The sequence below is a fragment of the Mixophyes fleayi genome, chromosome 6 (assembly GCF_038048845.1).
Source record: "Mixophyes fleayi isolate aMixFle1 chromosome 6, aMixFle1.hap1, whole genome shotgun sequence".
Lineage (NCBI taxonomy): Eukaryota > Metazoa > Chordata > Amphibia > Anura > Limnodynastidae > Mixophyes > Mixophyes fleayi.
The window spans coordinates 191,875,547-191,947,635 of NC_134407.1; the positions used below are offsets into that span (position 1 = coordinate 191,875,547).

The window sequence follows — 72,089 nt, forward strand, 5'->3', positions numbered from 1 at the left end:
TCTTTATGTGTCTGAGAGGCATGTTGGTGTCAGTAGCTGAGGGGGAGTACTGACATTGGATTGCTATTTGGAGGTCTCTGGGGTACCTCTTTGGTAAGTTAGCTCTCAATTTAAAAACACATATGTATGGCCCAAATATATGGGACGCTCATTGTTTAGAGTAGGACCACGATATTAGCAAAAGCACCTTGGCGTGGTGGGTGGCTTCAACATACATTTGCAAATGTGTGCAACTGAGACTTTTGCATTTTTATCTACAGTAGAAATAGCAGATGTTGCTGGCTATAGCAGTGTGCTGGGGGAATTTGTCTCTGTTTTTTCCTTTTAGGATAACCCCACCCTTTCATGCACCTGTTATAGCCTATAAATTGATTTAATTGAACTACCAGTTCTTTATTTAAGAATCCTATAGAGCGCCCGATTTCCTAAAAATAAATCAACTACACCCGTTTTTCCAATTTTGTCTTTTCTGAACAAGAAAAGAAGTAGTGTAACTATGACCCAGTCATAGCTATCATTGCACCATGATTACGTGATTATTATTTTTTTCACTTTTATTATAATATCCCCCAAAAGGTCAACCCCACAAATATATTTCCATGTTACAGTAACTGTTTGCTGTTACAAGAGATACCAGCTTCAAAAGCTAAAACAAACCATTTTTTTATGTTGGTGTGCTGAGAGCTGGCTTAACTGACTCCTCTGCAGGTGTAACACTGCATCCTGCATACACTGCACCACACTCCACTGACACAATGCAGAAATGGTGGTCAGCAACTGGACAGAATAGTTCCTGACTGTCCCTCTATAGTTGGTGCCAGTAAGATCATGCAGAAAGGCAGTGGGCTATTTAATGGGTTAGTAATGAAACAAGATAGCTATTGTAGCTAATATGTGGATAAAGAGATGGTGACATTTCTGTGCATAACAGCTTCTTGATAGTGTTTTAATAATTCTAATTTAAGATTGCCGGACAACAGATATTATATACAGATATTATATAACTATCTTAGGTTTCCCTCATCTTCATCAGGTGTGTATACATTATAACCAGTGGCTGACAAAGTCTTTGTCTTTCGTCTTGCCATACGCAGTAATACCAACTATAGACAATAGGTGTCAGTACTCTGTCAACTGCAGCATTTGAAGATCTGCCGCAATATCACCGACAGACGAATGGTGGCAGTGCTGTCAACTGCAGCATTTGAAGAACTGCCGCAATATCACCGACAGACGACAGGTGGCAGTGCTCTGTCAACTGCAGCATTTGAAGATCTGCCGCAATATCACCGACAGACGACAGGTGGCAGTGCACTATCAACACTGACAACTGCACATTCTTTTTCACTTACTGCCCCAAGATTCTACTGTCTTCAACCCATCGACTTCGGGTTTGTCCCTCGTGAACCGTCCCTCTCATGACTAAGGCTTGGCTGATCGTGGTGTGTACCCCAGCCAAGTGGTTCTCTCAGGGGATCAACCAGCACCATGACACGTTAAAAAAATACGTGTTTTTCTTCATATAGCCATTTCATGTGTACAGGTTCATCCATGTTTAAGAAATATAGGGAAGACATAAATGTGGCCTATTTTCAGCCCCCAGGTTTAGATGAAGGTTTTCTTTATGCAGTCATTTCAATTATTTCTTCAATTGCATACTATAAATTACATTTTTTAAATCTACAGTGAAAAATGTATGTTCCTGGGAATTATAATCTGCCAATTATTCTAAACTGTGGAAAATGGAAGAAAAATTAAACAAAGAAATGCTGAACTAATCTTTAAAGGGCCCGTACACCTTTGTACAATCTGTGCTAGCTAAGCACGCCTCCTCCCATTACCAGACTGTGATGTCTGGGATAGGAGCGCTATATCAGGGAGGTTCAGAGACATGTTTGCTACATACCCTCTATGCTTGGGCAGCTAGGACAGGTTGGGTCCAGCAGCAAAGACAACTCTCTCCTTACCTGGCTGTCAGTGCTGTGGGATCTCTGACCATTATTTCAGTAACAGTGGGGGCCAGGGGCTGGGTAATCAAGAAACGGCTGTACCTCATCTTTCAATTTCATTTCAAGAACACTACAGACTAGGTGGTGGTGGAAACATCACCGCACCAAGATGTTTCACATACACTAAATATCCATATCGTCCATATAAACAGATTTTCCTTTAGCTTTTTAAACGTTTGGAAGCTTAGTCCTATACAAGAACAAATGTCACATTTTTTTACTATTAAAAATGAAAATAAATACCATCGGTACTGATGACACTGTGATGACTGGTGAACAGGAGCAGAACATTATGTGTCAAAATGCGTTATACTGGGAAGGTCTGCATACGTTTTTGTGTATAGTTGGAAGGTATTGCTATGCATGTTGTCGTCTAATCAAGATAAATGATCTTGCCTGTGTTCCAATATGATTATTGATAATGTCACAACAGCAGGTAAAGTTGACATTAGAATGACCCAAGCATCAGTGGGTATTGTTAAATATAATACTTGCTTTTTAGGATGATTTTAAAGCAGGGAAGATCTTAGGACCAGGGGCAGCATGGGGTTAATATTCAATGCACTTATGTCCCGATTTGTACTTCTGTGATCTTACAGACATGCCTTACCCCCAAAAAATGAGATTGTTAAATTAAACACACTCCACCATTAGTCTATAGCCTTAAAACCTCTCACACTTGTGTCCATGACACTCCTGTCTATGTGAATAGCACAGAATTTGTTTTGTCTGGAATGATGTGTTACAGAAGTGAACCCAATATTATTTTTCAGAGAGTCTGTGTGTGTTCATGGTCTGAACCACAAATAATCTAACTCCTTGTCCAGGACAAACACCATGAAAAAGAAATGTGCAGAGCAAACCCTTTCTCTGTGCTCACTCACGTCCTGTTACTTTGAGCAATCCAGGATGTTTCAGCCTTTTCATTAATTGTTCCTTCACAAACCACTTGGCTTGTAGTCAGCACACTAAGAAAGAGCTCGCTGCTGATTGGCTGGGCACTGACGCTTCTGGTGGTGTAGAGTGCAGACTCAGTCAGTTTAAGATGCTGATGAAGGGCTCAGGGTGTTTTAAAACAAAACCCTGCCGACCTTGATGAGGGATCAGGTGCGAGAGGAAGCTTCCCATTAGGTGGCCCTTTGCTTTGCACAAACAAATCAAATAGAAAACTGCATAGAAAATAGATGACAACATCTGACAAATCAATACAGGCAGATGAGGCAAGAAAAGCCTACCCAACTGCAAAGAGAGAGGACGAATGCCCCTTGTATCCCTCCTCCCCTTAGCACAAACAGAGGTCACATGTAAAGAATGAGACTGCACACTGTTCAGGAATCAACTCTTTATCTGCAGTGATATACAGTGCCTAGGATGGTGGAGAACAGCAATGGCTAATGTATAGCCAGATGCCATGGAACAAGTGTTTATAGCGGAAGAAAGGGAGGAAGAGGATTACCCGATTTTATGATTATCCATGTCCTTGGGAGATTAAATACCAAAATCTGCCCTAATCTCTTTAATCTGATAAGAGAAAAAGGGAGTAAAATCACAGATCAGACACCAGTTCCTGCACCATTCATCCAATATTAATTTTCTATTATGGAATATGATTATTCAACACCAGATCTGTATCCATTTCGTTTTCAGTGAAAGAAGAAGAAACATTTGCTTGCATTAGAAAAATAAATCATCAGTCCAGGCGTGATAAAGCAGAGTGCAGTGGGGGCAATAACTGTCCAGGACCCTGCTGAGACACTGAGCAATTTGAACCACTGCTGGCAAAACGAAAAGAGCTAAAACGTTTTATAGAATAGCAAAACCTATTCTGTAACATCATTATTCACCTCGGCATGGCGAACGTTGTCATCCATCAGCCCCACAAGTCCTCTTCTTGTCTAGAAGCTGATTTCTGTAAGCTTGGTACAGCAATGCACAAAAGGCCAATGAATGGTGGTGCAGCCTAATGAAGTCAAAAGGAAGCCTAATGGCTAACAGACTCATGTAAACGGAGCCATTATTCCGCCAGAGTGATCACGTCGTACTGTATTTCCTGCTGCAGAGATGACTCTGTCTCCGTGGTGTAAACAGTCTGAGCCATCGCTGCATCTGCCACAGCTGAGAGATAGGGAAGCTGGTTATGCATTATACACATCATATGCATAAAACATACAGGTATATTTCGCTAGATACTAACCTGTCACAGCAGAGTGTGCAGCAGCCTCAAGCTGTTCCTGTGTGAGAAGTTGCTGAGTGGGTGACATGGGCACAAAGTGAATCTGTAGAAGGAAGAAATGATTACTGTTGTGCCCTGAGCCCATTTGTCTCTCCCTCATTAACGTATGTTATAACCGTACAGCTCACCAGGGATCCAATGAGTATTTAAGATACAACACATTAGAATTTCATACTCCAATAGCATTGGCCCCAATGACCTTACATGAAAGGTAGTTTAGGGCAGGTCTGTCATGATACATAGGAGCGTTGGGAGAATGTCACAAGGAGCGCTGGGAGAATGTCACAAGGAGCGCTGGGAGAATGTCACAAGGAGCGCTGGGAGAATTTCACAAGGAGCGCTGGGAGAATGTCACAAGGAGCGCTGGGAGAATGTCACAAGGAGCGCTAGTAGAATGCCACAAGGAGCGCTAGTAGAATGCCACAAGGAGCGCTAGTAGAATGTCACAAGGAGCGCTAGTAGAATGTCACAAGGAGCGCTAGTAGAATGTCACAAGCAGCGCTAGTAGAATGTCACAAGGAGCGCTAGTAGAATGTCACAACAGAATATGTAGTCACCTGAGGGTCTTGAAGAAATTGTCCTCCTGGTTCATACTGAATGTGAGTAATTTGCCCATCCTGGACCTGTAGAGAGACCATAGCAAATAGTAGACATATAGATGATGGTATTAGCATTGGCGTCTAATAATAAGGAAGAGTGTAATACAGACATAGCTGTGGGTCCAGTGAAAGAATAGGAAAAACACACAGACCTAGCCAGTAGCTCAATCTAAACGTAGGGGGTAATAGACTGTGGTCTGGTGGAAAAGTAGGGGTACAATGCACATTGCTGGTGGTGTGGTAGAAATATAGAAGATGTTACAGTCATTTAAAAATGACATCCTATTGGGTCTCTAAATTATGCAACTGCTATAATGCCTGTTATTGGCTACTTACTGTGTACAGCGCTATGGCATATGTTGGCACTTTACAAAGTAATAATAATATGGAGGGGGGGGTGTATGGTGGGATACAAGCAGTATAAGTAGGTGTGATGCTGCTTATGAAGGCATAATAGTCGGGTTAAAATGGTAATTGAAACAGTGGTTATAAGATACAAGGGTTACCTGAATATGGTGGCCATCTGGGAGCACAACGTACTCTTGTGGAATCAGGTGAGGGACTCCTTCCTGGGAAATAATGTATCGTACCTGGAGACAGATTGATATTGGTAGTAAAGAGAATGAGGCAATGCCGCAACGTGGGATACAGCAAATATTACACAGAAAGTGGGAGGTTGGGTTGTGAAGATAGGAGCAGATGAAAGCTAAGTTTAAAGGGGAAGGTGTTAAGAGTTAAGCAACATAGTCAGACACAGTGGTTGAAATGAAAAACGGCACCTGATTGGATCAGAGCTGCAGCCATCCAATCAGATGCGAGCTGTCATTAGAATCAGAGCATGTAGGTTAAATAAGTTCTGGGGAACAACAGAGAATGCAGCAAGAGAGGGAGATCCAGCAGTGTGCTAGTTTGTTACCCCTCCAGAACCCACCACAAGGTGGCAGACTACCCTTCGCTTTAGTCCCTCAAATAAGCGATAGTGAAATTACCTGGCTATCTGCTGTAACCAGCTGCTGCAGGGTCTGACCATCGGCCGTTGTAATTTCCTGAATATACGCTGTATCTTCCTAAAGAAGAGAGAAAGACAAAATAACGGTGTCAAAATCAATCTAGGGTCAAGATGGCTGTGACCTGAGCCAATGTTGTCAGAGAACCGGCTTATGGAAGAAGTGAGTAGAGTGATTAAGTCAGTAAGAAATGCAGATAAGAGCAGACATTGAACAGGTCATTTCAGAAGCTGTGGGGTGACCAACAGAACATTTTGTTGAAGGTGGATCAGTATTGTGTGTGTGATTAGCAAGAGAAATGAACTGCCCTCTACTACAAGTGATTAACAGAGTACATGAAGGAATATAATGTGGAAAGGTATGAGCAGGCTGGAAATACAAAAAGCATTGAAGCGGTTATCTGTACAGCATAGTAAGGGGACAGGTAATGGACAAGAAATAGGTTACATTCTACCAATGTATTTATCAGCAATCAGTCCTACAAGTAACTTGAAAAGGGGACATTCTATCTCGGGCAGAGGCAGCACCTGATTGGACGGCTGCGTCAAACTTCAAGGAGTGTTTTCTCCAGATAGAATGGGCCCTTTTAAATTACATTTGTGAGTCTCATTGTATAAAGCAATGGCACATGTAAGAAGGGTGGAGAAACCCTTTCATTACAATGCCTTATTCCCATTCTAACCTGGTTGCTCACAGTTTCCTCTTGAGTTAGGAATATGTGTTCTTCATCCAGGGCAGCGTCAGATGTAAGCTCTGCAAAGACAGCAACAGATGACTCACGATTCATTCTGTTAAATACACTAATATGTATTGCCTAAGTTCCGCACTAACTATCCCCCTCACCTGCTTGCTCAGGCTGCTCCACATTGGCCCCAGTATGTAACCGCTGTATGTGGAACTTTAGATGACCTTTTCTGTTAAATCTGGAAGACAGAAAAAGGGTTACAACCTTTACTAGAAGTGAAACGGAGAGCTTCTGAGCCTTACTACAAACACAAGTCTATCTTGTTATTAGTAGCATATAGTGCTCTCCCTTTTTATATCTTGTAAAACGGGGGGAATTCAGTGGTTTTAGCAGTTTATGCCCACACATAAAAGAGTGTTGGGGTGCTGGAAACCAATTCCAATCTGGTATCTAGATGGTATGGTTGCCCTTTTAAAAGTTCAGAGCTTTTTGGAGAAAATCTGGAAGCTAAATCCCACACAAGCCTGAAGACCAGATTCTATTTCACCATAAAATGGTTTGCCCAAGCACATTATGGTGATATCTAGGCAGTGGAGGTCATGCATGGCTCCATCTATCATTAAATGGATTAGGGTAGATATATAATATGTATGAAAGGGAGATATCTATATATATTAGACACAAAATTTACAGTTCAGGGGGACGGGCCTGGACGCCATACTGACTGGTTGTGTCTTCCATGTGCTCCGCACATTAAATCTGAAAAACACCCAATATCTCTGGAAATCCACCACCTCTCCCACTTTAAAATATACAGTTCAAGGAATAAGGGTTAAAAATGGGAAGGATAAAATAGAAGGATAAGGAAGCAAAAAAATAAAATAATCAAACAGGATATGGAAAGGTTGGCCGTTCCCACCTCTGTCCACACAAATGACATGAATGCGGCCTGTGGTTGGTGTGCGTCATTGCATGTCTGCTTAGATCTTTCTTATTCCGGGAAGCAAAACTACACTGATTGCAGCGGTGAGGTCGGAGGTCAGAGTGCAGAGACATGTGATCCTAACAGGGAGAAAGAATAAGAAGCACACAATAACCAAGGGAGGCCTGGTTGAAAATACAAATGCTATTGGAACCATCTAAAAAGAGAAATCTAGGTGGTAGGATGCTGCTTTGTATAGAGAGACAATCTAAAGTCTTACCCTTATCTCGGGCCAAGTTTCAGCATTGAAATCACAGTCTGGGCATTTAAATCCGCTACCGCCTTCTACGTGTGATCTTTTGTGACTCTCCATTTCTGCCCGACCCCAGAAGGCAGAGTTGCAAATTTTACAGGAAAACTTTTTTGCTGTAGGTGGGGCTTGAGGCTGATTTGGAGCAATCTAGATGAGAAGACACATCATATTTAGAGAGAACGATATTAGAAAAGATATGGCAGGTTAGTGACGTAGCCTTGGTTCTCACTTCTGGTTGTTGTGGCTTTTTTAGGATCTGAAGAACGTTATTTTCTTTTCCATTTTCTGCCAGTAGTGTTTGTGGAGATCTAGGAGGTGCATCATTTTCACTAGAACCACAAGAGAAATGTAAGTGACAATATCCTGCTATATAAAGTCATACTTCTCTCCACACTCCCACCTCTTGCTCCCAGCTGCACCACATTCACATTCATCACTTTAATCCCACACATTGCGCCCCAATTTTCCCAACCCATGCGATACCTGCATAGCGGTGTCTGCATGCGCTCGGCGTTAATGAGGCTGTACTCTGCAGTGGTGAAAGCTGTATTGATAGTGATCTGTTGCACCGTTCCCTCATAGCCTCCGTCTCCCATGCCAGTCTCCTCATAGCCCACTTCTTGCACATCTGCAACTTGTCCCTCATCCATATGTAATGTTAGAACCTGTGCCATGTGGGGCTCCTGAGATGTAACGTCTGCCACTTGGCTGTCCATACAGGGCGCAGATTTTACCACGGCCACCTGCAGAAATGTGAGAGTTGTCAAAGAAAATGGTGCAGGTCACACATGCTAGCAACAAGGCAAGTCACATCAGAGTGGCTATAGTAACACAGTTGATGAGGTTGAAAAAAGACACCAGTCCATCAAGTTCAACCTATTTTGGATCTCCTGCGATCCTGCACTTATATTTGAAATTAATCCAGAGTAAGCAACCGCCAATCTGTTTCAATTGTGAAAATCCCCCCAGACTCAATATTGCAGTCCAAATTTTACCCTATATCCACTACTATCCTTCATTTCAAATTAACGGTCGTATCCCTGGATACACCTTTCCGCTAAAAATTTGTCTAACCCTTTCTCAAACATATCTATTGAATCTGCCATCACAACCTTCCCTGGCAATGAATTCCATATCTTGACTGCCCTTACTGTAAAGAACCCCTTCCTTTGCTGGTTGTGAAATTTCCTCTCCTCTAACCTTAGGGGATGACCACGTGTCCTGTGTATGGTCCTTGGGGTAAAAAGTTCCCATGAAAGTTCTCTGTATTGACCCCTAATGTATTTGTACATAGTAATCATATCTCCCCTTAGACGCCTCTTTTCTAAAGTAAACATGCCTAAACTGGCTAACCTTTCCTCATAACTTAATGACTCCATACCCTTTATCAATTTTGTCGCCCTTAATGCCCTGGTTCTCCATACAAGTAGACTGTATCCCGCTAAAGCTGTCCATTTATCCTAATACACCTCAGCATCCTCTTATTAATTATTAGGATAATTCTGGAACCCAACATACTTGCAATGCACCTCCTGGACCATCTCTTTGGTTACTCATGTTCAAAAGAAGATCAAGGGCAGCTTGTGTTGCAAGTTCATCACCTTCTCCACCTACAGAGACAGGAATAAATTAAACACAAACTCCTTCATGCAGCTCTCTACTTAAACATAACATGACACCCAATGATTTACAAGTACAGAGAATAGAAACACCATGCAAGTCTCACCTTGTTCATATATGATAGTAGCAGCTTCCAGTGTATTTGGCGCCTGTCCTTCCTCCTGGGAGGGTTGGTGAAGCATGTGATAGGCAAGTTCTCTTGGTGGGATCTAAGCAGAGGCATGCAATAAGATCACTGGAATGGCTAATGGGGAATTCTACAAGTCAACTTGTAATATATATTTCCAGTCTACTGCTGCAGTCATTAAATCCACTACAACTGTACCGTTGCCACATAATAAAAACAACCTCCTAATCTTTTAGCTTTGCCTGCTCAAAAGGTCCACACGTCATCGCCCTTACAGACAACGTTCACTTTTGTGGATTATTTTTAAGGGGTTCCATTTTGCAAAATACATCCAAAGGGTCTACTTTCAAACAGAACCGCTATCCCATATACAATCATTTGCTGGATACACTCTGCAGTAAAAGCTTAAGCTGCATTTCTATTACAGGGTCTCATTATTCAGGGGGTGCTGGCCTCATGCAGTCTTGTCTTCAGGCCAGATCTCACTGCTTTGCCATTTAGCCAAGGTCAGCTGTGTGAGCTGAATAGTGCAAATGTCCATTTGTGCTTCTTGGCTCAAACCCAGAGATGTTGGTCTGTGAAATGCCACTGCAGGGCAGCCGGACAGAAGACTGCACACCCCCGTCCCCCCAAAGATGGAGCCACTGCTATGAAGCCAACTCTCTAAAGGAGAGTGTATGTAATAAATGATTGTACATTATTATATAAGGGTTAAATCTGCAATATAGACCCTAAATGTTTATTAAAGTATATTTATCCTTTAAAATTACTCTTAATTGCATCACACATTGACCTGCTTTCTACAGACCTCCGCTTCCTGTTCCGATGGACCCTGGACCTCGGGCTGCTCATTCTGCTGTTTCAGCTCCTCAATTTGCTGAAGAGAAAAAAATGGCCGTCGTCGACAAGGGGTTTCCTCGGGGTGGCGCTGAGACCATTCTTGGTACAGGTGTGCATGTCGGCACTGAACATGCAGACGTAGGTTCTTCTTGTGCTTGGTAGAGAAGTGACAATAATCGCAGGCAAAGGGCTTTCCACCTGGGAACATATGAAGACTCTGATCAGACTCGTATACATACAGACTGCTGGACTAATCTCTGGCACCAGTGTTCTGGCACAGGTGACACACACACACTCGTCTGGGGAATACGATACCTGCATGCTTGGTTGCCTGGTGAGAAAGTAGGAAATCCTGGCGGAACGTATGGTACTTGCACTGATTGCACTCGAATGGCTTGTCATTCATGTGGGTAAGCTGGTGATTCAGAAGTTGCTTTCGGTCTTCACACATGTACTCACAAAACTCACATTTATACCTGCAAGAAAACCATGACATCAGCAGATTATAATACCCCAAGGTCTTCTTTGTTTGGCAGTATATATAAAAACAGTATGTCTGGGAGCGTATCTCTGACATTTACATGCTGTGAACATAGACCCAAATAAATGGTCTTGTAATGCTCTAATCTATTGCTCCATAGTGCAAGATTTTGTCCGGTTTTGTCAGATTTTCTTTGCACTGAGAAAGAGAGAAAATACGGAGACCTGACTTAGAATATACAATATGCAGGGATATTATTATTATTATCTTGACTTATAAGGCGCCACAGAGGGTCAGCAGCGCCGTACATTACATATACAGAAAACAGAACCAAAGACACAACATGATACAAAAACATATACAAACACAGGTGACAGGGTAAAGCAAATCAGATTATTTCTGGGACAGATAGTGAAAGGGATGGTAGAAATCAGTGAGAAGAAGGCCGAAGCTTAAGAAAACAGGGAAACTAGGGCTAGGGAAGCAGGCCAAGAGGTACAGGGGGTGATGGAATAGTAGAAGGAGCACAAAAGGAAAGAGGGTCCTGCTCATGAGAGCTTACATTCTAAAGGGAAGGGGGAGACACAAATAGGGTGGTACTAACTGGGGGAGAGAGCCAAGACAAGGAAGTTATGAGGACTGATAGACTTGAATAAAGAAATAAGTCTTAAGGGCACGCTTGAAGCCATTGAGACTAGATGCTACCCTGATGGGAAATGGGTTTATTCACTATAAATACCAAGTGATGACAATGAAGAAACGTGTGACCATTGCATTGTGGGTATCTGTACGTTATTGGAAGTACATTACAGCCAACTTACATGGCATAGTGCACAATGTACGGCTTCTAGCTGCCAGGAGATGCCTAAGCAATAATGCATTGTCTGATTATCTCATTGTCCGTAGCTCGTTATTGTGAGCAAATCAAGTTATGTGTTCCTATTTTTTTATTGTAATGCTCTTTGCGGATAGATGATGAGTCTATGTGAAACTTGTGTGTATTGGATACTTTATAATCTAATTCCACAATTTGTAACATTTTTGGATTATTCCTCAAACCCTGCTATCTTTTTCTAGGCGTGTATATTCAGGTTGCATTTTTATTTGCAATGCTCACTTAGTCCATCAGTGTGTAAAAAACCACCCACAACATATTGATAGCAATGAGGTCGAAACCGATCAATCTGCAATATGACTGACCCCATTTCTCTGGCAGGGTCATAGAGGATAATTGGTTGCCAAGTTTGTCTGCACTAGAAACGGATTATCTTCTACAACCAATAGTTTAACCAATTATTTGGTATTGTACCATCTACATATTTATATCATTTGAGTTTATTTGTTCTTATGTTTAGAGTGGGAGCTCTTAAACATTATCTTTAAGCTAATAATTTACTATAAGATTAGAATGTTAGCAGAGAAAGGCACTGCTAGTCCACTAATAGGAACACAGTTAGTTAAAAAAATGATAAATTATTCATTATGGCAATTATTAAAAACCATGTATTCACAAACAGATCTCATTCCTAGTTCAGTTATTAAAATATCTTATGTTAGAGTGATAACGCGAGGAAAACGGGTGATTACTACGAGTTAAAGTGAAAATAAAAATAAATAACATACCCATAAAATTGACCGGATATTGTTTCTGTTCAATTCTATCAAAAATAAAGACTAAAATAAATTCTGTTTTAATTAGATTATATGAATCTTATTTGTTGTATAATTCATTTAAGATTATTCACATCCACTAAATGAATGTGCATATATGTGGCATACAAATCAGTGATATTTTAGTTCTCTTTAGTTTAATTATTTTGCATATTTTACATATGTAGCATCATATTCAGCCAGCAATATAGATCATGAGATAATCATGGCCTATGTGATAAAATCCCATTAGTTCAAATTGTATAAATCCAGAATTCAACTTGATATATGTATTTAATGAGTTCCCAGCCTATTGATATGCGTTTCAAAGAGAAACATCGCACAGGGATGGTTCAGACAGATACATATTCTGTTATAACAAAGACAGTTCTATGTTAAGGATTATGAAATTAGACCTGAACTTTATATCAGACACAGAATAAAATATTTTAGAAGGATCTGTTGTGTTGTGGTCTGATTCACAATATAACTGTCTTACAGCACAGCGCTACAAGACTAGATGTCTTTGTTAGCGGGTGTGCTAATAAGGGATTAGATGTTTTAAGCTGCAGGCAAATTGTAACAGACCCCTGAGTATGTTTTCATTAATTTAATTATATTATATGCTTTCCATATTCAGTGTCCAATCATTAATACGTATCATGTCCTGCCTGAGGTATGCCTAGTTCATAAAGAGAACCCATATGAAAGTTGAGATCAAAGTGAAAGATCACGTCCCCTTAGACTGTATTGCATACGCATTCATAATTAATACTTTCATAACTTCCCACTGTGGCATTTTGCTTATCAAACGGCAACTACAGTATCAAGAGCAGTTCATGAAACAGATAGGAGTCTCTTCATAATAGAGACGATCATTTAAACAGATACGAGTCCTGTCATAGTAAAGATGGTATTTGATTGTTTAACAGTCTAATCGTTACGTAGTATAATTGATTGGAGAGTGTATTATTCAAAGGTTAAGTATATTTTTCACAGGCAAATTGTAGTAGACAATTGGCTATTTACTTATAAGGAAAGGATCCCTTAGACCTTGGAAACACCAATTATTGGAACTCTTAAATCTGTGTTTCTGCCAGTAAATATCGTTATTGCAAATCAATAATTAAAAAAAAACTATTGCTCTTTTAGGGGTATAGAATATTTTTAAGTGTTGAGATTTAATACCAATCCCTTTGGTATTAGCAAGACCCATTTACCTAAATGGGTCTTGGCATCAAGAAAGATCAGGACGACCCTCCCCATTTTGATAACGACATCAGCGAGCGAGATCTCTCCGCTGCTGAAATAAAAGGTGATTTGCAATATCTACAATAATTGGCAAGTTTTCCTAACGAACACTGAAGTGATCACATTATAGCTCATCAATTTCAGTCCGTCTCATTAGAACTCTCCGTTTATACAGATATTATTTACAAGAAAATGTACATATGTCTAGCATCTTTTGCATATTATAAAAAAAATAAAAATAATATACAGTAGCATGGTTTTGTAAAAATGTGGTATATGCTCCCCTGGGTTTATCCATTCCAGATCAAAAACATTTTCGGACATGAAAACACAAACTAATTAAAGAACATAAATAAAATCTGAACCAAATTAATGTATAGACAGTCACTGAAATATTGTCAATATATATTCAGAACAACTGCATCCAATGTCATGTGTACATTCAGAATGTCATGTGTGAATTGAAAAATATTTAGCATGGAAGACAGAAAATCAATGCAGTTAATGTAACGGAATAGTCATCCGCTGATATATTTAATTATAAATTAATGCAATGAAGCATTTGAAAAATGGGCAAATTTCAAAAAGCACATTAAATAAGTTATAACAAGATACACAAATCAATATAAATGACCTTGGAAAAACACCTGCTTACAATAAAATCACAATAAAATGAAAACACTAAATATTAACAACAAGGATTCAAACAGCGGGATGAAAAGAAATTATAGTTGAAAAACAAACTGGTAACATTACATATAATACATTAGAGCTATAAAATAGAATTAATAACAAGTTAACCTACTGAAAAAAAATGCCATATATAACAACTAGAATTGGTGGTGGGAAAAGAAAAAAGAAAAATCAGTATGGGGGTGTAGAGTAATCAGAGGAATAGGTAGGAGGTACAATTCAAAGGACCTACTGTATTCACAAACAACCACAAATCCAGCAATATGCTCATCTGAAAATCATGTATGTTGTATGTATTTTATAATGGACAAAAATACACTGCAATATATTTTATGGTAAAGAACACTAACAACTTAATAAGTAAATCCTGGCCGTGTGTATTAACAAAGTGAAAAATACAGCCACTAAATCAGTAATTACTTTTGATTTTGGGCAGCACAGTGGCTAAGTGGTTAGCACTTCTGCCTCATAGCACTGGGGTCATGAGTTCGATTCCCGAACAAGACCTTATCTGTGAAGAGTTTGTATGTTCTCCCCGTGTTTGCGTGGGTTTCCTCCGGGTGCTCCGGTTTCCTCCCACATTCCAAAAACATACTGGTAGGTTAATTGGCTGCTATCAAATTGACCTTAGTCTGTGTGTGTATGTTAGGGAATTTACATTGTAAGCTCCTATGGGGCAGGGACTGATGGTGAGTGAGTTCTCTGTACATCGTTGCAGAATTAGTAGCGCTATATAAATAGCTGATGATTATGCTCCAATTTCCGCTCAATATCACTTCTCAACACGGATATCAAGCTGTTTGCCCAAAAAAATTCAAATTGAATAGTCTGTGTGTGTGTTAGGGAATTAAGACTGTAAGTCCCAATGGGGCAGGGACTGATGTGAATGAGTTCTCTGTATAACGCTGCGGAATTAGTGGCGCTATATAAATAAATGGTGATGATGATGATGATGATTAACCTAGTGTTAGCTAGACAATAAAAGGTAAATAATGACTGGTTGCTATGGAATACTAGTGTTTATAAATAACTCTCAATACCTAATGGTAATAAATAAAATGCGATTTAAATGTATTAAAGAGGCATTTGTGGTTAGAAGACGGATCAGAAATGAGAGGTTGGAAGTATATTTGTTTGGCTGTGTGAACAGCATTTAGATAGTTGTGGTAAATTTAAGGATGTCATTAGAAGCCCAAGAGTAATGTCGGTCTACTTTGCGGGAGAGGTATTTTTTGTAGGCAGCGCGTTTCATTGGCTAAGATCGTGGCTGACACTGAGAAGAGCGAGCAGCTGGAGCTATTGATAGGGTTTGATTAAGGATGTGGTACCACAGATACGGTGAAGTTCCACAAAACAACAAGCAATTCCCAGGAATCCACTAAGGAGAAAGAGCAGTTCTGATGGTCTACGCATACAGATGTGTGGAAGATCAGCACTACAGATAACATCTCCAGTGGATGGACAATATAAGCATATACACATAAGAGGTATAAGGAAGATGGCTAGATACCTGCACTCTGTATGACTAATGGTGTATGCATAGCATGATAGGAATGAAATTGTTTCGAGCCCCCGGTGTTAAGATTTCTTGATACAAGACATAGTTCACCATATGAGGTCATTATCTTTTTTTATGTGGGTCTCTCGCCTCATTCAGAAGTGATTGAAGATAAAGAACAGTATACAGAAAAATGTATAAAGAACCCGTTGTGGGACACTGGAGTTCTAGAAGGTGGACTTATTGAATGTATTATTGTTGATACCATACAAACCCTATGAGATAGGTTAGAGTGCCAAAAGATCTGCAGTACTCATTTATATTTGTTGTGAATAAGTTGGAACTCATTCGGTGTGCTAAGGCTGCTATTTCTGACAGCTGGAGCGCCGTAGGAAGTGTTATTTTTATATGATGTGGTACTGCCAGATCAGGACAGGAGAATGTAGAAATTGGGGAGAGAAGTTGTTGTAAAGGTAGTAAGCTGTTAAAAAAAATTAATAGAATGGAGCTTACTAGAGGATATGAGGAGGTTTGGTAGACTTACAGAGGTGGAGGAGGAGAGCTTCCAGGTGATGTTTTGAGAGAAGGGAAGGAGCGTTAAAGAAATCAGAAACTGAACAAAGACTGCAGAAAAGTAGATCAAGGCATTGGCCATCATGAAGAGTAGAAGAGTCAGTCCACTGGGATGAGGTTAGAGAGAGAGTAGTTTGGAAGCATAAGGAGAATGTGGATAAACAACATGGATGTTGAAATCACCCAAGATGAAGGTGGCGATGTCAGAGGATTAGAAATGAGGCAGCCAGGCAGACACATGTTCAAGGAATTGCTGTGATGATCAATGAGGATGACAGATCACAGCAACACTCAGAAAGAAGTTCAAGTATGTACTTCAAAAGATTGGAAAGTGTGGCTATTGTAAGGGATGTGAATAATGCTTTTAAATGTTCAGAGAAGAACACAAGGAATCAGTAAGTCATTCCAAATTGACTTTAATTTATCTTATTCTCAGCATACATTACTGATCATTGCTTTGTATCACATAACTTAATAAGGTTAATTCTGATATATGTACTGTTTCATGTCTCATTAGCTCCATTCTCTCTCCTATTCTCCGATTCGCATGTTACCTCAAATTTATTCTTACTGAAAGTTACAACCGTTTTTTAAATGTTTGAACGCCTTCAATAAAATGTTATTAAAATAAATAAATAAAATAATAAAAAAGAAATAAATTGGAAAAGTGAGTGATGGAACGGTTGTTCTATAGAATTCGAAAAACGTGCATGGGAGATGGGGGCTTGGATTTGGCAATGTATGTGTGGTATCAAGTGCCTACTAGAAGCAGAAGGAGAGAGAGACAGAAAAGCTGACTAAGATTTAAAAGCTGTTATTTTCCAGCAACAAGACGTTTACGAGTATTAAAAATAGGGGACTACATCCTTGGATGCCGAAAAGGCCTTCGGCAGGATTTCCTGGCAGTTCATGACCCATACTCTCAAGCACTTTGGTCTGTCTGGGGACTTCCTGTCGGGGGTACAGGCCTTATATTCCTATCCCTCCACCAAGGTTATGGTTAATGGGTCTCCTTCTGATCCCGTCCCAATTAGTAATGGTACCCGTCAGGGATGCCCACTTTCCCCTTTAATTTTCGCCCTGGTCACCGAACATTTGGCAGCTACTATCCGAGCCTCCCCAGATAAAAGGGGGGTTTGCAACGGAGTCTCTGGATAGTAAGCTCTCTCTCTTTGCTGATGATATACTCCTCACGCTCCAGCAACCAAGAACATCCCTGCCCAACCTGTTCTGCCTCCTCACGGGATATGGCAGCCTATCCGGGTATAAAATTAACATAAAATCTGAAGTCCTATTTCTTAATATGCCTTCCCAGGATTGCTGCGATATCACCTCCCATTTTCACTTTAGTTGGCAGAAGAAAAAATTAAAGTATCTGGGGGTCTACATCACCACCTCATACGAGTCCTTATATCAGGAGAACTATCCAGCTCTTTTTCTTAAGCTTAAATCAGACATTTTCTCCTGGCGGACCCTAATCATTTCATGGCTGGGCAGGATCATAGCGGTAAAAAGGACTATGCTCCCTCAACTTTTTTTTACCTTTTTCAGACATTGCCCGTGAAAATACCCTTAGCTGAAATATATTCTATGCAGCGACACCTATCTAAATTTGTTTGGCGGGGCAGGTCCCCCAGGCTCCGACTGGCGCTACTTAAAAAACCTACGAGCCGTGGAGGCAGGGGCTTTCCCGACCTCAAGGCTCATTACTGGGCAGCCCAGCTTAGCTCAATGATTTCCTCATTTGCACCTCCCACATGGGCAGACTTGGAAGCTGCCTATCTGGCCTTTGGGGAATTCCTCCTGATACTAGGAGGACTCTAATCAAACGTTTCCCAACCTTGGAATTTGCTGCTCGGACCTAGGAGACCTGCAAGAGCCATCTCTCTGTCTTTCCTAGCCCTCTTCACATTACACCCCTGTGGCATAACCCTGCTTTCCCTCCGGGTATGTCCTGATCTTTTTCTCTGATATGGACCACAGCGGGTATCCGATTTGCAGGAAGCCTCCTTGAGCGTGGAAGGCCCATATCCTATGACGTTCTCTGCTCCAGAGTTCCTGACTTTCATCCGCCTTTTTACCAATATCTACAGGTTCGGCATTTCCTCCTGTCTCTCTTATCGGATAGCTCGTCCTACCTCCCCTCCCCATTGGAATCTCTTTGCCTCTCTTCCCCCTTGCGACGAGGTATGATTTCCTCCTGACGGAGAAAACGTTGTCCTCTGGGAATACACATGAGAGGGAGTGGGAGAGGGGCCTGGGCCCACCCCCGGAGGACGACTGCTGGGAGACCATCAGATTGAATGTGGCCTCTAGTTCCATATCCACACTAATTAAGGAAAACACCTACAAAGTTTACTATAGGTGGTATCTTACACCCGAGTCTCCTTTCCTCCCTTCTCCAATGCCCCATTAGGAAGAATCTGTTGTCCTTCCTACTCTGCTATCCTATACAGGACCTTGATACTCACTCTGTGAAACTAGCCTCACATGTTCTGGTGGCCGCAAGATGCCCGACAGCTAAATTATGGAAGCGTTGGAACATTGGGCCTATTGCTTTCCTAAAAGCTATTATACAGACCTGGCAGCGTCCCCTCCTATAGGAGAACATGCTCCTTGTGGCTCATCTCAAATCGACGACCATATCCTTCCCCCCTCCGCTGCTCTACACCCCTTCAATGTCCATAACCTTACCCTTCCCTCCTTTGCTTATTACTACCTTGTTTTACTGGAATACAGATTTCTATTATGGAAAGTGACACTAGTGGATACTTGTATCTTGAATGCTTCATTCAAGTTTCTTATTTCTTTCTGTATGTGTCACTTATGCTTTCATATAATAAATATTTTGAGTTAAAAAAAATAAATAGGGGACTACTTAGAGAAGTGGAAATATGGATGAAGGTGGGAGCTTTAAGAATGTTATAATTCTGAGCCGCGAGCTGAAATCCAGCGTGAAATGTACCGTAATAACGTTATTTACGCGCACTATTACCGCAATGACGGTAATAGTGCACGCGCCGCATTACTTTAGGCAGTAGCGCCAACAATTGAATATGCCCCTAACAATAGTACTGTGTAAACATAATAACGAAAATATTTTGGTAAACATTGTGAGATCTGAATAGGGTCTGATAATAAGGGACTAAGGCAAACAAAGAACTAAACAGATATAAACAAATGGCAATACCCAGGGCAGTGAGATAAGAAATACAGATCCTGGATGAAAGATTGTTGCTTGTAACCCTTAGATACAGTTCACTGTCTGCTCCACTGTGTTGTAGAACTGTGATTTTTCTACACTTTGTCATCACTAAGGAAGAAAATCACAGTTGCACACCCCCCCTAGTCTTCTCCTAAGGCATAGTGAGACTCATTCACAAAAAAACAAGCCACGTGTGGTCAGATTGGTCAGATGATCAAAGGGATTTAGAGACATAAAATTTGCTTCATTAACCAAGAGTTTAACACCAGTAATAACAGTTGCTGACAAAGTGTGGATATATACATGGAAATTACAGATTACAGTCAAATGAAACAGAAAAGAAAATAATGTACGGGCAATAAAATGTATTTTAGTATTGGATATTAAAGTTTATTGGGATTTTTACTAGAAGTTCCTCTTTTTTAATACAGGCTTTAGGAACCATTATGTTTTAGCATGCACATTTATAGGGAATCTATTCACATTGTAACCACAACTGTGTTACATTATATTTTCCTTATTTTGTGGAATTTTCAGCCTCCTCTGTGGAATTAGGTTCTCGGTGTGGATCTGACATTGCGAGGTTGAAGAGGAGGTCCTCTGCTCTGCAGTCCATATTCATATCAGAGAAGCTATCCCATATTACTTTTCTGGTACGCGGTTACTCACTACATCTTTTATGAATCACTGATGCTTTACATGCTACACTATGTGTGGCGCTTTTGCTTTTCTCTTTAGGTTGTGCACTCTCAAACAGGTGCATAAGACAAGTAGTAGCCTTACTGTACGAATATTGGTTGTATATTTATTATCCCACAATCACTGTGCTGTGTGTCACCTAAGGCCATAACGTTATATTTTGACTTTCACTATAGCCAGATGCGGTTCAGGTAAGTGACAATATCACCCCGACAGACACAGTAAATGACCAAATAATTATGCACTTCTGCTTCCGTTCGAGCTTCATTCTCGTACCGTGTTTGGGTGAGGAGGGGGGTTCTTGATAATTAAAATAATAATTCATCCCCAATAATGTATTATTTCCCCATGATGGGAACCCACTGTGATCTGCCATGATGCATGGTCTACTTAGCTCTTAACAGAAAATGCCACCAAAATATTATGTGGAATTATATTAAATAACATGAGTTATTTGTGCAAAACGGTGACAGTAAATGTTATATTATAGTAATATTAGTGAATAGCTGGACTCTGCAGGGATAATATTGACAAGGTTTGTGATATCGTCTGTATAGCATAGAGTAACTGGGTATTAATTTAATATGGTGCTTGTATAAATCTGTGTAGAAAAGGTAAAATCTTACACATGAATAAGCCAATATACAGGTGTATACTTTAAATATTCAAGTACTGGACTTTACCTGTTTTCGTCCACACAATGTAGATGAGTCAAAAGATGCATCTTAAATGTGTATCTCTTCTTAAAGGCTTTACCACACTGAAAGAGAGCACCACAGTTAGTAGGATTAAAAAAAAAAAAAATCAGGTCAATAAGGGTCAACCTTACAAAGTTTCTAATTGTGTTAACCCAGAGGAAGACAAAATAAAATCCCCCAAGTTTGACAGATGCCATATTATCCTCACAGGGGAAAAATATGTTTCTCTTGACCCGAAAATGGTCATTGTATAAATTCCACGGATCAATCACCCCATAATGTCTTCTAAGAATTATAGATACAGATGCTATTTCCTGTAAGAAAAACATCCAATCTATTTTTTAAATGTTAGAGAATTTGCCACCACAGTCTCATGTGACAAGGAATTTCAGCGTTTTACTGCCCTTACAGTAAAGAATCCTTTCCTGTGCTCACGGCGACAGTAATGGATTACATCTTGTCCTCAGTATTATCCTTGCTAGAAAAGCTCATTCTATAAAGCTTTGTAAAGACCTTGGATGTATTTATACTTATTGGGAAGGGGTTAACTGGGATTCAAAACAAACAAACCTAGCTTGTTCAATTTCTTTATAATTTAAACCTTCCATTTCCTTTTTAAATACCTCTGAACCCTCTACAGCTCTCCTATTTCCTTCTTTCTGTGAGGGGCCCAAAACAGTGAACCATATTTTAGAGGTTGTCTAACTTGTGCCTTTTACAATGGTAATACTATGTTTACATCACGCCCATTTATCTCCTTTAATATACATCTCAGGATTAACTTGCAGCCACTGTGTGCTGCTTACTGTCAACAAGTATTAAGAAATCCTTTCCATCCATTCCATCTCTGTTCTCTTCAACTGTATTCTATTCACCGTGGAAGTAGAACCTAGCCCGCAGTAATACTAATGGTGCCAACCAATGCATTTAGCTCCCATGTTTACCATGTCATCCCCACCGCTTTACTATATGTGTGATACACTGTATTACATTTCTCTGTATTTATCTGGGAAGGATTGCGTGCTTTCCCTGTTTCTACCAGGATCCCTTAAAATGTACAAAGCCTATTTTTGTCCATTGTGTATAATCCCCTATGATTACTCCCTGCCAGCAATGGCAATAATCCTTTGTTCCACGGAAGCCAGTTTAAGCTTTCACTCTGCATGTTTCAGCAGGGGGTCCTAAGGAGACTAGACTCAAACTGTGTATATGATCTATTCAATGCCCCTGTGCTGTGTTAAGTCAAGAGCTGTAGATTGGAAATCAGCAGTGATTGACTAACCCAGAAGGTATCTTGGATTAGTCATTTTTCAATCCTGCAAGAGGTTTTAAAATGGTTCCAGAGAGAGTTCTAGCTGGAGACTGGGGTCCGACTTCTTCTCAGGAAAATGAAAAAAAAATCAACAAATCTGGTGTTAACCTTAAGAAACCAGGGGGTAAATGTATCAAGCTGAGAGTTTTCCAGCAGGTTTGAAAACTGGAGATGTTGCCTATAGCAACCAATCAGATTCCAGCTATCATTTTGTAGAATGTACTAAATAAATGATAGCTAGAATCGGATTGGTTTTTCAAACTTGCCGGAAAACTCTCAGCTTGATACATTTACCCCCAGGTGTGTGTGTGCGCTGGTCCCTGCATATCCTAATGTCCAGGATGCAGGGTGATTAGCTCCCATCACCTTGAGTTGAGTTAGTGTGAGGCAGGAGGACAGAGATGCAACAAGAAGCCACTGTCCATTTGTTCACTTGGAGCTGCCGATTCAAAGCTTTATTGCAGCTTGTACGGATAAATATACTGAAACTCAGCCCAATCTCCCAGTAACTACTAGGATCACTGTAGTGCGCTCCCTCCTTTGTATGCAGTTTTATTGGGAACACATTTTTAGAACAAAAAAGGTTTATTCCTCATTGCCAGTCGACCAGTATGTGTCCCCACTACTACTGCCTGCTCGGGGCTGAGTAAGACTATTGTTGCCTCCTGATAAAGAGCTAGGCTGGAGCAGGGTCTATATCAGTTCCAGGACATTGTTTCCCAGTCCTTCATAAATGGCAGTGTGACAGTCTGACATGGAACAAACCCTCGCCCCACTCTGGTTGCCATACAGGACAGTTACCTTATCACACATGTGTGGTTTCTCATTACTGTGCGTCTTCATGTGCTGCGTCAGTCGCTTCTGCATGTTATATACACGGTTACATACAGGACACGGGTAAGAGGTGGACTTCACAGTCTGCATGGAGAGAGAAGAGCATGAGTGTGCAAGGAGAGGAGGGAAGTACAGGTCACCCAACATAGCAAGAGCCCAACACATGTGAAGAGGAAACATTGACCTGACAGAATATCTAAAAGCGCCAGCGTTAGCAAATGAAGGAGCGAGATGCAGCTTTACTAAGAAACCATGGGGAGTTAGATAACAATAAAGAGAATAGCAGGATGGGTAGTAACAAAGGTTAATGGTCTCACCAGCAAAGGTTTCTTCTTTCTGAAATGTAAAAGAAAAACAAAAAAGAGAAAGGTTATTGTAAATCTAGAACAAAACTCTTTACATTTATACTGGAATTTAGTATTCAGAAAATAAACTGCATTCCTGGTCCCAGTGTTACATTTGTACTACTAATATGCATTTTTACCACATTAGTCAATGCAGCCAAGTATCACGTACCAAGGTACACATACTGGGGTCCAAACATACAGTACATTGCCCTATACAAGCTTACCGCTCCTGCTGGTGCACAGCAGAGTGTCTGATCACATCCTTCTTGTACACACTAGTGTACTCACACTGATCACATTTGTGTGGCTTGCTCCCCTGGTGGTTAAACATGTGCTCCTAGTGGGAGAAGAAATAAGATGCCATATAAACACTACTTAAAAACACCACATAAATCAAAACAAAACAACGCACAGAAAACGTTTCCAGAACACTTGCCACAAACGTATCATTACTGCAGCCCTCAACCCCAGTTAGCCCCTTCCCAAACCAGCTCACCTTTAGTGAAGACCACCTTCGACATTGGTAGTTACACTGCTGGCACCTAAATGTTTGCGGCTCATTGCCATCATGCGAGTTCACGTGGAAAGTATAATCTTGTTGTGTAAGGAAACGGGAGCCACAGACACGACAGATAAACGGTCTGAGCAATGGCTTAATTGGTGGTCTATAATACCTGCAATACACAAAATCCAACACAGACAAAAGATAACATATGCATGTCCAGCACTTGAGAGGCCCCTTAGATCTAAAAGCCATACAATCCAACACATAAGTGACCAGCCTGAGCTTAAAAAACACGTTATGCCACCCCAGCCATCTAAGTGTCGCCAAGTAAGACCAGCGCTGTTCATCACCTTTCTGGCAAATGGTCACCGACCTTTGTATGGCATGTTTATTTACACAAGTTACTGCTACATTCATCACTAAGACTGGTTACTGAACTAGGGGCCACACTCAAATCAAGCCCCACAGTCTCACTGTACACTGACCTCCGGCCTCTATATCGACGATACTTTCTACCCCTGAAGTGTTTGGGGGGACGTCCACGAGGTCGAGTAGGTGGCTTCTGCTCTTCTTTGGGAGGAAGAGCGGAAGGGTCCAGATTTTCAAGGTCAGAGAGGATAACACTAATCTCGGCTTGCTTGTCCGTTTTAGACACTGGTGGAGGGCCGCTACCTAGTTCAGGGCCTGTAAGAAGCAAAGAGTAAGTATAAGATGTATCTATATCTGAAAACATTACCTGTCATGTTGCAGAGGAGGATGAGCTGTTTTATCTTGCCTATTCTCGGATGATAGAATATTTGTGTTCCTTCATTAAGCAGTTGCTCACTGGATGTTGCCTTAGGTCCATGAAAGTCTGTCCCATTATCCAATTCACTTATGTCTTGCATTAAACTGCAATATTTGCAACAATATATGCCATAGCTTTCCAGAGTCTATAAAGTATGTACAGTATGCTCTCCAAAAACGAAGAAACAGATAGACAATTCCATTATCATGGAACTTTATTGGCTCTTTGTATACACAACAGCTAACTGAGGCCTCCTCAATATAGAGGCTACCAGTCAGAAAACAATAAGATTGTGGAATCGGTGTTCAGCCACTGATCATTTCCACATGTATTAATAGCCATCTCTTACATAAGATTTAAGAAGAAATGTACTTAACATACATTGGAATTATATAGAGCATGAATGTAAAATGCATTGTTTTGCTTAGCCTAACTTTTCACTAGATTTTTTTTAAATAGTAAATTTTAATGAAGATGGTTTTTCACAAACCGGCCATAGCCACTCCTGGAATTCAGTGATTAAAAGGGGATTGGTGATGGGACAAAAAGCTTAAAATGAAAAAGCGCGCATTAGGACTCCTTCAAAATCACAGCAATTTCAGTGTTATGAATTCATCAATTAGCAGACTGTACAAAACATTTCTTACATCAGAGACCCGTTACTCAGACCTAACCATATGCACTTCTCCAGAGTGATGCAAGACAGAGAAAACCCACCCAACTAAAGATGTTTGCTTACTACTAAAGAAATGCTACACATTATACTGGACACATATGGCTACATCTAATAACTCATTATTATATGTATAGTGTTTATCGTAAGGATACATGGGCTTTGATACATATTCATATTACTTAGATCATAGGAAAATTGCTGTGGTGGAGCTATATACTGAACCTTGTATGCGTGGAATCTTGCGTGGGCGTCCGGGACGTCTACGTGGCCTCTCTTTTGCTAGAGCTCCATTAACGGACTCAAACTGATGACTGCGGGTCACATCTTCTCCTGGACTGTAGTCACTATCTCCTGTGATAAAGAAACACAGCGAAATCAAGTTACAGAACGTAAGAAATAAATACAAATTTGGCCCTTTAAGAAAACTTCCTAATCAGTGCTTCAGCAATGATTTCCTATATGATAAACTCAAGAGCTTTAACATTTTAAAAAAAATTCTTTACCGTCTGGATCATCTATGGCTCCAGCATCCACAATATCATCATCTTCTTCCTCATCTTCCCGGGGCCGTACCACTTTGTGGGACACCTTTTCATCTTTGCTGACTGAAGGACAAACAGTGAAAAAAACAAAACGAAAACAATTTATGTGTTACAAAGCCGAGATAATGAACAAGGTAAGGGACTTCAGTAATGTGAATGCAGATTGAAGTGAGCAGCGAGTGCTCATTCTTAAGTTCTCGTGAAGGAAGGGAACAAAGGACCAGTCAGGTCTGGTTGTAAAGAAAAGCCACACAGGCCAGTGCATAAGACGGCAGAGTTATAGGGGGGGCAGGCAGCCCTTATTTTAAAATTGCACGTATATTTTTTATTATGTTTATCCAGGTTTGTAATTTATTTTTATTTTTTTTAATTATGAGGTGAAACCCATTTATTTCTCAATAAAACTGTGTACCCGTCCCTCCCCTTCTCCCTCCACCACCAATTTATTTTCATCCTGTCTATTCCTTTTACGTCTGACTCCATGTCTTTTTAGACAATGTTCTTACTTACTTTTATCTTTTTGTCTATTTATCAAATGTACGGATTAAGCATAAATATTTCTATCTATTGTATGTTTAGTTACATATATACGTATTTATTAAAATCTTAAAAGAAGAAAAAAAAGAATATAGGGGCAATGCAAAAATGGTCCTTGAGGCATAAAAGAGAAGAGGTTATCAGAGAGGTAGAAGGTAAAATAGAGCACAAGTTAGGTCATTATTTGCACACAAGATATGTGATGTGAGCACTATTAAGGGCTATGCAAGTTAGGAAATAAATGAGACAATATAAAGCAGCACACTAAAAGACAGACCATTTACTACAGGTGATTTGCAGCACTTTCTGGACTGTTACTAGTTTTTTTTAACAGTTGCCTCTATTTTTCTCCTACAATGTTGTAATATTTTTCTCTTCTCTTAAACGTAGATCTATTTTGTATTCTTATAAGGATTTACATTGCATTCTTTATATGATAAACAGACACTGTAGTGACAGGCAGGGATGCTGAGAGAGGAAAAGTTCTATAAGTGAAGCCAATCTGTTCAGCAAAAGATTTAGAGCGGGAGATGTTCCATTATCTACGGTGATCATTATGTTGGACCAGGACAATGAATGTAGAAGGGAGAATAATGACAAGTTGTGTTTTAGTCATACGGAGCATTAATCAGTGAAAGGAAACGTATCCTCTGTGTCAGGGTTCTTAAACAGAGGTCCAAGAATGCTTTGGGCGCTCCTTCAACTGGTCACATTTTGTTCTTAATGTTACTTTGAAAAACGCTTGTGTGAAATGTATTAAAAAATACTTATCCTGGCAATATGATTATAGACATCTGTGTCATTGTCAGAGTGCATTATAAACTAGAACCTGCTGTCAATAAAAAAAAAATCTAGTGCTCCCCAATTAGTAGTAGCAGATAAAACCTGCACCAAGAAACAGGGAGTAAAGACATGGAAATGGACACCTTTCAGTCCATATTTGTAACTCGCTGATTTGTGCAAATCTAAATAAATTTAGATCTACTGCTAATATAGTTATGTTGATGCCCCGATATCTGTACATTATAATGGATTCCTCTACCTGTTTGAACATGTCGCTCTTTCACATGGCGGAGGAGGGTGGATTTAGACACACTCTTGTATTGGCACATCTTGCACTTATACTGCTGGACCACGACCACTTCCATCATTCCTTCCAAAGCCTCCAAGTCAGACATTGCCTCAGGAACGCCAGAGGAACGTGATGGGGACATCTCATCCACAGCGTCTGGGCTCACAGTCAAAGGGTAACTAGTAGGAGCTATATAATATACACAGCGTTATACAAAGAGTTTCCAAATACCATGCTCTCTGCACACTAAGGCCAGACTGGCTCAATGCTCACATAACTTGGCCATTCACATGAGTGGTTAGTATTGCTGACTCACATGACTGGTCACATGGGTATGATTCCAACCAGGGCCGTAACCTAGGCTACTGTCCGATTACCTGCACTGGTTCTGACCCCCTGTGTGTGACTATTCGCACTGCTATACCTCTTTGGGAGATATGCTGTTTTGGTTACCGATTTCTGCTATGCGCATATACATTTATTTATTTTAAGTATCAAACATACACTGGACTGCACACTTTTGTATCTCTCTGCGTATCCATGGTCAATACCCCCAATAAATAAATAACACCCCAATAAAATAAAATACTTTTCACTTGTGTCTAAAATATACCTGATATAAGTGGTTGTAGGAGGTGGCACCCCCAGGACACCATCTCCCTGCTCATCCTCTAACATATCCACAATCATCCCAAAGTAACAATTGCAACCATCACACACACAGCTCAACAGCACAGTGAGTGATAAATGACAAGAGCAATAACACAGAGATATGAAAATATTTACTTTAATAACCCCCATAATCCAAGCCTACCATGAGTCAGACTTAAAAAAAAAAAAAAATTCCCCATGATTCAAACACATTCAGTGCTAAGAAACAGAACTTTTATTTGGATGCTGGTAGCATTACACAATATATTTACTAAACTGCAGGTTGAAAAAGTGGAGAGGTTGCCTATAGCAACCAATCAGATTCTAGCTGTCATTTATTTAGTACATTCTACAAAATGATAGCTAGAATCTGATTGGTTGCTATAGGCAACATCTCCACTTTTTCAAACTCACAGTTTAGTAAATATACCCCTAGTATGCAGAGACTCACAGGATTTTTCCTAATTACACTGCGAACACACGAAACAACCAATACTACACAATATATCCTGTTATACAAGGGGAGAGCTCTGCTTACCTCCCTCTGGTTCCTGCAGGATCAGGTATTGGGTAATCTCAGAATTTCTGCCTTCAGTACTTGTGACAATGCAGCCTGGAAATAAAATGAATATATCTCAATCTCTATACATACATACACACACAATATATATATATATATATATATATATATATATATATATATATATATATATATATATATATATATATATATATATATATAAATATAAACAACAGAAATGGTGAACTGCGAAAGCCGACTACACAGGGGACTATTGTGCCAATATGTGTTACCAATTTAGCCACACAGGGTGATTGTACAATAGTGGTTAATTGGATCAATAGTGTTGTGTATATAGCCTGCAGATTTCATTGTGAGATATTTGCGCTATTTATTTTTATATAGAACAAAATAATTTTCCCGCTTCTTCAGGCGTGATGTGAATTCATAGCCCTCTTTATTGAAGGCACAAGGCATGGCCCAGTTCTAAGTAAACACTGAGTTCACATGGGGACAGAATCAGACTGACAGCCTGAGGTAAACTTGGAACAAGTGGTTCTGAGTCACAGTGCGGATGACAATACATGTACAGAGAGCAAAGAGAAATGGAATGAAATGACTCAAAAATGTTTATTTCTATACCCTGGATAAGCTGGGGGTTGATTGAGCCATGTAAGATCTGATCCACAGCAGAGTTTGCAGAATAGGCAGCAACGGAGACCTCAGAGGGTAAGAGGACCGAGCGAGGATTCTGGGTGAGCAATGACTGACAGATGCTGCAGACCCCAGGAACAGAGCAGGAGTCAGGCTGACAAGAAAGCATCTGTGCATTTGATATTGCCTCCTGAAACAGAAAATTGTGTGGTTAAGGCTGAAAAATGAATGAAACGCTTACGTTTTAAAGAATAAGCAGGATTGAGAACAGGAAGACTAAACTAAAATATTCCCATACCATATTTGCCATTATTTTAGTAAAAAAATAACTACATTATTTCCACAAGTTCTACAATATTTATGCCAGTAAAAATATGGACAAACCATATCACAATTATTGCTACATAATACGCAAGAGTTTGGATTTTTGTTTTATGCACTTTCATGAATGACACAATAGATATCACAACTGGTTTCAGAAAAGCTAGCCCTTAAAGGACAAGTACACCCTTGTATTAAACCTCCCGTTACCATGAACACACCCCTTCTCATGGACACCCTGCACAACGGGGGCACAGGTGTGTATCATAATGTGTAATACAAAATATCTTATTCAGGGTTCACTGGGCCGCTAATAAAAGCAAAAGGAGGGTTTAATGGATTGCCCCCTCTACTGCACCCCTTCGGCTTTTATAGGCTACAATTCTGGCGTTTTGAGGCCTTCACAACAAAGGCAAAGATGATGGTCCTGATTCATTAAGGAAAGTAAAGCAAAAGTAAGGCAAAACCATGTTGGCATTGGAGGGGGGAGGCAAATTTAAAATGTGACGGCAGATTTATAGTTGGGGTAGGGCATGTCCTAGATCAACTTTAAATTTCAGTGTACAAATAAGCTATCAAGTATTTGTGTGTTAGATGAAATAACAGCAAGTGTTTTCCTTATGTGCAAAATAATAAACTCATTTGCACCCCTTGCATTGCAACATAGTTGTGCCCAGAAAACTTGAGTAAGAAAACTGACTAAATTTTTTGCTTAACTTTCCTTAATGAATCAGGCCCGATATCTCTATGACCATTATATGGATTAGCTGTGGCAACACGTTAAAGCTTAATGATGAGTGCCACATCTTTTATTTTTACTTCAGTGTTATTTTCCACAAGCAGCTTGCATACGTCAACAGAACGTACAAGTAATAGTATTGTTTAGTAAAAACATACGGTGTAGTCATGATGCATGGCAACATCTGGCACTATGGAGTCTGCGGTCTGCTTCCCCGCAGGATCTGGAATGCTGACACTACTGGTACTCGCTGCAGGCTGCTGAATATCTACGTTATCTGGACTCTGCTCTATACAAGTCTCTTGCACGATAATGTCTCTTGTGGTCGCTTCTGACACTATTTCCTGTGCAGCTACGATTGTTTGGATTTGTTGTAGGCCAATCTCAGGTGCACTTATATTATCAGAGGTTGTTCTTATATGAATTTCCTGATTGATCTGTTCATGGGATTCTCCTGTGTCCATGTGATCTATGCTCTGTTCGATGGTTCGCTCCTGTACCTCAACTTTCTCCGATCTCTGTTTCCCGCATGCATCTTGTGTATCCATTTCATTACAATGGAGTTCCATATTTAATTCAGGTTTCTCCAAGTTAAGCAAACTTAACTTAAGTTTCTGTGCATCTGATGTATCGCTGGTTTCTGGTGATGTTGAAGGAACCTGTGGGTTTGGCTGGACAAAGTCATCTGCACCCAATGACACAGCGGCTTCCTCTTGCACTGTATCAGTGCTTGTTTGCTCTAGAATTTCTCCCTCATTATCCATTTTAAGATTATTAGTCTGTATAGAAAGAAATGTGTGACAATAAAGGTACATAAGAATAGATTACATTAGCTCTGAATTTTAAAGACACTAAACAACTGTACAAAAAACGAAACCACTGTTAATTACAACAAGAGGGAATAATCTTTTATATACAAGCAGACATTAAAACTAAATCACCTAAACTGACCACGTATAAGCATTCTCTGGTCTTTAAATAAGAGTAACAAGTCACAGGAGTGTATTTCCCCCAAACGCAAACTCATTAACCAACAATGTATTTAAGTCAAAAGCTTGCACTAAACCTTAGCAGCCAATCGGGCTTTTGCTTTCATTGTCTAACTTGTGCTAAAAGCTAATTGCTGATTGGTTGCAGTGATTCAGTGCATATTTTACCCTTAATATGAAGATTAGTAAATGGGTCCCTTTGAGTACTTAAGTTTTCAATATGGATTACCTACTAAGCAGCCTGAAATTCAGCAAGCCTTGAATCCATACATTACTTCATGGTGATGGGAAGCAGAGGAAGGATCAGGTCGGGGCTGGACAACGTTATGTGCTTAATCAAGTTGGCAAAGCAAGCTCTTCATCAAGCCCCACCACCCCAGTGAACTCAGTGGCAGGGGAGTGATAAGGACTTTACTAAACTGTGGGTCTGAAAAAGTGGAGATGTTGCCTATTGCAACCAATCAGATTCTAGCTGTCATTTTGTAGAATGTACTAAACAAATGTTAACTAGAATCTGACCCGCAGATTAGTAAATATACCCCCTAGGTGTTTAGAGAGTTGTGCAAGGCGTGATAACGCAATGCAAGCGGCAGGTAAATGCTCTCTGGGAGACATGTCTGTTCTTTCAGGAGGTCTCCCACATATTCCTGGACAGTAGGCCTTTGCTCCCTGAGGGTCGCTGACTTTTACTCCTCATGTGATTAGACAAATTTTGAATGTATTATATATTTCAAAATTCAATGCAGCCATCCAAACCCATACATTGTCTGAAAGTAGACATCCTACAGTATTCACGTCTATATTCCTGCAAATGTTGGTTAAAATAAAGTTTAATACAAAAAAAACAACAAAAAAAACAAAACACATTTATTTATTTTTTGTATCACACAAACAGCCTAAAAGCTCAGGGCTTGTTCAGACCCATCTGTGTTTAGTGCACTTTTCGGATGCTAACTAATGTCTGAAAACTGCATTAGAAATTTTAACACGGAGTAAGTTTTAGAAAAACAACATGACCTATTTCTCATGCATTCGCTATAACCAGTACAAAAGATTGGTTTTTATCAATACGAGTGAGGGAGGATCTCCTGTTCCAGACATCATGAAACAACTGGATTAGAGGATCTGGGGAGAGCATACTTGCCCATTCTCTCAGAATGTCTAGGAAGCTCCCGAGTTTCGGAGAGACATCCCAGGGGAGCAGACACGCTTCTGCCGAAGGTGGTGCTTAATGATGCAATGCTCGTCATTAGGCCGATTCACTGCCTTACATAGCATAGGACGGGGCAACGGTGACATGATCGCATCACCACGCCCCCTCCACCTGTCCGGAGTAGAGGATGTAAAAGTTGACAAGTATGCCTTATTGGTCTCACCTAATTGTGCCCAAAACTACATTGTTAGTTTTGGGTGTAGTTATCCCTTTACTTTTAAAGTTCAGGGTTGTGTTCCCAATTTAATTTGTAAATGACAGAAATACACACAATGTGGGCTGCAGACCTTTATCATGTGCTTACAGAGAAGACTTATTATTGTGGTAGGTCAATGCAATTGGACAACCAGATTTTTCAGACCAACTTGATCAAATATGGTCATGAATCGATCAGGCAGATCCGTTTGTTTGCTTTCAAAAAAGAATCAAGGTCAGGCCAGTTACATTAATACTACTACAAACCATTGCAGACAGCCCAAGTCTGACCCTAAAATTACACAAAGGATTGAATTAACAGAACTTCCCACACAAATTTTGCTTCACAAACGTATTGAATGACAAGTTACAATGTTTTTATATCTTCTCTTTCGTACGTAATTAACAGCCAGTATTATTCTATTACGGAATAGGTCTACCCAGCCTTGCCTTGGGACAATAGATTACAACACACTGATGCCAGTAGATATGTATACAGGAATGTCTCTACTTGATATTCCCTGTCTGTTTCTATGCCTGTCAGGCATATTATTTAAATTTATTGCTTTAAATAACACAAACCCGAAAGAAGAGGGTGGGTGAAACTTTGTGGAAAGCCCCAGTGATGATTAGAGAGGAACAAGGTGATGTCCTGTGTCTGGTTTTATGTGACATATATCCAATATGTATGTGAATCATTGCAGAGGAAGTGATCAGGTCCCAGGTGTGACTCAAAGAAAGCAATCGCTGAAACCCTCCCCCGTCTATCTATATGCATGTCTGGAATAGAGCTTACATTTTATTTACAAACACTTACAGCTATATCAATGTCTGTATTCGGGCCACCGCACACTGATCGTGACTCATTATTTTGTGCTTGGTAAATGGCATAGGGAAGGGGTCATTGTTCTCTATTCACACAGCCAAAATCTAATCTCTAAAAGATTTCAAGCCAAGACTGAATACAGAAAATGACGCCAATTTCACAGGTAACACGCAAAGTATTTGTCTATAGGCCACTGAAACCAAGCTACACTTAGTTTAATAAGGCTGCAAACACACTACAGAAAGTTTCTAAAGGATGCAATATCGTTCGCCAATTTACCAACGACTGAAGCTCCGCTCAGCAGCCCATTCATCTGTACACGCTATAGACGGTTTAAACGATTTTTACTCGCTTTACCGTGGGAGCTGTGGTTTTTGTCGGTCATAAAAATCATCTTAAACGATCGTGATTCCGTACACATTCTGCAGATATAGGACCTCCCAGTAACAATATGATAAATAAATTTAAACAAAAGGCTGAACTTCAGCGCACACAACACCCACAAACAAAGATTCAGAAAAAGGCAATACATCACCATTCATTCTATTGTGCAGCTTTGTGTATCGTGTACGTTCATCAACTGCACAATTTCTATGATTTATTTTAATATGACGGCCACAATTAATGAACAGAAAGCTCATGGTTCGTTGCCTCTCACTATGGCAAGAGCAATGCAAAACGCAGACCCGGTGGGAAAGAAGAAGAAAGAATCGGACTTGTTGAAACGAGTGGTTCCAGAGGAGAGACTCAAAAAAAAAATCAAGCGGTGTATAGAACGTGAGTAAGGCGCCTACCGCCCCCCGACGTGTCACAATACAAAGTCTATTATAAACGCTGAAACTGGATAGGAATTATTTAAATGGAATTAGATAGAGGTAAGTAACCGAACCATAAATCAAGGTTTGATATGGAATAGCACTTGAGAACAGACACTACTGCAAACTGAAACTCTACAGTCATAAAGAACTTCCAAATGTTAAAATGAAGTGTTATCTGCGGGGCAACAATATATCTGCATTAGAAGACATGAACAATTATATATGTGGTTTAACTACGCAAATATATCAGGTAAGCTCTGAAAGTTCCAAAATACGGGACAACCCTGATGAATGATCCCACATTCCAGGAGCTGCTCCAGCTTGTCACCCCACTCATCCAGAGGGACACCCATTTAAGGAGACCCATATATGCAGAGCAGAGACTGGATGCTACCCTGAGATTTTGGCCACAGGAAGGACACTGCTGATCTCAAATACAGCACAACAATTTGACCGCAAGTTCTGCGCTTGATCATACCTGAGACCTGTGAGGCTATAGCACAAGTTCTGCATTGACAATATATGAAGGTCAAGGTCAGGGAGCCTCAGTGTACTGGCTGAGACTTGGGCGGGGAGAAGACTCGGTAATCAGGGTTTTCAAGTTGTCTATGGTAGGGTCGTACGGTGGAGTTGCCGTGTCTTAATCAAACAGTTCCAGGAACGACGAGATTGGAGCCAAGGGGTCCGGACTGAATGGTATTTGAGTAGAGCAGTGCTCCTCAACCAGCGCAGCGTGCCACACAATGTTGCTAAGTGTGCCGCAGTGCAATGCCTCCAACAGGAGAAAATGCACAAGATTTATGGCGGTACACGCGTCACACTATGGTTACCAGGAAGACCCTGCCTTAAGGAAATAATTTCACCATTTGTTCCATATGTTTACTTTGTCAAATATTTTGTGAAATAAAGAGTTATTATTACTACATCACGGGGGTGACATTAATGAATATATCACGTATGTGTGATATTCTCGCAAGTGGTAATTTCTGCTTTTTAAAAAAATATTTTTGCTTTTGGTGTGTCTCGGGCGAGAAAAGGTTGCGAAGCGCTGGGGTAGTATTGTTTAGAAGGGCAGTAATATACTCCATGGAGGAGACGTACCCTATACGGTTGATCAGCTCAGGCCAAGGATGGGGGGTGGAGAGGTTCGCTGATTGAGTAGGAGGGGTTCCCTAGGGACCCGTACACCAATTATCTGGCAATTTCACTAGATGTAGAGGAAGGCACCTTTATCACCACAGAGTTGCCAGCAGCGGTCAGACACCAGGGGGAACATGTGGTGGAGTCTTTCCAGAACCATATACAGGCATTCCTCACTTAACCTACCCATTTAATGACCACTCGGAGTTACGACCAGGTTCTCCCTGGGTCCTCATTGTTATAATTGCTGCTGTTTGTAGAGCTTTACTGTACACATGTTTATTTTCTGTTATGCAGTGTTATGTAATGTAAAGCAAACTAACAAAATATAGTTTTCTTTAGTCTATTTCTTCATTCAGAATCAATAAAAATGATTACAATACATGTAGGTGCATATAACAGTACTGTACTCACTTAGCGACCAATTCGCTTAACGACCTAGTCGTAGGAACGGAACTCGGTCGTTAAGTGAGGAGTACCTGTACCAACAGGGATAAATCTTACAGCACTTCTCTTGAAGACCAGCGTTGATGGAGACCTTTGCTATTCGGGTGTGGATTGTGGACCATTCCTCGCTGGCCAGGGAGATCCTGAGGTCATGTTCCCAGGCCACCTCGTGAGGTGCGCGCGGTTGGTCAGGTCGTTATTGAATGGTACATGATTGACATATTACCACTGCAATAAACGGAGTAAATACAGTTATGTTTAAATGGGGACAGAGTTTCTTGGATTGAGATTGAATGAATCCGGGGTTGATATGTCAAGAGATGACGTGACTGAGCTGTGTGGCTAAGTAGTAGTTGTGGATTATTGGGAGTCCTAGATCCACAGATTCCTTGGGCTTAGATAGCAGAGTCTTACCAAGTCTGGGTTTACGGTCTCCCCATATAAAGCAGTTGAACAAGGACTGGAGGGTAGCAATTACATAATGTGGCACAGGGATGGAAGCGTTTGAATTAAATATAGAAGACATGGGTGTACATTCATTTTTATAGCTTGGATTCTCCCGATCCAGGAGATGTACACTGGATGCCATTTAGAGAGATACTGCTGAAAGTGGGTTAGCAAGGGTGAATAATTTGAGTGGTAAAGCTCAAAATAATGTTTAGTAATGGCCACTCCCAGATATCAAACAGAATGGGGTCGCCATTGAAATTTAAAGAAGAGCTGCAGGCCTTCCCGGGTCACGTGAGGGATATGAAGAGCCTCGGACTTGGCATTATTTATCTTGTGCATTGAAAGAGTCCCAAAGCGTTAGACAGTTCCGACATTAGATTTAGGAGAGAGACCACCGAACTTGTCAACATTTAAAGCACGTCATCAGCGAACAGGGATGGACTCCAGTTATGTCAGGGTTAAAATGGATTTTGGCCGCCAGGGGTTAGATGCAGAGGCCGAAAAGAAGGGGAGATAACGGGCAACCCTGTCGGGTGCCATTGAGCAGGTGAATGTGTCTGGAGATCTCGCCGTTACACGGATAGCCTGTAAGAATCATCCTAACAAGTCAATCGTCTCTCGCAGAAATCATAAAAAACCAGGAAACTCTACTGAACGCTTTCTCCGTGTCCAGGGCAAGTAGAACTGAGGGAAGCTTTTTTGTGCTGATATAGTGAATCACACTGATTACTTTGCAGGTATTGTCAGAGGCCTGTTTGTTGGGGATAAACCCCCCCTGCTCAGGGTCAATTAATTCGGCCAGAACTCTGTTCACTCAATTTGAACATTTTTTGGCAAATAGCTTGATAAAAGTGTTGAGAAGTGATATTGAGCGGAAATTGGAGCATAATCATCATCATCATCATCAGCTATTTATATAGCGCTACTAATTCCGCAGCGCTGTACAGAGAACTCACTCACCATCAGTCCCTGCCCCATAGGAGCTTACAGTCTAAATTCCCTAACATTCACACACACACAGACTAGGATCAATTTGATAGCAGCCAATTAACCTACTAGCATATTTTTGGAATGTTGGAGCAAACCTGGAGCACCCGGAGGAAACCCACACAAACACGGGGAGAACATACAAACTCCTCACAGATAAGGCCATGCTTGGAAATCGAACTCATGACCCCAGTGCTGTGAGGCAGAAGTGCTAACCACTAAGCCACCGTGCTGCCCGTAATGTATAATTCCCATAATGTATGTTGCTTGTCGAGTTTTGGTATGCCAATGATCATGGAGGCAGTGGAGTACCGGTGGAAGGGGTCCCCATGAAACACAGAATTAAATAGCTGGGCAAGTTTAAGAAACAGTTTGGAAGCAAAAGTTTTATAGTAGGACACGGGAAGGGCATCAGGTACCGGAGCTTTGGAAGGCTCCTGGGAGCTGAGGGCGAGTTTAACCTCCTCCTCGGAGTAAAACATCTTTTTTTGTTTGTTTTTTTACTACAATATAAACTAAACATATCAACATCTTAAAATCAACACAGACTAAATACATACATTGCCAGTATACAGTAGAAATGCTGATTTCAGCCTATAGGCAGGAGTGGTATGGACAGCAGAGATGGGGTGAAGCTGGGACATCAAAACGGATATTTGAGAATTGAGGGCGAACATATACTTCCACGGTATGGCAGCATGTAGTGAAAGCACTGATTTGGGCCTAAAGACAAGAGCGGTATGAGACCCGCCTTTGGTGTGCAGATCAGAAATGGGATGAAGAAGGGAAAGCAAAATAAATATTTTAAGTAAAATAGAGCACACATAAAAGATATAAAAACTTTTGAAAAAACTTTAGTATATAACAAATAAAAATTACAGTTGTCACAGCTGTTCATAATGGTAATGTTCACTATAATGCAAGGTTGACGGACTTCCTGTATACTGCAGCTTACAATGCTTCCCATAGGTGTTGAAGTGCTGCAGGCAGGAGCGGTACTTGTTTGGCTTACCATGACTTTGTCTATAAAATTATAGAGGAGCCGGTCTGTTGCCAGCTGTATGTAATTACGTGATAAAATGGCGGATGAACAGAACCAAGAAAGAAGCGATGGCCAAAATAAACTTGCTCGTCACATTATTTCAGCAGCCACATGTCAAATCGCCATAGATTGGAAACAGGCTGCCCCTCCTTCATTCTCCGCTAGACACCAAAATAAACTTGCTCGTCACATTATTTCAGCAGCCACATGTCAAATCGCCATAGATTGGAAACAGGCTGCCCCTCCTTCATTCTCCGCTGTAACTAATAGGGTTTGGCACACGTATAAGATGGAATACATGACTAGCATTATACAAAACACAGCCAAATCTTTTAACAAGATTTGGGACCCCTGGATGTCTCATTTTCAATACCGCTCCCCCTTCTCCTAATCGTACCCCCTCCCCTTACGTAGCCCTCTCCCCCCCTTCTCATTGCCTCTGACTCAAGAGGGACTCCCCTTGCTCCCCCCCTTTTTCCCCTCCACCTCTCATCTTCTCGCTTATCTTCCTCTTTTTCTTCCTTCTTCTTTTCTTTCTTCTCTTTTAAACAAAAAAAAAATGCCCGTCTTTATTCCTTAGAATCTGAGCTATCTTATCTCCGAGACACGGAGAGTTCTACCTCACTAGCCTATGTACTAAATGTATTCTGTTTGATATAACATGTATCCTTTTGCACTGTTAATTCTTTTTTTACCGTTAATAAACACTTGTTTAAAAAAAAAAAGAAAGAAGCGATGGAGGGGTGGAGGGGGATATAGAAGAAGCAGCGATGCAATTGGAGGAGGTTAAAAGAGCCAAGCCAATGAGTCCAAGGGAGATGGAGATAATGGTGAGTGTGCTGAACTAGCATGACTATGACTGTCAAAAGAAGAGATACCGAAAATTCATTCCCTGAAAGGAACTAATAATGCAGAAGCTCCTAACTCTGCTAGGTGAAAAGCTTGAAAAGAAACACGAGCGTACATTAAAAAAAAAAGTGAGTATTAAAAGCGGTTATTAAAACTTTGTATAACTAGTTAATAAATGTTGGTAATTAACAGCAACAATAATGATTAGTAAAACTCTGACATCTGTTTACAGAAAGAAAAATGTGCAATTAAATGTGGTGCTTAGCTACACAGAAAATAAAAATGGAAGATGCAGTAGCATCGAAATTGCGAAAATAAAAGAGGAACCAATAGAAGGTAATTAAACATTGTTAAAAAGATTTAAAAAAAAAAAACGTAAGGTGTAACCTGTACCGTTATATTAAGAAACGGCTCCTATATTTCAGTTGGTATGGACCAACACGGCAGCATGCCTGGTGAGACCCAGGAGGGACATCAGCATAACCCGATTTTCAAGCAGTGTCCAAGGTGAGCAAATGGTAGTTGCATCATTGTTAAAAACCATGGGGTAAATGTATCAAGCTGAGAGTTTTCCGGCGAGTTTGAAAAGTGAAGATGTTGCCTATAGCAACCATTCAGATTCTAGCTATTATTTTGTAGAATGTACTAAATAACCGATAGCTAGAATCTGATTGGTTTTTCAAACCCGCCGGAAAACTCTCAGCTTGATACATTTACCCCCACGTTGTTTTACGTTTGTTCATTAAACATAATTAAAATAATTTTCCTTTCTTCATTTAGATACCATCGTCATTTCTGATGGAAGTTCGAAAGTAGAGAAGGTAGGCACAAGCACCAATATTTCTATAACTTCCGGTGATGGAAAAGGTGTGGCCAACAAGATGGAAAAGCTGAACGAATATTTTAAAGAACTGAGAGCCAACATTGATGATGTGATGAAAAAGTTCCACAAACTGGAGAAAAATGACCTGGACTTGTTTCACATGTATGACAAAGTTATATTTGAAGCCTGTAGCCAGATTAAACGTTAAAATAATAATTACTACAGAAGTTTAAAATATTTGATTTAGGTAGATTAATATGCTCTGCAATGTCAGGAATTGTATTTCTTTCTTTACATCTAGTTTTAAAAATGTGGATAATGTTTACAAATAAAAAGATAATGTAAACAACTTTCTGGTTTATTGGCTGTACTTGCTAGATAAATATGCCTAAAATAAAAGAAAAAACATTTTCTGTGGTACAGACACAGGGTGGACGCAGGTGTACAGACTATATTCTAGCCAGCCATTATCATATTAATGGGCATAATAGGTACAATTATAAAGTATACATATCATTACATATTTATATAAATATATTCCTGCTCTGCTATTATATTTTAACATAATTTCAATACACAGGAGGTATAGGAAAACATGTAATAATGTTAACATAATAAAACAGAAGTGAAGAAATGGACACGTCAAATCAGTAAATAGTTGGAGGAACTATCGGATTGTCGGACGGTTGTTCCTGAGTACGTACACACTGCAGGACTGGAACGACATCAAACCATCGTTGAAAAACATATTTAGTCTGGTTTAAAAATCAAATGAAAAGATACGATGAGCTTTGAAATGATAATCGCTCGTTGCTGAAGTATGCGTCACTCGGTACACACAAATGCAGTGGAATTGACAGCCCTTTGATAGACAGGGAGAAGCCATAACTCCCGCGAAAACACCCTGTTCCACCAGAGAAAGGGCCTTTCTCCCCTTCATCTATATATAGGCCTCTTATTCATTCATATCAGTCCCTACCTAAGTGGAGCTTACATATATTCCTTACCATATGTACACACACTAGTGTTAAGTCAGAAGCCAATTAATCTACCATCGAATCTATGGAATGTGGGAACAAACCCACACAAACACAGGAAGAACATAGAAATTGCACACACATACGGCCTAAGTTAGAATTGAACCGATGACCCCAGTGCTTTGAGGTAGCAATGCTAACCACCATGCCACAGTGCTGCCCTTGCAAAAGAATTTGCTTGCAATCTAGAGGGGGGTAGTAAGCGCTCCCTAGGTATGTTCAACATACAGCTTCTTTAATCTATAATTATATAGATTCAATATTTCAATATGCAAAAAAAGTTTGGTAAGAAGCACAATAGTATTGTCCATTGTATGACAGTGTCATGTATAGTTATATAATCTGATACAGAGGGTACTCAAGAAGAGCCATAATTTAAAATTTTAGTGCCTGGGGCGAAAACAAAAATGCAGAGCCCTCAAATTTAAACAAATTAACATAAAATAGTCATAAACTGCACCCCCTTCATTGTTGCCCCCTGTGCGGTCACCCCTATCGCAAAGCCCTCGTTACGGCCCTGTACTCAAGCACTACACCCATTTGGCTGGAACGAAATGTGAAATTGGCGCAGCGCTTGAGTACCCTATGTATCAGATTTTGTTTCAAAGAGCCAGGGAGCCTCTGAACTCCACCAACTCCTATTGGCTTTACATCAAGTATACCTGAGCACAGGATCATCTTGATTTGAGGTATAGTTATATAACCAATCCACCTACATTTAAACAAAACTCAAAAGGAAATACAAATAAAAATAAAATGTCTACTAATGCAATAAAATTAATAGAAAAACATGAAAATAAAACAATATTGGAAATAATATGAATGATTTGTGAGGAGCAGACAGTGGATAAAATGAAACGATGACCATGTGTGTTGGACGAAGGACTCGTTTGTAGGCACAGATGGGAGCACGTAAGCAAAGATACAGCAATGTACATTGTAACCCTAGCTCGCTTACCCCGTCGTGTCTCCCCGGGCCTCTCTCTTGTAGCTGCCGGTGTAATGGAATCCTTCCTGTCCCGGCCGCCTGTGTGGCTGCTCCGGCGCTCTCGGTGCGGCGTGGAACGCACATGGAACGCAAACCGGAAGTGAATGGCAGCCGGCAAAGGTCATAGTAGTACGACACTGTGCTTTGCAACTACCCAGCGCTTTACGTCTATACTACAGGACATTTGACAGCACAGTGGTATCAGCGAATGAGAGGTTTTTATAGAGCCCACAACAATATTTAACATTAACATTTGTCATCTCTCACAATATTTACCAATGTAATAGAAAGGACATGCTCAGTAAGGCCTCATACACGCCCATGCCATATCTCTGTACCAACAGGCATGCTGCTTGTCTCCCTAGTCTTGCTCATAATCTGCCCATCAGTGACCCCTTTGCCACTGTACATTGGGCCTCAGTGGATGATATTTCATTTCATCGCAGTGGTGCAAGCAATACAGAAACTGCCACTATTTATGCAAACATTCACTAAGTAAGGAGATATATATATATATATATATATATATATATATATATATATATATATATATATATATATATATAAAACCCCTTAAAACAGACAAAGGGGTAGTAGTCACAACCCCCTCGAATTTACAAACACCACAGTTAAGGCCATGGTTTGAAAGTTAACTCATGACCCCAGTGTTATGAGGCAGAAGTGCTAACCACTGAACCACCGACCGTGATGCCTTAGAATTGCGACTTAAGACCAAATTATGTAGATGAAACGTGGGAAATGTTGCAAATATTTTGCAGTATTGAACATCTCACCCATCTCTAGTTATCACAATAAAGCTCTGTGCATTGTATATCTTTGATTTTGTTATCAGAGCGGAGCTTGTATATTTGCCATCAGAATGGGTAAACCCAATCCACCACATTGTACTAGACCCAGGTAAATAAATTAGGTAAAAGAACAATTTGAGGTTAGAATGCCTTTCATTTCTCAACTATAGACTGCTCCGACTAACCCCCACCCCCCCACACCACTTTTTTTTTTTAAAGATACATATGTGAGGGCAAGTTCAGTTTTCATACTGTGCACGGACACAGTTCTCACATATAGATAATGAAATATGCAATGCCAAGGCCTCTGTAGTATGTAAGGACATATTATTATATTATATAGGGTTTTTAGAGGGCACGTGGCCCCTCAGCTGTGGCCCCATACTAGCTGCACCCGTGCTGGTTATATACTTGGTAGATGTTCTGTGTAAGGTGAATCCATTAACTGCAATAGGTCGGAATGTGCACCCTTTCTGAAATGGAAATACTAAGAACAAATTAAGTCTTCAGTCAGTTTTAAATATTCTAGGATTAACATACTGTGTCATTGTATATAATATACATCAAAAGGATTGTTTAAGAGGATAAATTAAAAGTAATGAACAGGCCTAGATAGTTCTCATTTTCATTATTTTAACAAACAGTCCAAAGTGAAAGCTCCTGTAGCAGATGATCCCATCATGATCCCAAAATAAAACTTAAGGATTTATTAACAACAGTCTAAACATTTTTGAGATGATTTTCAAAATGTAAAAATGTGGCTTTTTGAGAAAATAAAAAATTTGATTGTGAAAATTTTACATTTTTATTTTTTATTGAAATATACTGCTGTGTTATATCATATGAAACCCTGTGTTGATTTGATGTGGAATGACCTTTCAGTCATCAGTATGATTTATTGAGGCCATACAGTCCTCATCAAGTCCTAAAATTTTTAAATCTAATCTTATGTGACAAGTAACCATAACGTATTTAACTTTGTCTCTCTTTAACAAACAATAAGCCAAGAAATAATGTGTAAAAATGAAGTCCACCCTTACTGCTTCCAGAAGAGGATCTAAACCAGTTAGTGTACACACAAAGACATGGAAACCTGATAAAATCTCCAGCTCTAAATCAATTACTGAGTTCCTTGTATTTAATGTGAGAAAATGAAAATATAGCCACTTTTCAGGCTTCATGGACTGGAGTTAAAGCACCAACAGTAACTATTTGTGTACTAGTAACACTAAATAATATTTACATACTTTTATGTAACTTATATTGCTGAAACATTTTAGTTTATCTAAGTGCTTCTAAGAGCATCTATATCTGTTACTAACAAAGCCCTCAAACCCTATACCAGTAGGTCTGAGACCTGGATCCACTGCCCAAAGTATAAGGAAAAACTAATGTACAAATGTTTTCATAAGATCCATAGCTGACTTAGTTAGGTAAACCTGAATTAGACAAAAAGATCCCTGTAAAGTGTCTTATACCACTTTCATACTGCTGCCCCGGCAATATCCCGGGTTGTTGCCCCGGCAATATCCCGGGTTGTTAACCCGGGATATTGCCGGGGCACAGGGCAGTATAGATAAGAAGATTCCCGGGTCGGGCGGGTTCATACTGCACCTGCCCGACCCAGGTTTTAGAAAAAAAAAGTGTAAAAAAAGATTTTAATAAAAAAAAAATACATAAGAAATGTTTACTTAACTTATTTTCAGCCAGCGGTGTCTCCGGTGCGTTGCCGGCTGTCAAGGGGACCTCTGGGTACTAAAATGACGTCATTTCTAGTCCATTAGAAATTACGTAATTTTAGTACCCAGAGGTCCCCATGACAGCCGGCAACGCACCGGAGACACCGCTGGCTGAAAATAAGTTAAGTAAACATTTGCTATGTATTTTTTATTAATTAAAATCATTTTTTTACACTTTGCCATTTTTTTTTTTTACAGTATGAATGGTGAGACCCGGGAATTACACGGGTTGCACCATTCATACTGCAGGCGAGCGGGGTCCAACACGGGAATTACCCCTCGCAAAATCCCGGGTCTAAGTCCCGGGATTTTAGACCCGGGATTTTGTGGTTGGACTATTCATACTGCACCAAGACCCGGGTTTTTCAGCGTGCCTCTGCAAAAACCCGGGTTTTTGGTGCAGTATGAATGGGGTATTACTCAGGGGCAGGCTGGGGGGGCATCTCCCTGAAGCGGTCACATAGCGAGCAACCTGGGGCTGGGTCATTGGGCCACCTGCATGTTTTTCCCTTTAAAATAGGCTGCTGAGTCGAGTCTTGCCCCCCAGGCTAAGATTTGTCAGCCCTCCCCTGGTCGTACTGCCTGAAGTGGGGGCTGTGGTGGTCCCTGTACTCTTGTCTGGACTCCGGGGCTGGACCCATCATTGATGTAGTTCCTGGTAGCTAGCCCCTCCTCTGGGATCAACAACCATCGAGCTGCATTCCTCCCAGACCCGAACTCTCCCTTATGTTTCCTTTTCTCATCCTACTCCATTTCTCTCTCTGTCCTCTCCATCTCTTCCCTCCGGGACATGTGGCTGCTTACACCAGCTTTAGAGGATAGGGAAGTGTATTGAATAAGGAAGTGTTATTACGTGTGGTGGCTATTAATATAATGTGTGGGCTGGTATGTGTGTGTGTGGGGGGGTTAATGTTGCATGCGGGTGGTATTAATAATATGTTATGTGAGTAATAAGGCTTTGTCTAGTCTGGTGTGTATGGGCATTTTCATGTTATGTTGAGGCTGGTGTGCTTGGGAGTATTAAATATATGCACTTCTGCCTTACAGCCCATGGGTCATGAGTTCAATTCCCGACCATGGCCTTATCTGTGTGGAGTTTGTATGTTCTCCCCGTGGGTGCTCCGGTTTCCTCTCACACTCCAAAAACATACTGGTAGGTTAAGTGTGTGTGTGTGTGTGTGTGTGTTTTTTAGGGAATTTTTACTGTAAGCTCCAATGGGGCAGGGACTGATGTGAGCGACTTCTCTGTACAGCGCTGCGGAATTAGTGGCGCTATATAAATAAATGGTCATGATGATATATATGTGCCACTTGACCTCAGCAAGGTGAAACAGTGGCTTAAGTTAAGTGGGAGATATTTGAAACAGCTGAATGAATTATCCTGTAGGGCATTTCGTTGTCATGGGTGTGACATTTGCACTGAGGTTTTCTTATAAAAAGAGGCTCTCTCTCATATTATGAAGTATATTTACATTATTATGGTAGCTTACATACAGTGTGCATTGTATTATAAGATGTGTTTGGTATCTCTTTATTTGCATCATTAGGTATGGCGTTATTGATTTCTAAACTTGTGTCACGGGTGGGACAGGAAGAAGACGTACCTTCTCATATAGCAAGCAATTTCATACAATCTCTGTGGATGTACAGATGTAATAAAATTTATAATTTACCCATTGTGAAGTAAGAACTTGGTGTAGAATATGTTGCAAAAAAAAAAGAAAAGTATTTTTTGCAAAATAATTATTTTTTTAATTTTTCACAAGTGGGACACAGTGCAAATTAATTCTCAATAACACCCATTTTATGTATGTAAAACAAAAACAGTACACTTCTATTGCTATATGATCTTTTTTTTGTCATTTAACATGTTGATCTTATTACAAATGTTATTGTTTTGAGTACAGATTTTTTTTTACATTCCACTTTTTACCCTGTTCAAACACATCTATCATAGCAGAAAACTCAATAGCTCAAAAAATACTGCCTTTCACTTTTTTAAGCACTGATATATTTTCATTTGTTTTCAACAGTTTTCCATTTCCCCCCCAAAAACCTTCAAAAACATTATTTTCACTGAACTGTCACATTCGCAGGAACTCTGTGCAATGCCAGCATGTCTGTAGTGAGCAGTCTTTCTGGAAGATGTTTTGGACTGTACCAGCAAAAATGTCCCTGCTGTTACATTGGCAACTTCAGGTGGCTGTATTTGAATAACTTCCAGTCTGGAGGGTACAATCTTAAGGACTGTCAGGGTCAGAATCAGAGTACACTTGGGATATTCACAGTTTGAAAACTTTGAAAATTTTTGGGTCAATATTGACCGCGTTACTGTAAAAAGTAACACGGCCTGCGCACTATTAATGTTATTACGGTAATAGTGCGCTTAAATACAGTTGTTACAGTAGATTCAACGCCGGCTTTTTGCTCGCAGCTCAGAAAGTCAGGTTAAATTTATCGTAATAACAGTAATAGATTTAACGCTGCACTAATTTAGGGTGAATTGAAAAGTAAAGTCTGGCCAACAATCAAAGTTGGTTTGTCATGGCCCTGCAGATAGTGTAGTGACTGTAACCCATCAATACCAACTACAGCTTTCCATCTTTGATCCAGCATTTCCTTGTTCTTATGATTTCAGCATTTTTCACTGAAGAGTGTGCTGCTGAGACAAAGGGCTAGATTTACTAAGCTGCGTGTTTGAAAAAGTGGGGATGTTGCCTATAGCAACCAATCAGATTCTAGCTTTCATTTATTTACTACCTTCTACAAAATGACAGCTAGAATCTGATTGGTTGCTATAGGCAACATCCCCACTTCTTCAAACCCGCAGCTTACTAAATCTAGCCCAAAGTCTTTAGAATTCTCAGCCTGAAATCTACACATACATCATGCTTTACTACGGCTCCTATCCCATCAACCATCCGCTTACCATGGCATGTGGCAAAGAGCTCCCATTGTCCCTCCACACCAAAGTTTTCTTTCATAAAACAAAGGTCAAAATTGTAAATCTATTCTTAAATTGAGCTGCTGCCCCATTGGAAAATATATTGTTGTTTAGTAAATTGAACTAATCTTTCAATGAAGTTACAATTCTTTTCAGGTAGGCAAATACAGCATACTTGTCGTGGGCAAGACTTTTTATTATTATTATTATTAATTTTTATTTATAGGGCGCCACTAGGTATCCGTAGCGCCGTACAGGGACAGACAGAAACACGATACAGGGTGAGACAGCACAGTACAGTTAACAGAAATCACAGTAACTCAGAAGCTCAATGAACAGCTAGATTAGAGGTGAGCGCCCCAGCGGGGTAGAGACAGGGGCCGGAGGACCTCACGGAGGAGACAAGGAGCTGGAGAGCAGAGTTAAGGTGGTGGAGAACAGAAGGAGAGAAGGCCCTGCTCGGAGGAGCGTACAATCTAAGGGGAGGGTAGGACGGACAGAGACACAATAGTAGGAGGAGGGAATGGGGAGAACGGAGGCAGAGACGGAGAGGGGGGGGGGAGAGGAGAATGAAAAGGAGGGAAGTAGGAGGGGGACAGGAGAGGGAGGGGGGTAGGGGGAGACTGGGAGGAGGTCAATGGGTGGGGGACGGAAGGGCTTTAAGGAAGAGGTGGGTTTTTAAGGCCCGTTTGAAGCTGGACAAGTTAGGGGAAGTTCTGATGGAGCGGGGGAGCTGGTTCCAGTGGAGGGGGGAAGCGCGGGAGAAGTCTTGGATGCGAGCATGGGAGGAGGTAACCAGGGGGGAAGAGAGGCGGCGGTCATTAGCCGAACGAAGAGGGCGGGATGGAGCGTGAATGGAGATAAGGTTGGAGATGTAGGGAGCAGTGGAGTTGGAGAGGGCCTTGAAAGTAATAGTGAGGAGCTTGAACACAATTCTGTAGAGGATGGGGAGCCAGTGGAGGGATTGGTAGAGGGGGGAGACAGAAGAGGAGCGGCGAGAAAGGAAAATGAGCCGAGCGGCTGTATTGAGTACGGAGCGAAGAGGAGCGAGATGAGAGCGGGGGAGGCCAGTAAGGAGGAGGTTACAGTAGTCCAAGCGGGAGATAATAAGAGAGTGGACAAGGGCTTTAGTGGCATCTTGGGAGAGGAAGGGCTGGATGCGTGCGATGTTGCGCAGCTGGAAGCGGCAGGATTTGGCGAGAGAGAGGATGTGAGGGACAAAGGAGAGAGAGGAGTCCAGGGTGACGCCGAGGCAGCGAAGTTGAGAAACAGGGGAAATAGAGGAGTTGAGAGCAGTGATAGAAAGGTCGGAAGGGCAGGGGGAGTGAGTGGGGGGAAATACAATAAGTTCGGTTTTTGTGAGATTGAGTTTGAGGAATCTAGAGGACATCCAGGAGGAGATGGTGGAGAGGCAGACGGACACCCCTTGAAACCAGGCACAAGCAGTAAATATAGTGACCTGATTATGTTCCAATGCACTGACTGTATTTCATCTTGGGTCACTGCAGAGAAATTTTCCTCAAAATCAATTTGCAGTACAGCCTCGCCTTCCTTTTAGATTTTCAATCATGTCAGTAAATGTTTGAGAGTGAATTCTTTTAACATAAACATAATTTTTGTATCAAAGTAACTGTAAATTTAACTAAGAAATGCCATCTTCATGCGAGCCTTCAGTCTCAACTAGTTTGGGGAGACAATCAATTTCTTTCCATTGTTTCCAGATAATGTTGCTTATCAGAAATTAATGCATCAGAAATTAATCTTCCGGGATTTGTAGTGCAGTCCTTACATTTACATGTCATGTATCCTTCATTTTTTTGATCACAACAAACGAATTCAAGCAGCAGGGGTGCACGCAGGGGGGGGGGGGGGTTTCTGGGTCTCCAGCAACCCCTCCCCTACGCTAACGAAGTGCCCCACATAGCGGCACTGTACTATACAGCAGCCGCGGCGCTGTCAAAGAAGCGTATTGTATACAGCACCGCCGCGGACGCTTCCTTGACAGCGCTGCGGCTGCTGTATAGTACAGTGCTGCCGAAACTGAGTGGGTTTTTTTTTGGGTGGGGGGGTTCCCCCCTAGCAATCCTGCGTGCGCCGCTGAGCAGTTGACTTGTTTCTTTGGGAAAGTTCATATATTGTTTGCTGATTGTTTCGACAATGTGCAGAAAGTTTGCATGATACTTACACACACCAAACATTGTGTAGCATTTCACATGTAAGCATAACATGTTTGGGAAGCAACTCAGAACTTTGAAAGTTTGATTGGACATCACCAGCCTTGGTGTTCAATTTATCAGTTTTATCAAGGTGGGACAGTTTAAAAAAAGGTTAAAATCCTGGTATAATTCAATTAATGATTTTTAGAGGTAATGAAGTTAAGCAAATACTTACTTCTAACCAATTTTACACCTATCCTCAAACCATTATCTCACTACAAAATCTTTTGTATGTTTTTTGTCCCGAGCGGGGCAATTAAAGCACTCTGTTTTTCAAACAAATTCTCAGTTGAGTCTTGAAGTAAACACTTTAAATAGCATCCAGACTCACTAGGAACTTGCAGAACATAAACAGCTGATGCATATGTAATGTTGGCAACTTTGGAAACAAAACTTCAGTAGGCAGCTACCAACATATGAATTTCTACCATAAATGGTGCTGCAAAATTATTATTTTTTTCATGGGATATTAAATTTGAGGTATTTACTAACAAAATAATTAAAAATTGAACCTTGATAATGATTCTGAAAAAACAATGGTTAGGTTCATCTTATGGAACACCCCCCTATAGTAATGTATATACACCACCAGCCATCGAAAACTTGTGTGGATCTGTTGGCTCAGAGAACCAGGGGCCTGATTCATTAAGGATCTTAAATTTAGAGGAACCTTATTTCAGTCTCCTGGACAAAACCATGTTACAATAAGTTAAATACTGACTGCTTTTTTCATGGTTGTATAGACATAATAGGGTAGTACATTGTGTGTGCTTCCATTGTGACCTGGGCGTAGCAGGTCCAAGGTCCGCTCCAAGCATTTATTTTCTTTCATATTTTGGATTCTTCCCCCTTTAATAAAATTAAAGTTATCTTATTTATTTGGATACATTATGCATATGTTTGTAATGTGAAATATATTAGTATATATGTATTGAATTGCACACAAGGTACAAATAGCACCAACTGAAAACAGCTAACTTCTGCTCCAAGCGAGATGTTTAAGTCGTTAGTGCTAAAAAAAAATGCTGTACGCCAGCATACGAAATAGGAATTACTGTCAATCTTGCCCAATCCCTAAATCATGTAGTACATAATAATAATCTTTTATTTATAAGGCGCCACAAAAGGTCCGCAGCGCCATACATGACATATGCAGAAAGCAGTGATCTATATTACATAAAGAACAAAATACAAAGACCAGACATTATGAATAAACAAATATACAGATAAGACGTTAATGCAGATCAAATTATTTACGGGACAGTGAGTAATGGTAGTGACCTGTGCAAGTAGGCCTGAGCTTTAGAAAACAAGGCTAAGGAAGCAGACCAAGAGGTAGAGAGGGTGATGGAATATTAGAAGGAGAACACAAGGAGGACCCTACTCGTGAGAACTTACATTCTAAAGGAAAGGGGGAGACACAAATAGCGTGGTATCAATTGTGGGTAAAAGCCTTGACAAGAGAGTTAGGAGGAAGGCTGATAGGCTTGAATAAAGAAATGAGTCTTAAGGGCACGCTTGAAGCCTTTGAGAGTAGAGGCTAACCTGATAGGGTGAGATTGCCTGGGCCGCTCACCAGCTGTGGATCAAAGTCCTGGAGGTAGAAGTGAGAGGAGGTAATCAATATAGTAGTGAGGTGGCCGTCATTGGCATTAAATGGAGGGGGCGGCAAGGAGTGTAGCTAGAGATGAGGTTGAAGATGTAGGGGGAGGATTGATTGAGAGCTTTGAGGGTGAGTCATTTAAGTTTAATTCTCTAGACCTCAATGTAGCGATTTGTTAGCAGCCAATTAACCTACCAGTATGTTTTTGGAGTGTGGGAGGAAACCAGAGCACCCGAAGGAAACCCACGCAAACGCGGGGAGAACATCCAAACTCCTCACAGATAAGGCCATGGTCGGGAATTGAACTCATGACCCCAGTGTTGTAAGGCAGAAGTGCTAACCACTTAGCCACCGTGCTATGTTCCCGGAGATGGAAGTAGCAGGATTTTGAGAGGGACAGAATGTGAGGTCTGAAGGAGAAGGAGGAGTCAAGGATGACCCCAAAGCTGAGGACATGAGGGACAGAAAGGAGGGTAGTATTATTAACAGAAAGAGGGTGGGGGGGTGATGGAGCCCCGGCGGGGGGACGGGAACGATTAGTTCAGTCTTAGAAATATCGAGACTTGGGACATCCAAGATGAGATGGACGATAGACAGCAGGGACACAAGGGAAGGGGAGAGGTCAGGGATGAAAGATAGATTTGGGGGGCAAAGAACGGAACTTGGGGAACTCCGACGGGTGAATGAAGAGGGGGACATGTGCAGTCATGTGTAAAGAATGAAAAGAAGCAGTTGGTGAGGTAAGAGGAAAACCAGGAAAGGACAGTGTTACAGAGGCCTATAGATTTGAGAGTTTGCAAAAGTAGGGAGTGGTCAACGGTATCAAAGGCAGCAGAGAGGTCGAGAAGGATAAGAATAGAGTAGTGTCTTTTAGATGCTATAAGACAGTAGATGGGGGTCAGAGAGATAGAAAGGTGAATTATTGAGGTCGGAGACCACACCGAGGTGTGAGAAGACCAGATCAAGGGAATGGCCACTGCGGTAGGAGGGAGAGGAGGTCCATTGAGAAAGACCCACTGAGGAGGAGAGGGAGAGCTGTTTGGAAGCAGCAGGGTCTGATGGATTGTCTATTGTGATATTAAAGTCCCCCAAGATGAGGGAGGCAAGGTCAGACGACAGTAAGATTGGACCAGGTGAACAGTAGATAATGGCAACACAGAGGTGGGCTGGGTGGAAGGAGTGTACCTCAAAGAAGGAGAAAGAGAGGGAGGGTTCAAGGGGAAGAACCCAGAAAGAACAGTAGGGGGAAAGAAGTATACCAATGCCACCACCTTGCCAATTACCAGGTCTGGGTGTGTGGGAGAAGGACTATCCCCTGAAGGAAAGAGCAGCAGGACAGTGTCCTGAAGGGACAGCCAGGTTTCAGTGATGGCAAGCAGGTTGAAGGATCTAGAGATAAAGAGATCATGGATAGAGGTCAGTTTGTTACAGACTGAGCTGGCATTCTAGAGACCACAGGATAGAGGAAGAGAGGTTAGATGAGAGATGTTGATGAGGTTGTTGGTTTTTCTGGACTGCAAGGGTGGGTATGATTTTAAGTGAGGGGAGAGACAGGGAGAGAGGGTTGGAATTAGATGAGAAACAAAACTAGGAGGGGACCTGTCTGCGGGCTGGGACTAGGGGGAAGGAGAGCAACAGGTGGGAGAATAGTGGAGATGGGGCTGATTTGTAGGGGGTATGGATAGGAGAGGGAGATGCAGGACAATGGAGGAGTGATGCAAGGAAATAGATTTACAGGGTAGGAAAGAGGGGGAAGCAGGGGCGGATCTAGGAAATTACTATACCCCGAGCGATGTAGGGGGGGGGGGATTTAGGTCCCGCCCCCTTTCCGACTCCTAAGGCTGCCGGCGGCTGCACAGTATGTGCAGGTCCGTTCAGCAGTGACAGTGTGCTGTCCCGCTGCTCTGATTGTGTTTAAAACACAATCAGAGCAGCCGGGCAGCACACTGTTACTGCTGAACGGACCTGCACAGTGTGTAGCTGTCGGCAGCAAGCCCCCCCCTTCCCCCTGGATCCGCCACTGGGGGGAAGGTAGGAAGAAAAGGAAGCAGAAAGAAGAGCTGCGAAAGAGACTGAAGGGGAAGGGGGAGATGGGGGACTGGAAGTAGAGAGGGAAAGATGAGGGAGGAGGTATTGAATCAAATCGGGAGAGGAGTAGAGGGGAGAATATTGGAATTTTGGACAAGGGAGAAAGAGGGATAGGGGGAGAGGACAGAAAGAGAGAGGAGTAAATCATAATATTGATAGAGAAAAGAATGAACTAGACAATTGAAATTATGACAGAAACAAGGACAGTGAGAGGTTAGAAGTGAGGTGAGGTAAATGCGATAAAGAAAAAAAAGGAGAGACTGCAGAAGTAGCAGGAGAGAAAATGGAAGAAAAGAGAGAATGGAATCAGCAAGGTAATGGAGAGTAGTTAGGACAGTAGAGATGAGGGATGGGTGAGTAAAACAGATTTCGCAGGAGTAGAGAGGGCCCATATAGCATTAGGCAAGCAACATTAGACAAATTAGAGGGTACACTGAGGAGGCTGAATATGATCCCTGGGAAAAGGGGAGCTGGGAGCCACTTACAGAGTCAGAGTAAGTGGAGCAGCAAGTGTGGTTTGAAGGTGGGAATACAAGCAACATCATAAATGAAACCAACAAGTCATAATAGAACTGCAGCTGTAAGAATCAAGGTTGACAGTTGAGCATGGAGTGTCCAGGCCGTGCACAAGGCAGGTACATGAGGTGGAGGAGAACAGACCTCACAGATGATTGTTAAATGTTGTCACCATGTAGATGTGTTTCCAGGTAGAATGTTTCCCTCCTGTTCTCCTCTTGTCCACTCTTGTGTAACTATTACTATGCTACACGTGTCTATACACTTGTAACAAATCCACACTGCTAAATACATAGACACTGGCTAAAACAGCCTCAATCTGTTGATTAAGTAGGGTCACAGGGTCATGTGATCACTTTCCTAAATTAACCCCCACTAATCACACACTACAAAGTAATAATAGTTATATAGTCTTAAGCAAACAAATACAGGGTAAGCATACAAGATATCTAAAAGACATAAATTCACATCTGAACCCTTAAGGATAGCTGGTGCAGGGGCAGTGTGCAATATTTACCATATATTTAAAAGACAAAATTGCACATCTGATCCCTTAAATACATGGAGCTCAATCACATCCAGACCATTATGCATAATGAACACCCTGATTCATCCTCCAGAAAAATCCTGTGCATCTCCCCAAAAGCCTGCCAGTTTTCTTCTCTCCAATGTTTACTTTGTCTTCTATTTAAGGAAACATTCCCACATAGATTGATGTGTTTTTAATTTAGCATTCCTAGCACCGTCTAAGAATGCATCTAATACTAGATTCTCTTAGCTCTCCTACAAATCATTATCTCCTTTTCAAAATCTCTCTGGAAGGAAAACAAGTATGTCTGCCAGTTACAATTACTGGCTCTCAGACTGTCAGCATGTCATATGATGGCAGGGAGTAAATGGGAGGGGGGGGGGGTTAGGGGGAGGATGTCATAGTGAAAACAGAGCTCAGAGGGGCATGCCAAAGCCTCTCTGCTCACTACATCACGTGCCATGTGACAGTTGCTATGGTAGATACATGACACTGTGGAAACTATAAATAAGTAAAACCAGGCTGAAAAAATGGAGAAGTTTTAAATATAAACATTCTTCTTAAAATAACAAACAAACAAAAAACACACCAATTTTTTCATTGGATTGCAGCTTTGAATGCCAAGGGTAAGAGACAGGACACAACAACTAGCTGACAATGTGTTATAAACTACGTCTATGCTTGACAGTGTATGCCTGTGACAAAAGTGCTGATCACTAATTTACTGTATGTGTTACCATGCTTCTGAGACATCTAGCAAGTCATAAAATAAAAACAAAACAAAAAGCAAGATAAAAGCATTCTTTACATAAAAAGAGAATTGCAAAAATATTGTAATAAATCAGTGTTACATAGGATGCAATATTCTTTCATTAGTTTATGAACAGCATGAGTTATGTTTCCTGTAATGATCTCCACAGCATCCTATGCATCAGACTATTCCTAAGGGCGCGTTGCACTCAGACAGATTCCTCATTTAAGGGCACGTGTTTATTACGTTGTCCGGGTAAGGGTTTGGAGTGAATCAGTGGTCGTGCAACATTTTTTTTCTGCGGAGTAATTTTTTTTTTTTTTAACGGGATATTTCTATCAAAGAAGAAGTATGGCATTATATCAGTAACTAAAATGTAACTTTTTGAGACAAACTTTCAAGAGATCCCCCGCTTCTTCATATCTAAATGAATAAAGAGCAGAAGATCTCTCAAAGCTCAGGCGCGCACTTAGGGGGGTTTCCAGTTGCCTGGAACCCCCCCCCCCCCAATACCCGGGAATGGTGTGATTGAGTAGTCAGGATAGTATTTTACTTGAATGGAGCCGTCTATCATCCTGATTTCTTCCTCGCTTCCCCTCTGCGTGTTCCTGCCCTCTATGTCATGAGAATACTTATAACACAGCGCGCACCACCTTACCGCATACCAAAGGGGTATAGGAAGGAACTCTGAATTGATTTACTAAATGCCAATATGTTTATCATCTAGACGAAACATTCAATAAAGGACTTTTAAGAAGGTGGAACTGTAGGAAGAGTTTCAGTTTGACAGCCAGGTTCCTCTTATGCAAAGTGTTTGGAAGTCATTTCATTTTAGGAATATTTAAGCAATTTTTTATTTTTAATCAGAATTTTAGTGGTGAATAAAACTTGGTTTACATAGTAATTGGATTGTGAGATCTAATTAATACGTTATTGCGTTACACTTTAATCCAGTATAAGATATATTGCTCATTAGAAATTGAAGAGTCCATATGAGCGAGAAAACTCTTAATCGTCATATACTTTAGAAGTGAAATAAATATTAGGCTGTTTGTGTGCGCTGGATTTTGTTTTTCCTTTGCAGCAGTATACAGGGCTTAAATGTGTGCGTGTGTGTGTGTAATATATATATATATATATATATATATATATATATATATGCAGCATGGTGGCTAAGTGGTTAGCACTTCTGCCTCACAGCGCTGGGGTCATGAGTTCAATTTCCGACCATGGCCTTATCTGTGTGGAGTTTGTATGTTCTCCCAGTGTTTGCGTGGGTTTCCTCCCACACTCCAAAAACATACAGGTAGGGTTATTGACTGCTATCAAAGTTGACCCTAGTCTGTCTCTCTCTGTTTGTGTGTGTGTGTGTGTGTGTGTGTATGTATATGTTAGGGAATTTAGACTGTAAGCTCCAATGGGGCAGGGACCGATGTGAATGAGTTCTCTGTACAGCGCTGCGGAATCTGTGGCGCTATATAAATAAATGGTGATGATGATGATATATATATATGTGAGTGCAAGCCCTATATATATACAGAGAGAGAGAGAGAGAGAGAGAGAGAGAGAGAGACATATATATATATATATATATATATATATATAGCTTGTCATCTATCTGTCATTATTCAAATTACAAGTGAGCACTTACTATTGTATTGTCAGGTAGTGAAAGCAACAACACAATCTGCCCACTGTCCTGGTTCTGGTGGAGCAGTCTTGAATTTGGGTGACTGTCTCACTAACTCAGGACTTCAGGGAGGTATCTCCTGCCTCACACTGCTCTGCTCATGAAAGGGGTGCTGTATACACCTAACAGTAGTGGATGCAGTATCTCCCATGTATTTGAAGGGGATGGGAAAAGATTGGAGTGTAGCCTGGTGCGGTATAAAATTATAGCTACGCCCCTTGCATGCTGGTCTGGCGGCATGACATAGAAACCCCTCTCTAGAAATCCTCTGTTTGCTCCTGAAACGTGTCTTGAAAAATGAAATGGGAACACAATTAAGTAACACAAGCAGTACTCTACATTACTACATCAGGAATAATGAAGCTATTGCCGTTTGCAATATTAAAAATATTGCACAAAGGCAGTGATCACTTCATTTCAAGTTAGATAGTATGTCAATAATTTCTCTGTTTAGTGACTATAATATTTTATTGCAGAATAGAAAATTATTTTGTCTGTTTACTTGAGTGGAGATATCCACCACCGTTTACTGCTGTTTCATCGACATCTTAAATTAAATCTGACTTCCCTTAACCAATGTAGTATAGCTGTGTACATTGCATCTCTAGAGTTCAATAATCAGTTTCTGTACCACTGAAACTTCACTTAAGATTTGCAAAATGCAACAGTTTGGGCGGATGGAAGATGCAACTGTCCACATTCACTGAAGACTTATTGCACTATGGTGTGTGCAATATCCTGTTTTATTGCGCAGTTTCTGCAACTGCTTTAGCCATAGGTTTGCTCCTCCTCCCTGCAAAGCAATCACCTAAATAGCTAGTCGCTCTCTCCAGGCCAAAGCGGTCATTGACATGGCGTTCTGCTCTTCCCACAAGGCCTCCCCTGCACTATACTGCTGCGGCCCCACCGAGCCAGCCACTTCTACGGTTAAGAAGCCAAATGGTGAAAACTAACATAAACCCTCCATAAAAATACAAATAATGGCAGAGTTTAGGCTTTGTATTTTTAGTTTATGTACACACATCACATACGTTTTGTAATGTTTCCTGTTGTTGACACTTGTGTAATCATGCAATGCTTTGCTGTTCTTATGTAATAGTTTACTAGAATAGAAAGCTACTCATCATGATGTAATATTATCATGGACTCCTTATTTGGAATGACTCAAGTTGTCTACATATTATTGTATATTGCTCTCACAGTTCCGTTAACCACTTTAAGGCTGTAGGGTTTTTCTATGATTCGTACCATCAATACAAATAGCCCACATATTTATCCTAAAATTTGACAATTTATTTTAGTTATAGGGATAACAAATATACTGTATAGATTTTAAGCGAGGTTATATCAGGTTGCCAAATTTGAGGAGATTCATTTGAGGGCGACTGTCATTTTATGTAAAAATTCACATTTTTATTTTCACATAAAGTGCAGTAGTTATTTGACACGAGGTGTGATGCAGTCTATGTTGGAGATTTCCATTGGCGCAAGGTGTCTCTGGAACATCCATGAAGACACATCGCGACGATTCTATGGCAGAAATCTCCACTCATTTTTTTATCACGCTTTATAGAGGTGAGCAGAAAGATCAGCGGAGATTCCTACCGTGACGGTCGGCAACAGCGCATCTGAACATCAAGGTGATGTTCAGCGGCACCTCGTGCCAAATTGAATCTCCCCCCTTGTATGATAAGGAGAGGGTAGGATAGGTAACTTTTTTTTGTTGTTTTTTAATGATCTCTCCCGTTTTCTACTAAAAGCAGTACATTTTCTGCCCCAGGAGCTTGTCAACATTGATGGAACCCGGGGGCCTGATTCATTAAGGATCTTAACTTGAGAAACTTCTTATTTGACTCCTGGACAAAACCATGTTACAATGCAAGGGGTGCAAATTAGTATTCTGTTTTGCACATAAGTTAAATACTGACTGTTTTTTCATGTAGCACACAAATATCAACTTTAAATCTCAGTGTGCAAATGAGCTATCAAGTATTTGTGTGCTACATGAAAAAACAGCCAGTATTTAACTTATGTGCAAAACAGAATACAAATTTGCACCCCTTGCATTGTAACATGGTTTCGTCCAGGAGTCTTAAATAAGAAGTTTCTCAAGTTAAGATCCTTAATGAATCAGGCCCCCAGTCTTTAAAGTCTTTGCAAAATTATACTAGCCATATGAGAAGGCCTGTTCAGGGGCTCTTCTTAGAAAATGTTTCCCTTTAATTATTAAAATTTGTATGTGCATGTGTGCTATTGGTATATTTGTCATTTCATACAATGTGCGGCTATAAGAAATAAAGATCAGGCTTCCAGCTAGTTGACACTAGGTAGAGGGAAGGTTGGCTGGATGAGAAGCCGGTGGCTTGAATGTCACATCCTCCTGTGCAGCACTAGAGCTATAAATACCACTAGACATCTGCTACATGCAGTTCTCATCATTACTGCTGCCAGCATTGGCATAAGAGGAAATTATAAGCTAGATTTAAGACCCAGCCTTGTGCCAACCCGTATAGTGCCAAGACTCCCTACTGATGAGAGTAAAAGGCTGGCACCTTGCTATTTAAATAAGGTTATTTGGAGGATCCCCACTGTTAAGGAGCTAGATGAAGCTCATATGCGCTACTTGAATCGGATGATTACTAGATGAGATGACATAAGACACTATTAAGAGACAGAGTTCAATAATAATATGTAATTCACAGTACTATGGTCTTGCATTACATAATTATTTACTAGTGTTGCATTATTTTGCATTGCAATTCCAGTTTTTCTTACATTGTAACAATTAGTGAGACATTTGACAGACAAATCTTTGCATTGCCTTAAGTATTAATTAGGGACTGCTGCCTAGTAATATTCCTAAATATTTCCCATCTCAGATATCCCTAATTGTATCCCATTCAATGTACAAGCAGCAGCACTTTTTTTTTAGCCAGAAACTAGATATATTAACTTACCCTTATCTACATTGAATGCCTTTTGCCATTCCTATGCTAAACGTGCCACTTTGTGTTTCTGCAGAGAACAGAGATCCTGTTATAGCATAGTATAAAAATGTCCATCTAAAAGTCCTGTATAGTGTAAAATATTTACTACATGAACTGCATTGTTTTACTCACTAAAGTTCTTCACTGACAGCACTAGAACACTGTCACTATAAAAAACAAAAACAAACCCAATCAAAATACAGTAGAAGAAGCATCATTATAACACAAATAAAATATGCATTTTTAATGACACTAATTGCAAAAATTATATTTCATTTTATGTTGCATTTAAAAATGTGCAGATCAATAGCAGTTTTACGGTTATAATTAAGATTCATTATCTCAGTGCAGCAAAATAATTAATGTAGATAAGCAGTTTTTATTTTGTGGCTATAAAAAAGTATTCACTCCGTTTGGCGTTTTTCCACACTATTTTTTTCATTGAATCAAAAATGGATTTATTCAGGAATTCTTACTACTGAAAATACTCAGTCAAATTAAGAACAGCAATAATTGATTACATAAATATGCACAATTATATTTATTTAGTGCATTTTACAAAATGACAGCTAGAATCTGATTGGTTGCTATAGGCAACATCTCCATTTTAAATTTACCCCCTTGTGTTCATTTGCAGTGATCCCCAAGGGACTAGGAAATAAGCATAAGGGCTAGTCCATTACTCCCCATGGGTGATGCATTTATTGTTTTAATTTTGTATTATTTTACAGTTGAGGTGAGAACAATTAATATCTACATTGTAAATATTGATAGAGACTGACTTGCTAGCATTTACATGTAAAAAACAAGCAATTTATTAGCACACATTAATATAAACATAAAACAATTCACCAGGACATTCCATATGACACACGTTCTCAAAACAGACAAAATTGGCTATATATAAATAGTTGGGCTTGGTGCTTTATAAATATCTTTCCCAGAGGTAATGTTTTCAGGCAGCCAGAGGTACTTATGCACATATATATTATATTTGGTATAAGGTGATTCTTGTTATATGGTGCTATATACCACTGTCCCTCTCTTAATTGGGAATGCTGGTTTTGTGCCACAGTTTGATACGGAGGTGTAATTGTAGTGGAAAATAACGAGCTCTCTGTAATATCAAGATCAGTTTAATTAAGTCATTCAGCATATCAGTGCTCCAGATTCTCACCGCTGAGGCGACAGCTATGCAGGGAATTAAATCCCCTGGCTCGTCTAATGTTGCTCAGAGAATAAAGCACAAGTCCCACGGAGTCTAGCAGTACAGATAGTAAATGCAGGATTTTTAACACCAGTGGGTAAGGGACCTAAGGCACATATGAGGAATATTGGTGTAAAGCAGTTTCCAAATCATTCTACATATGCTCTATGGGATACATGTATGAACATTGACCACTAGAGCACATTGATTATTTGTATTTAAGACACGGGGGTATCTAATATATAAATGCTTAGTGGCGTCTGTGTGTGTGGAAAAAATAAAACCGAGCTGCAGCGCCACCTGCTGGGCAGAGTTATACACTGACCTACTAAATTCTTAGTGTGTGTGGGGAAAAAAATTCAAAAAGGGCTGAAATTTGGTAGGGCTCAAACTCATTTTCGTGAGGTAATTTTACCTCATGAACACACATGTGTAGAGGCGTGCGTTAGTGTGTGTGTGGAAAAAACTATTTTCTCAGAAAGGGCTCATCCAATTGACCTGAAATTTGATATACTGACATTATTTGACAAAAAAATTAGAATAGTCAAGTCAGTTAACTTCCATCATCCCCCCTTCCCCCCGTGGGAGGGGTAGTAAAGGCTAAATTTACGAGTTGAGGGGTCAAACTCATTTTCGTGAGGTAATTTTACACCAGAAATGGCCACAATCTCGTGGAGGGTCAACTCAGTTGGAGGCCATGGGTGTTAGTCTATCATTATTTAAGGCACTTGTAGAGCGACTGGACTGGCATGACATGATGAAGGGATTGCTGGTAACAAAAGAGAACTGTCAGAGTCTCCACATTTCTGCCATTGCTTGAATGTCAACCAATTTTACTTCTCTTTCCTTCTCTCTTGAAAAAAAAAATAGTCCTTCCAGGTGCCATGTCCTATCTTGTAGACTCACAAAGGTCATGACTATGACACTCTTGTTCAGATTTTCCACTGGGATTAAGCCCCATGGCTAAATATATAGCACACCTGATCCTGCCTGCACCAATCCCCCAGATCATGGCGAAACCCACAGAAGACCAAACACAGACATCAGCAGGCACAAAGAAGAACTTTTGGCCATTAAAACAATATTACAAGAATAGCTGAGGGAGGGTAAAGAAGCCAGACAGATGGGTGCTCACAAGTTAGTGATGAGATGCCCAGAAGCAAAACATCTGCTGCACCCAACCTGGACTGCAGTGCAGCCACTTCTAACCTATCCTCCGTTATCTACTTCTGAATAAACCAGTTGGAGTGGTGGTGTCATGGAAACTACAATACACTACTAAAATTCAAACATATACCCTCTTTGGTGCCACTTTCCATGCCCTAAACCACTTGGGCTAAGCTAAATTCACCTATATTCTAAGGAGCACAAACCAACCTGTGTACACGAACTTAAAAATCAGTGATGTAAAAACCCCAAATCATTTCGGTCCTGAATAGGAAACCAACCTGAGCCTTGACTTGAAATTGTCGTATCAGTATACACATCTTAATCGGTACAGGCAACATTATTAAAGTATCCAGTGGGCTTTCAAACATTTTTAAAGGACTAATCATGAGTAGATTGTGGTGATTCTATCTAGTTTGTGTGAGGCGGGGATGTCACGATAGTTCACTAGTCTTCAGTGGTGCACTCACGCCAACGGAACCACTTCATTAAAGGGTAAGACGCTGCAGTGAAATAGGGTATGCCCATCTCAAAACTAAATTGGACCTTGGGAATTATTTTATGAAGAGTAGGTGGTACTGGATTCTTTCAAAGTGGAGCTATTGAGGCCCTAGTGTAAATTAAAATGTGCCCTACCATCACCATTTATGTATATAGCGCCACTGATTCCGCAGCGCTGTACAGAAATCTCACTCACATCAGTGCCTGCCCCATCGGAGCTTACAGTCTAAATTCCCTAACATACACATACAGACACAGACTAGGGTCAATTTTGATAGCAGCCAATTAACCTACTAGTATATTTTTGGAGTGTGAGAGGAAACCGGAGCACCCAGAAGTAAATCCACACAAGCACGGGGAGAACATACAAACTCCACACAGATAAGGCCATGGACGGGAATTGAACTCATGACCCCAGAGCTATAAGGCAGAAGTGCTAACCACTAAGCCACCGTGCTGCCCACACCACATATCTGCCGCACAATAGGTCTTGGGGAGGAAAGTGATGTAGGATCACTAATTCAGATGAGAGAAGTATTGTTTGGTGACTTAGCTTGTTAGGCTGAACAATTCAGTCCACAGTGTCTGGATTTCAGGGTAACTCCAGATTATATGGAAGATGTCACCAATCTCAATACAGCTACGCCAGCAAAACTTTGAATGCTAGAGCACATTTTGTGGAGTTTCGCTGGGGTCAAGTATAACCTGTGAATTATTTTTTCATGTCTGTGTGGTTGAGGCACCTGGACATGCGCTAGGCATTCAACAAATATGTCCTCCAACTGGGCTATAGAAAAGTCTTTGTGTAGCTCTAGTTACCATTTCATTTGAGCGGGAGATTTCTGTGGGATATCAACCAGGGTCATAAATTTATACCAGGTAGCGATGCCCGCTTTATTGTTTCACTTTGTTAATTTTTTTTTAAAAGCAAGGTGAGTGTTGATGTAAACAAAGATGTTGTTTATTTAAGGAAGTGATCAAATTTGTTTTTTAGAGGTATTTGTAAAAATCATGGGCCGGAAGGTGGAACTGATCCCTAAGTTGCATAAAGGATAGGAGTCCCTGTGTATTAAATATATTATTGAGAGTTTTGATACCTTTAGCATGCCAGGAGGACAGATTAAAGTCAGACAAAAGCTTGGCTAGTGATTTAAGAGAGAGGTTTTTGGTAGCGACTGCTAATTCTTTATTTGTTTCTGTAACTCTGTCCCATACTACTAGCAAACCTCTGGTTAGCTTAGGTAAAATATCATGAGATGGTCTCCAGGCTTTAGGGATCCACCATAAATCTTCAATGAAAATAGATGGGTTAAGGGCCTTCTCCAAGTCAACCCTAGTTTCTGATGTGGTGGATGGGACCAGTCCCTCAACTGTGACAAAAGTAATGCTTTCTAATATTTTTTAAGGTTTAGGAGAGATGATTGTTATATTGTCTGTAGCCCCAGACAACAGGAATAGACTCATTAGATTATGAGCTGTCAGTGACCTCACCAAATTAGCCTTGTGCACAATCTACCTGTTCTGGTTTTTGAGCATCATGAAAATAAGCAGTCTCTGTGGAGTGTTTAAAGCAAAAGCCTGACTGAAGAGAATCCAATAGGTTGCTTGCTGTAAGACCATGTGTGAGGCGACTGTAGGCAATTCTCTCGTGCAGTTTGGATGGGCATGGGAGCTGAGAGATGGGAGTGAGTTTGAGTCACAATTTTGTTTTTTCATAATAGAAGTAATCACTGCGTTCTTGAATAGTGATGGAAAGATATCAGTAGGGAGCAAGAGATTACAGATTTTAGTTAGAGGTAGAATGACCACAGGAGACAGGGACCTAGCAATTTTTGTGAGGGTATGGGATCAAGAGGACAGGAGGTAGAGTAGGAAGATAAGAAGGGAATAGAAACTTCCTCTTCATTTGTGAGATCAATTGAAGAGAGGGTGTCATAGGGTTCTGCAAAGGAATTGAGCTGATTGCTTGTCCTGGAGATGATACCATTTCTTGTCTAATCTTATCAATCTTGTCCTTGAAATAGGAAGCAAGATTCTGGGCACTGATGGTAGTCAGAGGGTTTGGGGTGGGAGGGTTTAGAAGAAATTTAAATGTGTCAAAAAGGCGTTTGGGGTTAGAAGCCTGAGCAGAAATGAGAACTATGTTTGTTTTGCAGTGTCCAGAGCATTTCGAGAGGAGTGATAGATAGCAGTATATGTCCCGTTCCCTGTGAGCAGCCAATGACCATTGCCTCTCTTCCACGCTGATCACCTCATCCCACTCCAGAATCCCAGATTTCTTTCAGGCTGCTCCCCTCCATTGGAACAACCTTCCACGCTCCATCCTACTGTCTCCTAATTTGTGCACATTCAAACGGGCACTCAAAACATAATCTGTTCCTCAAAGCCTACCATCCACCTAATCCTCTCTCCATGCTTGACTACCTGACTCTCTCTCATGCCCCTCCCACTACTCTCTCCTCTTGATCCCATCTTCTGTCTCCCTTTGTGCCTCCTGTCTGTCTGCCCTCCCTTTAGGATGTAAGCTCTTATGAGCAGGGCCCTATTCCTTCTTGTCACTCTTATTCTTCTGCTCCAACCTCACCATGCTAGCTATGTTTAATGCGTTTGAAGCCCTGTATTTTTGTTTAATGTTCTGTACTGTTTTACCCTGTATGGCCCAACGTCTGTTTTCTGTACGGCACTGCTGAAATTTTGAGGCGCCCTGTAAATAAAGGCTAATAATAATAATAATAATAATATACAGTATGTGATGAAATCATTAGCGGTACAAGATTTACACCAGTGACGTTCAGCTTTGTGAGAAAGTTTTTGTAAATTTCTTGTTACTTAAGTGTGCCATGGTTGACAGTGAAGTCTATGCAGGGTATGAAGAATCGCTGGAGCCAGTTGATCAAGGGCAATTGCTAGGGTTTCGTAAAATGAGGAACTGCCACATCAGGGGAGGAGCATGGAGAAATTGAGGAGAGAAAGTGTCGAAGAGAGGTGGAAAATGTAAAAAAATCAGTAGAGTTAATATTCCTGCGGGTATGAGGAGGTTTGGAAGAGTTTGACAGCAGGGAGGTTAAAGAACTGGGGGCGAGCAAGTAGCTAATAAGGTGATGATCCGACAGGGGGAAAGAAGTGTTAAGGAATTCAGAAACTGAGCAAAGTCTAGACTCTAGAGAAAACAAGATCAAGACAGTGGCCATGCTGAAGAGTAGTGGATTCAGTCCACTGGGAGTGGTCAAGTGAGGAGGTCAGAGAGAGTAGTTTTGAAGCAGCATTGGAACATGAATTAGCAATAGGGATTTTGAAATCACCTATGATGATGGTGGAGATGTCAGAAGATAAGAAGTCATGCATCAACCACACAGTCTAGTACTCTGATAGAAAGTGTATTCACTTCAATTGCCCCCTCCATATCTCTCCCATTGCTGCGCCCTCCATGTAGCTCTCATTACAGCTCCATCCAGCATTGTTTTGCCCAAAGTGGGTGTTTCTGTGCCTGGAAGTGGGGTTTTCTGGGTAGGGGTAATTTTGTCCAGATTCTGTGTTGGGAGGTGTGTTACAGCCTTTATTGCAGCCCTTTTCATATAGCTTTGTCTCATCGCATTTTACTTACCTTTAGTTGTTGAGATCACCAGTGCTGTTCTACAGTATATCTGAGCAGCAGGGAGCACGCAGCAATGCGGCAGAATGGTGCCAGTGGTCTAAAATTATATTCTGTACAAGAAAAAATCTATAGGACACTTAAGAAACATGGGCTGTTTTCTCCTGCTCATTATCACATCATTAAGGTCATTAGGTGACTTTTTTAAAAAAATCTCTGTGTATTTGTAGGAAAAAGGAGACTAGATTTTGAGAGATCCATCCAAGGGTGGATGTGACTTTAACTAGGGCCATTAGAACTGCACAAGCTGACAGCATTTTATTTCAATATCTCAGGCACTATGCCATTCAATGAAAAGGAACCATACGAGATCAGGAGCAGTTTGTAAACCCAATATAGCCATCAAGAATTTAGCTAAGCCCATGAGATTTTACCTGAATGAAACTAAGGAACAAGCTAGTATTGATTCTCAGCAAGAAACTTATCTGGCTAATGAGTTTCAAATGACTCCTTGGGGTAAATGTATTATCCTGTGGTGTTGCAAAATTGCAGATTTTGATTGCTGAATTTAAAACGGCAATTTAATTAAAGGCCGTTATATATATATTTTCCAACTCAAGTTTTGCCTTTAAGTAAATTGTCATTTTAAATTCAGCTGGCAAAAATCGCAGAAAATGAGCGATTTGGCAACACCGCAGGATAATAAATTTAACCCCTTATGCCAGAGGCGAGCTTATACTGCATCAAAGAGCAACTTATGCCTTCTCCACTTCGAGGGTGAGTTATTCTTGAGCAGTTTCAAATCATTATGCAGGAAATGAAAGGGCACGTATTGTTTTTGCCTTAAGCTTGCAGCCTTCGGAACTCTATCAACTGGGGAATGTGAAACTCCCTTCAAGGAGGCCAAACTGTATTGACCCAGATATTGACTCCAACAGTGATGCCTTTGTGGCAGTGTATATTTAAATCTATGATGTTGTCTCCCACGTGTTGTGCCGTCTAAACGTAAAGCACATGGAAATAGTGATCTTTTCATAACGAATCAATAATAGACCATTTTTACATGCTGTATATGTCCCATATTCTAATAAATCGTAACAAAGTAAGTGTATAGTTGAGAATGGAGTTTCCGAATGCACAATATACCCAAAGCAGAACAAAGTAATGAATGCCATTCCTCTTCCTGGATGTTTTGTTTGTGGGTGTTGTGTACACTGAGGTTCAGCCCTTCATTTAAATGATGTTTGCATATTGTTGCAGGGACGTCAGATATCTACGGAGTAACAATAGTTTGAGCCGATGGCAATAATTGCTTGCTGTACCCATGTTATACATTTGCAATTCTGTTGGATCACCGTCTGGTGGGATATGTGTACCGGAAGTCTGTTGATGTCACTTTCGGTTTAGCGATATAGGAAGTTCAGTCCAATGCGGGAAAAAAGCAGTTCCAAGCCTCATTTTCAATAGAGCACATTATTTAAACCTCGAGAGCTCTAGCATCTTTATGATATCAGCCTTGAAAAAGACTCCCAAGAGAGTTGAAACGCGTTGGAGGCAGCGGGGAGCCGATTATCGGATTGATGACAGATTTTGGTTGTAACATCTATGCCTATTCACTGGAATCTTCTGGTACGAGTCCCTGCATTTATCTGATTGTGAATTTATTTTTATTGCATGTTTGTTTTTAACTGTTTTCTACTGTGGAGTAAAGTTTAAAAAGATAATGCACTAGATTCCTTTTTGTCTATCATTCCATTATTTATATGGAGGAAAGGATGATCTACCAGTGGAAGAAGGAGGAGAATATTTGTGATCTTTTCTGAAAGGCGCATACCCATTGGAAACATTGTAAGCATATGTCCTTTGGGGACAAGGTGAAATAGAAGACACACAGAGTTTACCATTTCCTGGTGTGATTTTCCACTTATTGGCACATGGTGTTTATATGGACTCTCTCTATTCTATCCTTACCTTATTGGAAAGAATATATTACACTATGTTGATTTCCTTTGAGTTCTAGTGAGAAATGTATCTAACCATTGGTGTTTACCAAAGAAAAGATATTTGCCTCTTACTCTGACGTGTTCTAAGATTGGCGCCTAATGTATGTACACCATTTATATTTTTTATATATATTCTGTTGTATAAGAAGAGGGAGAACCACCTTATAGTGTGTACATACTAGGAAGCAGATCAGTATAGCGCTGATAATATCTTATGCAATTTTTTTTTCTACAGGAGTAGCTAATCAAGCAGATTATACAAAAGTTTCTAGGAAAGTCGGAAAAAAGGATCAATTATATTTATTTTCTGATATAGAATTTCTCAGGTGGTAAAGACTAAGTCTAGGGTTATATTTACTAAACTGCGAGTTTGAAAAAGTGGAGATGTTGCCTATAGCAACCAATCAGATTCTAGCTTTCATTTATTTAGTGCATTTTACAAAATAACAGCTAGAATCTGATTGGTTGCTATAAGCAACATCTCCACTTTTTCAAACCTGCAGTTTAGTAAATATACCCCTAGATCTCAAATTCAAACTCATTCTTCCAGATCAGACCCTTTAGCATCAGTTGTTCATGTCCTTTATCATGGAGATGCTCTCTCTAAGGTGAATTTGGTTCTCTCCAATGATGAACCAAAATAATGCAGGGGCGCACGCAGCATTGTTAGGGGGTGGTTCTTACCCCCACCCTCCCCCCCACCGGAAAAAAACCCAGAGAGAGCTGCTGCGCATGTGCCCGGGCATCCACAGCAGCTCAGTTTCTGCAGCTCTGTACTATACAGCAACCGCGGCGCTGTCAAAGAAGCGTCCGCAGCTGCTATATAGTACAGTGCCGCTATGTGGCAGAAAAAAGGCTGGAGCAGAAGAATTCTGTAAGGCCAATGTTATTAATTGAATGTTGATAGTTTTGGATAAATGGTCTTTCATGGATTTATATTTAAATTATTTACATTTCTTCTTTCTCTCTACATTTGTATTACCTCTAGAGCATTCCTGGTGTACTCACTATCATACTGCTGGACTGTAGACATGGGCTATAGAATTTCCAACTTATTGTTCCTTCTCTCTGTCTAGCTTGAGGCTGACGTTCTTAGGCATAGGGTGGGAAGGGCTAAATTAAACTACAATTTCCTCATTCTTAGTGGTAGCTATGCATATATTTTTGTAGAATTAGAGAACTGGTTCTGATGTCTTAAAGCTGTATAATCCTCAAATAGAGGTCATAAAATATTGTATTGCATTTGGCAATTTCATAGCTATAGATTATTTGGCAGCCATCATCATCATCATCATCGCCATTTATTTATAGAGCGCCACTAATTCCGCAGCGCTGTACAGAGAACTCATTCACATCAGTCGCTGCCCCATTGGGGCATTCAGTCTAAATTTCCTAACACACACACAGACTAGGGTCAATTTGTTAGCAGCCAATTAACCTACCAGTATGTTTTTGGCGTGCGGGAGGAAACCGGAGCACCCGGAGGAAACACACGCAAACACGGAGAGAACATACAAACTCCACACAGATAAGGCCATGGTTGGGAATTGAACTCATGATCCCAGTGCTGTAAGGCAGAAGTGCTAACCACTTAGCCACTGTGTTGCCCACCGTGCAGCCATGTTGAACCTTAGCAAATGTGCAGCTACAGGGAAGACTTGTAATTTCATTTCAATACAATCCTACTAAATTCACCATTTTGAACCCATATGAGATGCTTACAAACTTCCAACTCCTGGAAATAGACTTGTAATTCAATTAGAAATATAATCCTGCTATACTATTTTTGCTGACTATAAGACCACAATTTCCAGTTCTGTCTACTTTAGGACAACAGTCTGAAGAAAGGGAAACATAGCATTGGTCAATTTATTTTATCCTATTCATGTTCGGTACACAGCAGGTGTTGGGATCAAAAGATCCAGATATGGATTCCTACTTGAGGGTTTTATGTTTTGAAATGAAATACTTATCCTTAATCTTCATACTTTCCTCATGACTGTTGATGGACAAAAATAAGTTTTCATCATTTATGCAGGTTAAATGTTTAAGTACAGACACTGATTAGTGCTCCAGATGATTTTACAGAAGGACTGATAAAGTCTAAGGTTCGAAGTACCTCTACATAATCAGTGTGGAGACATGGGTAATCTAATGATATTATGGACAATGATATTATTCGAGGTACCCCTACATAATCAGTGTAGAGACATAGGTAATCTAATGATATTATGGACAAGAGGGGCCTTTCTTAAGAAGTCTCTGAAAAAAACTAGACAATAATAACAAAATTCCATGCGTGATCCCTTTTTGGAAATTACCTATATTAAAGTATCGTGAATAAACACTTGTGTATCTGCAAGAGATATTATTGAGTCATTTTTCAATACCATTTCTATTTGCGTAGCTTAGATTTTGTGACACAATGGTCCAATCAGACATTGTACCAGGTAGGTCTATAGCCCAAATGATAATAATTAGGCATTTTCCTATGCCTGAAGTGTGTGCAATGTCATAATGTCCAAAAGGGAAATTCCTTCACCCATCATAGAACTTCAATAATTTGAAATCAAAGGACATGACATTACGTTACATCATTACTTGCAACCAGCTTAATGGCAAAGCCTGCTGATAAACTAGACTATTTGCTTCTCTTACTGAAATCTAATACATTTTGCATATGTTACATATATGCAGATTTCATACATGACCTGACTGTTGTTTGGGGTTGGACACGGAGCGCTTGGCAGAAACATGTTCCAGCCCTCAATTAACCTGAATCAGGATTAAAACATTTTGAATCCACTTGGAATTATTTCACCTCTTCTAGGCTCAAAGAGGCCCACTTTAATACATTTAAGAGAGCCTACATTACCCAGTCTCAGAGTCATCATATTGTGGATGGGGAGATGGGTATGTGTCCCAAATGTAGGACATATAGAGCAGACTTTATACGTAATATCTGAAATTGCTGTAAGATTGCTACATTTTGGAATAGTATTGTCACTTTTATTAAATTCATCTTTATTGTTCATGTTACTAAAGATCTGGAGGCCATTTTACTTGCTAAACTTGATCTTAGGAAAACTAACCTGCCGTCCGCTAACTTATTTCTTGTATTAACAGTTATTGTTACTGTCGCTAAGCAATTAATTTTATGTCAGTGAACATCATCATCCCCACCAATCCAAGGACAAGGTACGGTCCTCTCTAGGGTTGTAACATTTGGCGTCACAAACAGGATAGACCATGGAATCACAGGAAGGTGACACTGCTGCAGATGACAACAGGGTGGTGCGACAGGAACTGAAGAATGTCACAACAAGTTCAGGTCACGGAGAAG

At 40.6% G+C, this 72,089-nt stretch overlaps 1 protein-coding gene across 1 annotated transcript; it reads right to left on the reverse strand.

The window, feature by feature from the left end:
- Nucleotides 1-3,336: 3,336 nt before the first annotated feature.
- ZNF335 (zinc finger protein 335) lies at nt 3,337-42,512 on the reverse strand. Its single transcript, XM_075177719.1, has 28 exons — nt 42,375-42,512; nt 30,759-31,379; nt 29,529-29,730; nt 28,905-28,979; nt 27,686-27,904; nt 26,068-26,169; nt 25,787-25,915; nt 24,587-24,785; nt 24,093-24,270; nt 23,821-23,933; nt 23,567-23,585; nt 23,217-23,333; nt 21,089-21,165; nt 10,671-10,831; nt 10,324-10,553; nt 9,495-9,597; nt 9,287-9,378; nt 8,252-8,511; nt 7,998-8,097; nt 7,736-7,915; nt 7,453-7,595; nt 6,692-6,771; nt 6,531-6,601; nt 5,831-5,908; nt 5,348-5,431; nt 4,800-4,865; nt 4,204-4,285; nt 3,337-4,124 (listed from the first exon to the last, which is right to left on the reverse strand). Exons 1-28 carry the CDS (start codon nt 42,486-42,488, stop codon nt 4,024-4,026), a joined length of 3,996 nt encoding a protein of 1,331 aa, XP_075033820.1. The 5' UTR covers nt 42,489-42,512; the 3' UTR covers nt 3,337-4,023.
- Nucleotides 42,513-72,089: the final 29,577 nt, after the last annotated feature.

Excerpts from the sequence above, each read along its gene's own strand:
- ZNF335 (XM_075177719.1), bottom strand. The coding sequence starts at position 42,488 with ATGTGCGTTCCACGCCGCACCGAGAGCGCCGGAGCAGCCACACAGGCG. Across the intron at positions 24,786-25,786 it reads CAAGATTCCACGCATACAAG|GCCCTGAACTAGGTAGCGGC; the intron begins GTTCAGTATATA and ends TGCTTCTTACAG. Across the intron at positions 6,602-6,691 it reads GGAGCAGCCTGAGCAAGCAG|AGCTTACATCTGACGCTGCC; the intron begins GTGAGGGGGATA and ends CTGTCTTTGCAG.